General features: G+C 49.9%; 1 protein-coding gene across 1 annotated transcript; it reads left to right on the plus strand.

Moving 5' to 3' along the window:
• The first annotated feature begins 1,499 nt into the window (after window positions 1-1,499).
• Window positions 1,500-59,034, plus strand: LOC147112451 (potassium channel subfamily K member 1-like). Its single transcript, XM_085996726.1, has 3 exons — window positions 1,500-2,039; window positions 51,489-51,884; window positions 55,507-59,034. Exons 1-3 carry the CDS (start codon window positions 1,682-1,684, stop codon window positions 55,767-55,769), a joined length of 1,017 nt encoding a protein of 338 aa, XP_085852852.1. The 5' UTR covers window positions 1,500-1,681; the 3' UTR covers window positions 55,770-59,034.
• Window positions 59,035-72,089: the final 13,055 nt, after the last annotated feature.

Genomic DNA, 72,089 nt, shown 5'->3' on the forward strand with positions numbered 1-72,089 from the left:
GACCGCACCTGGAATACTGCATACAGTTTTGGTGTCCATACTTAAGAAAAGACATACTTGCTCTCGAGCCAGTACAAAGAAGGTTCACTCGGTTAATCCCGGGGATGAGGGGGTGGTCATATGAGGAGAGGTTGAGTAGATTGGGACTCTACTCATTGGAGTTCAGAAGAATGAGAGGCGATCTTATTGAAACATATAAGATTGTGAAGGGGCTTGATCGGGTGGATGCGGTGAGGATGTTCCCAATGAAGGGTGAAACTAGAACTAGGGGGCATAATCTTAAAATAAGGGGCTGCTCTTTCAAAACTGAGATGAGGAGAAACTTCTTCACTCAGAGGGTGGTAGGTTTGTGGAATTTGCTGCCCCAGAAAGCTGTGGAAGCTACATCATTAAATAAATTTAAAACAGAAATAGATAGTTTCCTAGAAGTAAAGGGAATTAAGGGTTACGGGGAGCGGGCAGGAAATTGGACATGAGTCTAGGTTCGGAATGGTCATGGCCCTGTGGGTAGTGGAGTGGGCCCAGGGGCCGTGTAGCCTGGTTCTGCTCCTACTGTGTTCTAATTATGTGTTAGATTTCAGGAGATGGTTTTATTCCTGTTCCTGGCTGGGGTGGAGATCGCCTTTACAGAAGGTAAGTACTGTAGAAAATATATGGACAGAGTGATCTCCTGGAAGAATTTCAATCGCCTAGATGGGTCGGAGAGGAATCTCCCAGATTTTTTTCTCCCAAATTGCCCATTGGGTCTTTATCTGGTTTTTCGCCTCTCCCGGGAGATCACATGGGTTTGGGTGGATGCAGAGTGATAGAAGATTTGAGGTTAGGATCAGATCAGCCATGATCTTATTGAATGGTGGAGCAGGCTCGAGGGGCCGATTGGCCTACTCCTGCTCCTATTTCTTATGTTCTTATGTTGGGACACAGATTTAAGGTTTTGAGCAAGAGATACAGGGGGGATGCGAGGAAAAACTTTTTTACGCAGCGAGTGGTCATGACCTGGAAATCGCTGCCGACAGAAGTGGTGGAAGCGGAGACACTCAATGCAAGACTGGATAGGCACGAGGGAAATAAACTTGCAGGGCTACCGGGATAGAGCGGGGAATGGGACTGGCTGGATTGCTCTACAGAGAGCCGGCACTGACTCGATGGACCGAATGGCCTCCTTCTGTGCCGTTCTGACTATGATTCTAAGTGGTTCAAACTCGTTTAGCATCTGTTCTGAAGCATTGACGGGTGTAAAGACAGCGACAACAGTGGGTTTCTCAACTCACTCCAAGGGCAACTCAGAATTGAAAGCTGGAATGAGATTAAAATTTGGAGGTGGATGAATTCCTACCAACCTGAATCTTTGTATTCCGAAACCTCCCACTGCCTCCGAGGCGTGAGGTTCAAATGAATGGAGCATTGAGAGGAAGGGGTGGAGAGTCGAGTGTGTGTCATGTTTGCACCTTATTGGCTTTCATGCTCATGGTTTCTATTTACCTGAAGACGTCAGAGGCGGCTGCCACATCCCCTGCTCTCTGATGCGGAAGGGAGGTGGAGGAGGACGATCAATTGGTAGGTCTACAGATCAGAGTCACCAGCCTAGAGCAACACTGGTAACTGCAGACCAGCCTAGATCCTGCCTCCCACCAACCCGTTTGTCCCGTTCCTCAGCTGCGTGTAGCGGGCAGGCGGCGAGATGTTACAGTCTCTGGGCACCACCAACTCTTGCCTCCGCTTGCTGCAGAAGAACAGGTCCAGCTGCTACTTCACCTTCTTGGTTCTCGCCTACCTGCTCTACCTGACCTTCGGCGCCCTGGTCTTCTCCTCGGTGGAGCTGCCTTACGAGGACAACCTGCGCCGGGACCTGAGAAAGCTCAAGAGACAGTTCCTGCAGGAGAACCCGTGCTTGGCCCCGGACACCCTGGAGCGCTTCCTTTCCCGGGTGCTGGAGGCCAACAATTACGGAGTTTCGGTGTTGAACAACAGCACCGGCAAGTGGAACTGGGACTTCACCTCGTCACTCTTTTTCGCCGCCACCGTCCTCACCACCACAGGTAAGGGGAGAGAGAGAGAGACTCTCAGCGCAGGGAGGAGGAGGAGAGACTTTCAGCGCAGGGAAGAGGAGGAGGAGGAGGAGGAGGGGGAGAGAGACTCTCAGCGCAGGGAGGAGGAGGAGGAGGGGGAGAGAGACTCTCAGCGCAGGGAGGAGGAGGAGGAGGAGGGGGAGAGAGACTCTCAGCGCAGGGAGGAGGAGGAGGAGGGGGAGAGAGACTCTCAGCGCAGGGAGGAGGAGGAGGAGGAGGAGAGAGACTCAGCGCAGGGAGGAGGAGGAGGAGAGACTTTCAGCGCAGGGAAGAGGAGGAGGAGGAGGAGGAGAGAGACTCTCAGCGCAGGGAGGAGGAGGGGGAGAGAGACTCTCAGCGCAGGGAGGAGGAGGAGGAGGAGGAGGGGGAGAGAGACTCTCAGCGCAGGGAGGAGGAGGAGGAGGGGGAGAGAGACTCTCAGCGCAGGGAGGAGGAGGGGAGACTCTCAGCGCGAGGTGGAGGAGGGAGAGAGACTCTCAGCGCAGGGAGGAGGAGGAGGAGGAGGAGGGGGAGAGAGACTCTCAGCACAGGGGAGGGAGGGAGAGAGACTCTCAGCGCGAGGAGGAGGAGGGGGGAGAGACTCTCAGCGCAGGGAGGAGGAGGAGGGGGGAGAGACTCTCAGCGCAGGGAGGAGGAGGAGGGGGAGAGACTCTCAGCGCAGGGAGGAGGAGGAGGGGGAGAGACTCTCAGCGCAGGGAGGAGGAGGAGGGGGAGAGACTCTCAGCGCAGGGAGGAGGAGGAGGGGGAGAGACTCTCAGCGCAGGGAGGAGGAGGAGGGGGGAGAGACTCTCAGCGCAGGGAGGAGGAGGAGGGGGAGAGACTCTCAGCGCAGGGAGGAGGAGGGGAGAGAGACTCTCAGCGCAGGGAGGAGGAGGAGGAGGAGGGGGAGAGAGACTCTCAGCGCAGGGAGGAGGAGGAGGAGGGGGAGAGAGACTCTCAGCGCAGGGAGGAGGAGGGGAGACTCTCAGCGCGAGGTGGAGGAGGGAGAGAGACTCTCAGCGCAGGGAGGAGGAGGAGGAGGAGGAGGGGGAGAGAGACTCTCAGCACAGGGGAGGGAGGGAGAGAGACTCAGCGCGAGGAGGAGGAGGGGGGGAGAGACTCTCAGCGCAGGGAGGAGGAGGAGGGGGAGAGACTCTCAGCGCAGGGAGGAGGAGGAGGGGGAGAGACTCTCAGCGCAGGGAGGAGGAGGAGGGGGAGAGACTCTCAGCGCAGGGAGGAGGAGGAGGGGGAGAGACTCTCAGCGCAGGGAGGAGGAGGAGGGGGAGAGACTCTCAGCGCAGGGAGGAGGAGGAGGGGGAGAGACTCTCAGCGCAGGGAGGAGGAGGAGGGGGAGAGACTCTCAGCGCAGGGAGGAGGAGGAGGGGGAGAGACTCTCAGCGCAGGAGGAGGAGGAGGGGGAGAGACTCTCAGCGCAGGGAGAAGGAGGAGGGAGAGAGACTCTCAGCGCAGGGGAAGGAGGAGGAGGGAGAGAGACTCTCAGCGCAGGGAGGAGGAGGAGGGAGAGAGACTCTCAGCGCAGGGAGGAGGAGCAGGGGGAGAGACTCTCAGCGCAGGGAGGAGGGGGAGAGACTCTCAGCGCAGGGAGGAGGAGGAGGGGGAGAGACTCTCAGCGCAGGGAGGAGGAGGAGGGGGAGAGGCTCTCAGCGCAGGGGAGGGAGGGAGACTCTCAGCGCAGGGAGGAGGAGGGAGAGAGACTCTCAGCGCAGGGAGGAGGAGGAGGGGGAGAGACTCAGCGCAAGGGAGGGAGAGAGACTCTCAGCGCAGGGAGGAGGAGGAGGAGGAGGGGGAGAGACTCTCAGCGCAGGGGAGGGAGGGAGAGAGACTCTCAGCGCGAGGAGGAGGAGGAGGAGGAGGGGGAGAGACTCTCAGCGCAGGGGAGGGAGGGAGAGAGACTCTCAGCGCAGGGAGGAGGAGGAGAGAGACTCAGCGGAGGGGAGGGAGGGAGGGAGAGTGACTCAGCGCAGGGGAGGGAGGGAGGGAGAGTGACTCAGCGCAGGGGAGGGAGGGAGGGAGAGAGACTCAGCGCAGGGGAGGGAGGGAGGGAGAGAGACTCAGCGCAGGGGAGGGAGGGAGGGAGAGAGACTCAGCGCAGGGGAGGGAGGGAGAGAGACTCAGCGCAGGGGAGGGAGGGAGGGAGAGAGACTCAGCGCAGGGGAGGGAGGGAGACTCAGCGCAGGGGAGGGAGGGAGAGAGACTCTCAGCGCAGGGAGGAGGAGGAGGGAGGGAGACTCAGCGCAGGGGAGGGAGGGAGAGAGACTCTCAGCGCAGGGAGGAGGAGGAGGGAGAGAGACTCTCAGCGCAGGGGAGGGAGGGAGAGAGACTCTCAGCGCAGGGAGGAGGAGGAGGAGGAGGGAGAGAGACTCTCAGCGCAGGGGAGGGAGGGAGAGAGACTCTCAGCGCAGGGAGGAGGAGGAGGGGGAGAGACTCTCAGCGCAGGGGAAGGAGGGAGAGAGACTCTCAGCGCAGGGAGGAGGAGGAGGAGAGAGACTCTCAGCGGAGGGGAGGGAGGGAGACTCTCAGCGCACGGGAGGGAGGGAGAGTGACTCAGCGCAGGGGAGGGAGGGAGGGAGAGAGACTCAGCGCACGGGAGGGAGGGAGAGAGAGTGACTCAGCGCACGGGCGGGAGGGAGAGAGAGTGACTCAGCGCAGGGGAGGGAGGGAGGGAGAGAGACTCTCAGCGCAGGGGAGGGAGGGAGAGAGACTCTCAGCGCAGGGAGGAGGAGGAGGAGAGAGACTCTCAGCGCAGGGGAGGGAGGGAGACTCAGCGCAGGGGAGGGAGGGAGAGAGAGTGACTCAGCGCGAGGGAGGGAGAGTGACTCAGCGCAGGGGAGGGAGGGAGGGAGAGTGACTCAGCGCAGGGGAGGGAGGGAGGGAGAGTGACTCAGCGCAGGGGAGGGAGGGAGGGAGAGAAAGAGACTCTCAGCGCAGGGGAGGGAGGGAGGGAGACTCAGCGGGAGGGAGGGAGACTCTCAGCGCAGGGGAGGGAGGGAGGGAGAGAGACTCTCAGCGCAAGGGAGGGAGGGAGAGAGACTCTCAGCGCAGGGGAGGGAGGGAGGGAGAGAGACTCTCAGCGCAGGGGAGGGAGGTTTAGAGACTCAGCGCAGGGGAGGGAGGGAGAGAGACTCAGCGCAGGGGAGGGAGGGAGGGAGGGAGACCCTCAGTGCAGGATAAGGGAGGGGAGGGAGGGGATAGACTCCTCGCAGTGTCCTGATGCTTTCATACTTAATTCAAATTAAAACAAAATGTATCTAACCCCTAGTCTCCTATTTTTCTGTCTGTTCAAATTAATTCAATAGGATTAGATGCCGGCTATATTTTTTATATATATAGTTTACATATATACACACAAACATATACACAATATGTGTATAAAATGCAGTGCTATATAATGTGTGTGTGTATATATATATATATATATATATATATATATATATACTAATGTGTGTGTGTATAATATGTATGTATATATCAGCCAGTGATTTAATTGAAAGGGTTAATTTTGATGCCCCTTTAGATGTGCTGGGGTATGTGCGAGAGCGGACCCCTATTTCATATCCGGGGTCCATGTCCCACCCCCTCCTGGTCCCTCTCACTGTATCATTTTTTGCTCTGTATATTGGCCCATCTGCCCTTTGTGACCGCACAAGTCATGTTCAAGTGAAACCTGATCCCAGGGTCCCTGCGATGGGGTTCAGTGCTTATTTTTCTGTGTGCGGTGTGATGTTCAGTACAGTTCCTGACTTAGTTTCCAAGATGGACCATTTCTTTTCCTCTCTGCTGAAACTCACTGGAGACGCAAAAAAAATGTGTTAGTTGGCAGCACGTTTTCAATGCCCGCAGTCGGCAAAAGTGACACTTTAACCACCTCCAGCCCTACAACCCTCCCTCTCTCTGTAACCTCCTCCAGCCCTACAACCCTCCCTCTCTCTGTAACCTCCTGCAGCCCTGCAACCCTCCCTCTCTCTCTAAAACCCTCCAGCCCTACAACCCTCCCTCTCTCTGTAACCTCCTGCAGCCCTACAACCCTCCCTGTCTCGATAACTTCCTCCAGCCCTACAACCCTCCCTGTCTCTGTAACCTCCTCCAGTCCTACGACCCTCCCTCTCTCTGTAACCTCCTCCAGCCCTACAACCCTCCCTCTCTCTGTAACTTCCTCCAGCTCCACAACCCTCCCTCTCTCTGTATCCTCCAGCCCTAGAACCCTCCCTATCTTTGTAACCCCCTCCAGCCCTACAACCCTCCCTCTCTGTAACCTCCTGCAACCCAACGATCCTCCCTATCTTTGTAACCTCCTCCAGCTCTACAACCCTCCCTATCTCTAACTTCCTCCAGCCCTACAACCCTCCGAGATCTTTATAACCTCCTCCAGCCCTACAACCCTCCCTCTCTCTGTAATCTCCTCCAGCCCTACAATCCTCCCTCTCTCTTTAACCTCCTCAGGGCAGTGTCCAATGACCTTCCCTCCAACATAAGGTCGGAAATGGGGATGTTTGCTGATGACTGCACAGTGTTCAACGCCATTCACAACTCCTCAGATAATGAAGCAGTCCATACCCGCATACAACAAGACCTGGACGACATTCAGGCTTGGGCTGATAAGTGGAAGGTAACATTCGCGCCACAGAAGTGCCAGGCAATGACTATCTCCAACAAGCGAGAGTCTAACCACCTCTCCTTGACATTCAACGGTATTACCATCGCCGAATCCCCCACCATCAACATCCTGGGGTCACCATTGACCAGAAACTTAACTGGACCAGCCACATAAATACTGTGGCAACAAGAGCAGGTCAGAGGCTAGGTATTCTGTGGCAAGTGTCTCACCTCCTGACTCCCCAAAGCCTTTCCACCATCTACAAGGCATATGTAAAGAGTGTGATGGAATACTCTCCACTTGCCTGGATGAGTGCAGCTCCAACAACACTCAAGGAGCTCGACACCATCAAGGACAAAACAGCCCAATTGATTGGTGCCCCATCCACCACCTTAAATATTCACTCCCTCCACCACCGGCGTACCGTGGCTGCAGTTTGTACCATCTACAGGATGCACTGCAGCAACTTGCCAAGGCTTCTTCGGCAGCACCTCCCAAACCCGCGACCTCTTCCAACTAGAAGGACAAGGTCAGCAGGCGCATGGGAGCACCACCACCTCCAAGTTCCCCTCCAAGTCACACCATCCTGACTTAGAAGTATATCGCCGATCCTTCATCGTCACTGGGTCAAAATCCTGGAACTCCCTCCCTACCAGCACTGTGGGAGTACCTTCACCACACGGACTGCAGTGGTTCAAGAAGGCAGCTCACCACCACCTTCTCGAGGGCAATTAGGGATGGGCAATAAATGCTGTCCTTGCTAGTGACACCCACATCCCATAAATGAATAAAAAATAAAAAGCCCTCAACCCTCCTTATCTCTAACTTCCTCCAGCCCTGCAACCCTCTGAGATCTCTACACTCCCCCAATTCTGACCTCTTGCGTATCCCCCACTTCCTTTGCCCCACCAGCTGCCGATGCCCTAAACTCTGGAATCCCCTCCCTAAACCTCTCTACCTCTCTCTCTCTCTCTTTACATCTTTACCCAGAGAACAGTGAAAATGTGGAACTCGCTACCACAAGGAGTAGTTGATGCATTTAAGGGGAAGCTAGATAAACACATGAGGGAGAAAGGAATATGCTGATACAAAATATTACAAAGTATTTACAGCACAGTATTTATCAGAGATGGTTAGATGAAGTCAATAGAGTGGGAGCGAGCTCGTGTGGTGCATAAACACTGACAGACCTGTTGGGCTAATTGGCCTGCTTCTGTGCTGTAAATTCTATGTAACATGTAATTCTCCTCCTTTTAAGTTGCTCCTTAAAACCTCCCTCTTTGACCAAGTTTTTGGTCACCTGTTCTAATACCTCATGTGGCTCGGTGTCAAATTTTGTCTGATATCGTCCTGTGAAGCGCCTCGGGACGTCTTGCTATGTTAAAGGCGCTGTATAAAACCAAGTTGTTGTTGTTGTGCTCTAGGCCTGGCCTAGCCGATCAATCCAACCCAAGTGACGGGTGGCCTCTCCCGGGGCCTCCGTTTAGCCATCTGCGACACCAACTCCTTGGTTAAACAGAAAGCTGAGATTGGCTAGGGGTTGCCAATCCTGCAGGGTTGCCCTGGAGTCTCCAGGCATTAAAGATGAATCTCCCGGACACACTGCTGGTAGAAAAATCATTGGGGCATTAAAAAATTGTATTTAAAAAAAAATGTTCTTTGTACATTTTTGTTTTCATGTTTTAAAAATATCGGACGTCGGGGCGGAAGGCTGTTTGACTGACAGTTAAGAATCACCCAATGGGGTAATGATGAGTCTATTCGCTTTCTGATTGGCTGTGGGAAGGCGGTGCACAGTGAGGAAGAACATGTTGGATGGTGAGAGTGAGGGGGCGGGGCAGTTGGAGACAGGAGGCCATGTGATGAATCCTCCAGGAATACGTCTGACCAGAGTTGGCAACCCTAAGATCGGGCACTGCCTGCCCCAGAAGCCGACAGGTGTCCTTCCCTCTCAAGACACATGGTTCAGTCGGTTACCAAGCAACGGCAGCGCAGTGGAGTAGCGGACTCGGAGTACGCAGGGAGCAAGTTTCCAGTGGCTCTCCCACCCAAGCTCAGACTGGCTCTCATCCTGGCATGAGTTCAAAGACCCAAGCAGTTGACTAAATCCTCTGTAATTTGATTTGGGAGATTAAAGTTTGCAGGAGTTAAGGGAAGTTGCCTCATGCAGTCATCCCTGCAAAAACCTGATCAGCATAATGACTGGCAGGGATTTGTGTCTGTTCTGGAACATTCTGCGATTCTATACCCATTTGATTCAGGACACCGTATTGATACAGCGGACAATAGATAGAAAACAATTGGAGACGACAAGGAGACAACCACAGCAGAATGATACCGGGGCTTGAAGGGTTAAATCAGAATGATACGGGGACTAAAGGGTTAAATTATGAGAACAGATTGCATAGACTAGGCTTGTATTCTCTAGAATATAGAAAATTAAGGGGTGATCTAATCGAGGTGTTAAAGATGATTGAAGGAGTTGCTCGGGTAGAGAGAGAGAATCTATTTCCTCTGGTGGGGGAGTCCAGAACAAGGGGGCATAACCTTAAAATTAGAGCTGGGCCGTTCAGGGGTGATGTCAGGAAACACTTCTTCACACAAAGGCTAGTGGAAATCTGGAAAACGCTCCCCCAGAAAGCTGTTGTGGCTGGGGGTCAATTGAAACTTTCAAAATTGAGATTGATAGTTTTTTTGTTAGGTAAGGGTATTAAGGGTTACAGAACCAAGGTGAGTAGATGGAGTCAAGATACAGATCAGCACTGATCTCATTGAATGGCGGAACATGCTCATGGGGCTGAATGACCTCCTCCTGTCCCAATGTTCCAATGAATTCACACTGGCAAGAGTACAAAAACCCAAGTGATGACATTGAATGGAATGGCACTGGTAAATTGTGGATCGGCAGAGATTGCCGGTTTAAAAACCCAAGCGATTCACTGATGTCCTTCAGGGAAGTGAGGCTGCCCACTTATCTGGATTTCCTGCAACTCCAGCCCTACACCACATGGTTGACTCTTAATGCCTCTTGGGGAGGCTAGCAAGACAGTGCGGCCCTGACGGGCTCGCCCACATTCCGAGTTCAAATATATTTGATAAAATTGTAGTGTGGGAACGATGAGGCCCCTGGCCTGGCTCTGATTGTTGGCCCACCTCAAGAGAAAGAAAGAAATGCATTTCTATGGTGCCTTTCAGGACATCCCAAAGCACTTTACAGCCAATGAAGTACTTTTTGAAGTGGAGTCCCTGTTGTAATGTAGGAAACGCAGCAGCCAATTTGTGCACAATTTGATCCCACAAACAGCAAAGTGATAATGACCAGATAATCTGATTTTTAGTGATGTTGATTTGAGGGATAAATATTGGCCAGGACACTGGGGAGAACTCCCCTGCACTAATTCAAAATAGTGCCATGGGATCTTTTATATCCACCTGAGCGGACTGATGGGTTAACGTCTCATCCGAAAGGTTTACAGTTTACAAGAGGTGTCACCGAGGAGGCAGAAACCTTCCTGTTACCAGACAAAAGCAAAACTGCCAACATCTCTCCCCTTCCATCACCCTCCCTCCCCTCTTGCTGGAATACATCAGCCCACCAGCCCCTCACCCAAGTGACCCTTCTCCATGTGGGAGCTCAAATAATGAGCGTCGGCAGGCTACTTTTATCCAGTATCTCCTCCCATCTAACCACAGGGATGTAACCTGTAATCACATCAATGAGCTCAGGATATTCCTTCCTGTTATTCTAGAGGACATGGAACAAAGAACACCTTGCATTTATATAGCACCTTTAACGTAGTAAAACATCCCAAGGTACTTCACAGGAGCATTATCACAGAAATTTGGCACTGAGCCACATGAGATATTAGGACAGGTGACCAAAAGCTTGGTCAAAGACAGGTTTTTTAAGAAGGATCTTCAAGGAGGAAAGAGAGGTGGCGAGATTATGGGAAGGAATTCCAGAGCTTAGGGCCCAGGCAGCTGAAGGCACGGCTGCCAATGGTGAAATGATGAAAATTGGGGATGCGCAAAGAGGCCAGAATTGGAGGAACGCTGAGATCTCAGAGGGTTGTGGGGCTGGAGGAGGTTACAGAGATAAGGAGGGGTGAGGCCATGAAGGGATTTGAAAACAAGGATGAGAATTTTAAAATCGAGGCGTTGCCGGACCAGGAGCCAGTGAGCGTCAGCGAGCACAGGGGTGATGGGTGAACGGGACTTGGTGCGAGTCAGGACACGGGCAGCAGAATTTTGAATGACCTCAAGTTTACGGAGGTTGCAAGGTGGGAGACCGGCCAGGAGAGCGTTGGAATAGTCGCGTCCAGAGGTAGCAAATGTCAGAAAGCATGGAATTGTTGATGAACAGGTTTTTTGTTGGAAATGTGACGCAGTAAAGGCAGCCAAATCTGAGGTAGCAAATAAGATGAGTAACCAGTTCATCTGTTTTAGGGTGGGGAAAGGAATTTCGGCCAGGACGCCTCCCTCTTCCTCTTCAAGAAATGTCACCGGGGTGGTTTATGCCCCACCCGAACAGGCAAACTGGACCTTGGTCTGAGGTCTCATCCCAAAAGATGGCACCTCTGCCAGTGCTGCACTCCCTCAGTGCTGACCTGACAGTGCCAGCTTAGGATAAAGCAGAGCCAAACCAGACCATGTAGATTGAGCGATTCAATTACATCGACTGAAAGGAATGGAGATCGATAAAGGAGGCAGGAGGAGAACATTACACTTACAAGGTGTCAACTTGGCTCATCTCTGAGGTAGAAAGTTGAGGGTTTAAACAACCAACATCACTAAAACAGATTATTTGGTCATTATTACAGTGCTGTTTGTGGGACCTTGCTGTGTGCAAATTAGCTGCCGTGTTTCCTACATTACAACAGTGACTGCACTTCAAAAAGTACTTCATTTGCTGTAAAGCGCTTTGGGACGTCCTGAAAGTCGCGATATAAATACAAGTTCCTTCTTTAACTGTGGATTTCAGTACATCATTTAGGCTGACACCTTCAGCCTCGGTGAGTAGCTGGACTTTTTATCAGTACCCTGATAAAATGGGGATGTGTATTCAGTGTTAAGCAAATATGTTCTGCGCTAAATGGGCAAATAGAGACAAGTAGGCAGAGCATTCATTTGGTGGGGCGTGACCGTTTGCTGTATTTGGCGGGGCGTGACCGTATGCTGTATTTGGCGGGGCGTGACCGTATGCTGTATTTGGCGGGGCGTGACCGTATGCTGTATTTGGCGGGGCGTGACCGTTTGCTGTATTTGGCGGGGCGTGACCGTATGCTGTATTTGGCGGGGCGTGACCGTATGCTGTATTTGGCGGGGCGTGACCGTATGCTGTATTTGGCGGGGCGTGACCGTATGCTGTATTTGGCGGGGCGTGACCGTATGCTGTATTTGGCGGGGCGTGACCGTATGCTGTATTTGGCGGGGCGGACCGTATGCTGTATTTGGCGGGGCGTGACCGTATGCTGTATTTGGCGGGGCGGACCGTATGCTGTATTTGGCGGGGCGTGACCGTATGCTGTATTTGGCGGGGCGTGATCGTATGCTGTATTTGGCGGGGCGTGACCGTATGCTGTATTTAGCGGGGCGTGACCGTATGCTGTATTTGGCGGGGCGGACCGTATGCTGTATTTGGCGGGGCGTGACCGTATGCTGTATTTGGCGGGGCGTGACCGTATGCTGTATTTGGCGGGGCGGACCGTATGCTGTATTTGGCGGGGCGTGACTGTATGCTGTAAGTGGGCTTCTCGTCAGAAATTGTGGGTTCAAGCCCCAATCCCGGACTTGCAGCCCTGTCGCCAACTTTGTCAGACTCTCTCAGCCTGACGAAAGCCAATTCCCTGTATAGTCGCAACCCATTGAATTTCTGCCCTGCTCTTTTGCTCACTGCTTGTCTCTAGAACATGTTTGTTTAACATTGGATATATACATTATTAGGTTCTCGAGCAAAGATTACTGATAAAAGTGCCCCAGACTTCCTGGGCCATGAACTGTCTCTGCCCAAGGCACTTCAAAAATAATGACATTGCTTCTTTGGATAGGCACAGGCCAGTTTCCTAGGATCCTACAGACCTGGAGTTGTATTTGACCCTTCGTCAAGGCAGCCTACTTTCCCCTCCCTGTCTTCCATCTCTGCCAATCTGCTGCTGAAACCCTCATCCATGCTTTTTTCATCTCCAAACTTAATACAATGCTCTCTTGGCCGGCCTCCCACCTTCCACCCTCCGTAAACTTCAGCTCATCCAACACTCCGTTGCTCGTGTCCTAACTCGCACCAAGTCCCGTTCACCAATCACCCGTGTGCTTGCTGACCTACATTAGCTGCCGGTCCGGCAATGCCTCGATTTTAAAATTCTCATCCTTGCTTTCAAATCCCTCCATGGCCTCGCCCCTCCCTATCTCTGTAAACTCCTCCAGCCTTACAACCCCCTGAGATATTGGCGCTCCTCTAATTCTGACCTTTTGAGCATCCCCGATTTATAATCACTCCACCACTGGTGGCCATGCCCTAAGCTCTAGAATTCCCTCCCTAAACCTCTCAGCCTCTCTCTCCTCCTTTAAGACACTCCTTAGAACCTACCTCTTTGACCAAGCTTTGGTCACCTGCCCTGATATCTCTTTATGTGACTCGGTGTCGAGTTTTGTTTGATAATACTCCTGTGAAACACCTTGGGACGTTTTACTACGTTAAGGCCGCTATATAAATACAAGTTGTTGTTGTTGTGAGCCTGGTCTTCGCTCAATATTCACTGAATTCCATTTTTAATTTCATTAATAAAACCAATTATTAGTTCCTGATTAAAAATTAATTTTTTAAAATCAGTTAAAGTTCTTCTGACCAAAGTTCCCTCTTATTTTTTGAGTCCATTCAGCGCGAAATTTAACATTGAAAATGCTGGTCCTGGGCTGCGTGAACACAGGCCGGAATTTTTCTCTAAAAAGAAAGGTGGGTTTGGAGCGTGGGGTCAGTTAAATTGTTAAAACTAGGATTCCTGCCTCCAACCCGCCCACTTCCGGTTTTAACAGGCGGGGCGGGGGGGGGGGGCGACCAACCTGCTCCCAGGGGGCGGAATGTCAATTTAAATATTATAATGAGGCTGGAAGCCTCTTTTTGTTTCACCTCTATTTTGAATTTAACTGCATGTGGTCAGGTTTCTCACAATTCGTGAAACTAGCAGTTAAACCAAGGCGGGGACTGCTGCATCCAGGAGGTAAGTGGCTTTATACTTACCTCCTGGATCCAGGAACCCTGCCTAATGCACCCCCGCGATCAGAAACATAGAAACATAGAAGATAGGAGCAGGAGTAGGCCATTCAGCCCCTCGAGCCTGCTCCGCCATTCAATGAGATCATGGCTGATCATCCAAACTCAGTACCCTGTCCCTGCCTTCTCCCCATATCCCTTGATCCCTTTAGCCTTAAGAAATATATCTAACTCCTTCTTGAATATATTTAATGAATTGGCCTCAACTGCCTTCTGTGGTAGAGAATTCCACAGGTTCACCACTCTCTGGGTGAAGAAATTCCTCCTCATCTCAGTCCTAAATGGCTTACCCCTTCTCTTTAGACTGTGACCCCTGGTTCTGGACTCCCCCGCCATCGGGAACATCCTGCATCTAGTCTGTCTAGTCCTGTTAGAATTTTATAAGTTTCAATGAGATCCCCTCTCATTCTTCTAAACTCCAGCGAGTATAAGCCCAATCGACCCAATCTCTCTTCATACGTCATTCCTACCATCCCAGGTATCAGTCTGGTGAATCTACGCTGCACTTCTTCCATGGCAAGAACATCCTTCCTCAGATAAGGTGACCAAAACTGCACACAATACTCAAGGTGTGGTCTCACCAAGGCCCTGTACAACTGCAGCAAGACATCCTTGTTCCTGTACGCGAATCCTCTCGCTACGAAGGCCAACATACCATTTGCCTTCTTAACCGCCTGCTGCACCTGCATGCTTACCTTCAGCGACTGGTGCACAAGGACACCCAAGTCTCGTTGCACTTCCCCTTCTCCCAATCTATTGCCGTTCAGATAATAATCTGCCTTCCTGTTTTTGCCACCAAAGTGGATAACCTCGCATTTATACACATTATACTGCATCTGCCATGCATCTGCCCAATCACCCAACCTGTCCAAATCATACTGTAGTTTCTCGGCATCCTCCTCACAGCACACATGCCCACCTAGTTTTGTGTCGTCTGCAAACTTGGAGATATTACATCTAGTTCCCTTATCTAGATCATTAATATATATCTTATCGAAAGCCTTCTGAAAGTCCAAATAAACCACATCCACTGGTTCTCCCTTATCTATTCTACCAGTTACATCCTCAAAAAATTCCAGTAGATTAATCAAGCACAATTTACCTTTTGTAAATCCATGTTGACTTTGTCCAATCCTGTCACTGTTTTCCAAGTGCTCTGCTATTACATCTTTTATAATAGACTCTAGCATTTTCCCCACTACCGATGTCAGGCTTACCGGTCTATAATTCCCCGTTTTCTCTCTACCACCTTTTTTGAATAGTGGGGTAACATTAGCTACCCTCCAATCCATGGGAACTGTTCCAGAATCTATAGAATTTTGGAAGATGATCAGCAATGCATCTACAATTTCTGGGGCCACTTTCTTAAGTACCCTAGGATGTAGATTATCAGGCCCTGGGGTTTTTATCGGCCTTCAATCTCGTCAATTTCCTTAACACCCTCACGAGGCCCCTGATCCCCGCCATGAGGCCTCTTCCCCCCAATCACCGCACCGATGATGCTGAGGCCAGCCACAATCCTCTGGTGGCTGGCCCCGATCCTCTCTTTCCCCCGACCCCCTGCTGACCCGCCGATTCCCCAACCATGCCCAACCCCCCCCAACTACGATCCACGACCATGCCCATCCCCCCAACCACGACCCCCAACCATGCCCATCCCCCAACCACGATCCACGACCATGCCCATCTCCCCAACCATGATCCACGACCATGCCCATCCCCCCAACTACGATCCCCAAACATGCCCATCCCCCCAACCACGACCCCCCAACCATGCCCATCCCCCCAACCACAATCCACGACCATGCCCATCCCCCAACCACAATCCACGACCATGCCCATCCCCCCAACCACGACCCCCAACCATGCCCATCCCCCCAACCACAATCCACGACCATGCCCATCCCCAACCACAATCCACGACCATGCCCATCCCCCCAACCACGACCCCCAACCATGCCCATCCCCCCAACCACAATCCACGACCATGCCCATCCCCCAACCACAATCCACGACCATGCCCATCCCCCAACCACAATCCACGACCATGCCCATCCCCCAACCATGATCCACGACCATGCCCATCCCCCCAACCACGACCCCCAACCATGCCCATCCCCCCAACCACGACCCCCAACCATGATCCACGACCATGCCCATCCCCCCAACCATGACCCCCAACCATGCCCACCCCCCCAACCACAATCCATGACCATGCCCATCCCCCCAACCACAATCCACGACCATGCCCATCCCCCCACTACGATCCCCAAACATGCCCATCCCCCTAACCACAATCCACGACCATGCCCATCCCCCCAACCACGATCCACGACCATGCCCATCCCCCCAACCACGATCCACGACCATGCCCATCCCCCCCAACCACGATCCACGACCATGCCCATCCCCCCAACCACGACCCCCAACCATGCCCATCCCCCCAACCACGACCATGCCCATCCCCCCATCCACGATCCACGACCATGCCTATCCCCCCCATCCACGATCCACGCCTATCCCCCAACCACAATCCACGACCATGCCCATCCCCCAACCACGATCCACGACCATGCCCATCCCCCAACCACGATCCACGACCATGCCCATCCCCCTAACCACGATCCACGACCATGCCCATCCCCCCAACCACGATCCACGACCATGCCCATCCCCCCAACCACGATCCCCAAACATACCCATCCCCCAACCACAATCCCCAAACATACCCATCCCCCAACCACGATCCACGACCATGCCCATCCCCCCAACCACGATCCACGACCATGCCCATCCACGATCCACGACCATGCCCATCCCCCCAACCACGATCCCCAAACATACCCATCCCCCAACCACAATCCCCAAACATACCCATCCCCCAACCACAATCCACGACCATGCCCATCCCCCCAACCATGATCCACGACCATGCCCATCCCCCCCCCCCATCCACGATCCACAACCATGCCCATCCCCCCAACCACGATCCACGACCATGCTGACTGTGCGATTCCCTCCCCCAGACTGACCCCTCGCATCTGAGGCTTACCCGCCCGCAGCCAGCCAGCCTCTCGATCTGGCTGGCTGCGGGAGGGAATCCAAGGCCTCACATTCAAATCAGGCCCTGCTATTAAATTTGGCTAATTCAAGCCAAAGTTCCTGATCCACTCAGTCCCTCTCCCCATGCCAAGGTGTGCTCTCTCTCTCTCTCTCTGCTTTGACTGCCTCAGGCAAAGTAAACAGATATAGAGCCAATTTAAATAGCAGATTAGAAGCACTGGGCTTCATTTCTAGAGGGATAGAATTAAAAAGCAGAGAAGTTGTGTTAAACTTGTATCGAATCTTGATTCGAGCACACTTGGAGTACTGTGAACATTTCTGGTTTCTATTATAAAAAGGATATAGAGACACTGGAGAAGGTGCAAAAAAGAGTTACTTGAATGATACCTGAACTGAGAAGTTATAACTATCAGGAAAGGATGAACAGGCTGGGGCTCTTTTCTCTAGAAAAGAAAAGGCTGAGCATTGACCTGATAGAGGTGTTCAAGATTATGAAAGGGTTTGATAAGGTAGACGTAGAGAAAATGTTTCCACTTGTGGAGGAGACCAGAACATGGGGCCGTAAATAATAGATAATCACTATTAAATCCAATAAGGAATTCAAGAGAAAGTTCTTTACCCAGTGAGTGGTGAAAATGTGGAACTCGCTAACACAGGGAGTTGTTGAGGCGAATAGTATAGATGGATTTAAGGGGAAACTAGATAAGCACATGAGGGAGAAAGGAATGGAAGGATATGCTGATAGGGTGAGATGAAGAGGGGTGGGAGGAGGCTCGTGTGGAGCATAAATACCAGCACGGAGCAGTTGGGCCAAATGACTTGTACATTCGATGTAAGGTGTAGGTTCCAAGGAAATGCAGAATAAGAGTCAAAGCGAACCGAAAAGCAATAAAAAAGTTGCAAAACAAGATTAAAGAATTTTAGAATCTGGGGGAAAACACCTGCCGACACAGACAGATTCAGGGAAGGAGACACACAAACTGTCTGACAGGGATACACTGAGAGTGGGTGAGTGTCAGAGGAGGTGAAATAGAGGCTAGGGCAGGTTACAGAAAGACTCAGTACACACACACACACAGAGGCAGAGAGAGAGGTAGACAAGGAGACAGACAGAGTCAGAGAGAGATGGGGAGACAGACAGTCAGAGAGAGAGAGAGATGGAGAGACTTAATAAAAGTGAAAAGGGACACACAAGGCGAGAGCCCCTTACACATAATTTAAGTGAAACCTTTATTTCAAATCCTATTCTGTGACCCACATTTTTATTGTTGGTAAACTGGTTTCGGTTCATTCAAATGAGAACCAGTTTGAAACCACAAATACTGGTTAGCAATACTGCTGCTATTAATAGCACTTAGTAATGCAAATAGGGTCATAATTTGGAACACCCGTCACATGACTTTGTGGTTGTTCAACCATTCAGAAAATGTTCCACTTGGTGACGAGAGTCAAGTGGTGTTTGTACCGAGCGTTAAAAGAACATGACTGGTGCTGAAATAACGAAGGATAAGGCTGAAAGGGACCCTGAGCCGACACTCAACCAGGTAGAAATTAGACGAGGGAAGTGACGGAAAGCTTTGGGAACCATAGATCCAAATCACCTACTTTATTCTTTAATTGTTTTTCAGTTCGCTTTACTCCTTTGATTCTCATTCTGCATTTCCTTCGAAACTATTTAAATTGACGCTATATGTATTTACTTTGCCTAGCGGGAGGGAAGGGGAAGAGATGGAGGGGTGGGGCGGGGGAGGAGCCCTGGAATGCGTAGAGAGACTGCATGGCTCGGGAGCTTTGCGCCCATATTCCAGCCCAGCCTCATCGCTGCGCCAGTCCAAACATGTAGGCCGGAGGCCATCCTTGAATTAGGCCTCAGGCTTCACCTACACCTTCGGGTTGCCAATTGCGCCTCCACAGGCAGCTTGCCCTGCGAAAGGAATAAATTTCAGCCCCCCCGACTGTGGCCCTCTGGGTAGGTTCTGGGAGGGAGGGGTTGGATCGCGCAATGCCGGAGGGGGAGCGGTCAGGGGTTGTCAACTCTGGTTGGGCGTATTCCCAGTGGTTTCATCGTGCAACCTACTGCCTCCAACACACTCCCGCCATTGGTTGCCCGACTCGTCCATCCTCATGGCGTACGGCTAATCAGAAAGCGAACAGGCTCTTAAACACCAGATTGGATGATGCTCGACTGTCAGTCAAATGTCCTTTTGTCCCATCTCCAATACTTTTACAACAAATAAATGTTTCATGTCCCGATCACTTTTCTCCTGGGATTTTTGCTTGCAACGGTGTCCTGGAGTGAGCGAGTGGTCAATCTGTGGAACAGGTTCCCTAGGGAGATGCTGGAATTCGATAGTATTGATTCATTCGAATGCGAATTCGGTAGATTTCTTTCATAAAATAACTTTTTGGGATGCAGTATGTGAGTCATTTGAGACATGTGATGTGATCCATGCTTGGGAGGAACAGAGGACTTTGGACCTCTAGTTCCCAAAGCTCTCCGCCACTAGGGTTTTCCTCACCTCACGTCTGGGTCTGTTGTAGACTCATTGACAGAGGTTGATTGCTGTGATTAGTCAACAATCCATCGTTGTATTGAGCGGGTTAGGTTGATGTGCGGGTTAGGTTGATTGGCTATGATAAATTGACCCTTAGTGTTAGGGGGGATTAAATACGTGGGGTTATGGGGATCGGGTGGGATATGTGTCGGTGCAGGCTCGATGGGCCGAAATGGCCTCTATCTGCACTGTGGGGTTTCTGTGATTCTGTGATGGACTAGATGGACCTCGGTCTTTCTTCGTCTAGCAATTCCCATGTAGAATTGCCAGAGCTTGGAAATAAAATGAGATGATGTTGGGATGAGTTTTACTTCATGTAAGAATGACTGACTTATTTTGGATTCTACTACATTACACCACTGTGATGTGAACTGTTGATCTGTTTGTGGGTGAGTTTTAACACTTGGTTTGCTCTGTAACTTCAAAAGTAATTTTACTCTGTTTACATGATTGTTTTTAAGGTCCCTTTGTTACTAAACAAGTAAAGGCTTGCATTTCTACAGCGCCTTCATGACCTCAGGATGTCCCAGAGCACTTTACAGCCAAAGAAGTACTTTTTTGAAGTGTAGACACTGTTGTAATGTAGGAAACAAGATCCCACAAACAACAATGCTATAATGACCAGATAATCTGTTATTTTTTAGTGATCTTTGTTGAGGACACCGGGGAGAACGCCTCGCCTCTTATTTGAAATAGTTCCGTGGGATCATTTACGTCCACCTGAGAGAGCACACGGGGCCTCAGTTTAACGTCTCATCTAAAAGACGGCACCTCTGACAGTGCAGCACTCCCTCAGTGTCAGCCTGGATTATGTGTAAAAGAGTCCATGGCACTATTCAAAGAAGAGCAGGTAAGTTCTCCTCGGTGTCTTGGCCAATATTTAACCCTCAACTGACATCACTAAAACAGATTATCTGGTCATTCGGTCATGCAGTTTGTGGGGCCTTGCTATGCACAAAGTGACAGGTGCCAACATAACAAGAGTGACTGCACTTGGAAAAAATAATGAGTTTGGCAGCGAATGATTCTGGGATCCTCTGGGACAGAATAAAGTGTTCTATAAATGCAAGTTTTCTCTTTCTCTCTCCCTCTCTCATTGTGTTGGAATTAAATCTGGCATCTCATCAATATTGGCCGGGGAATTAGCTCTGTGCAGCTCCCGCTCTGGTACTGTAATGTCACCAGATGAGGGGAGGACTCCTTGTTTATGCAAGTAAATGGGGAGTCTAGCAATCTTCTGTCAAAGGTCCTTTAATGGAACGGGAGCAGCATTGAGGAAACTATCTGGCCGGTGTGTGTCTATCCCTTCTTTCTGTCTGAAAGACTGTGGGAAATCGGGGAGGGGGTGTTGAATGAGTTTAAAAATAATTCTTTGGCTCCGAAGCAGGTTGGGACATCCTAAAGATGGAATAAGGCACGATGGAAATGCAAGTTTTTTCCTTCTACAGTATATCGTTTTACCCTGATGCTTGTTGTCTTGACGACCTCAAATTCAGTCCTATTGCAGTTACTAATTCTCTAAGGCCCCTAGACTGTGACACGATGAATGATTGTGGCAACGCTTGAAGAAGTAGGCCAAGGTGAGAATTAGCCCCTCCTATGGGGCAGAGCTCTGTGGGTTTGGAGCTGAAAATAGCCAAATATTACAGGCCGCTGTTTTGAGCTGCTAAAAATTAGTGACTTGGCCTATTTCAATCTGTGTGTGGCAAATTACTTGCTCAAACTGAGTTGACCTCGGCAAGTTTGTTAGGTGACCTAAAAACATACATTTCTATAGTGCCTGCCACAACCTCCAGATGTCCCAAAGTGCTTTACAGCCAATGAAGTACTTCTTTCGAAGTGTAGTCACTGTTGTAATGCAGGAAACACGGCAGGCAGTTTGCGCACAGTAAGCTCCCACAAACAGCAGTGTGATAAATGACCAGATAATCTGCTTTTTTACTGATGTTGGTTGTGGGATAAGTATTGGCCCCAAGACACCGGGGAGAACTTCCCTGCTCCTCTTCGAAATAGTTGCCGTGGGATCTTTTACGACCACCTGAGAGGGCAGGCAGGGCTCAATTTAACGTCTTATCCGAAAGACAGCACCTCCAACAGTGCAGCACTCCCTCAGTACTGTACCGGAGTGTCAGTCTGGATTATGTGTTCAATTCTCTGGAGTGGGACTTGAACCCATGACCTTCTGACTCCAAGGTAAGAGTGCGATCTTAATGAGGTAGAAAGTGCCCCATGAAACCTGTGGCTATAAGAACTAGTTCTCTATTGGCCTAGTTTAATGTTGCAGATTCTGTGGATCATGAGTATTTAGGGTGCGACAAGCAAATTGTGATCAACAGACTTGACCTAATTCTGCCAAGGTTTAATATTTCTTTTCTTTATTTGCCTGTCAGACTATGTCGGATATTCGTACTCTCTTACCTACAGCCAGCAGCTCATTCCCATCAACGGTTTCTGAGCTGCTGGATGTGTTCTATTTCTGACTACAGGCTCTGCAGTCACATGCTGGGGCAGTGCATGGTGTCGCATTGTGAAAGGACACGAGGGCGTGACCAAACGGCCCACACAGCAAGATCCCAATTTTCATCCAGAGAGGGTAGAGAAAGGGAGGGAGGAGGATGGTGCTGAATAATGGGTCAGCAACCCCCCACTCCACAGTAAAGGAGAGAAATGGGGTAATAGTGGGGAGGGAATGGGTTGTGGTATGAGGGAGTGAGGGAGGGAGAGACTGACTGAAGGAGGAAGAGAGAGAGAAAGGAGAGATGAGGGAGAGACTGATTGCGGGAGTGAGTGAGGGAAGGAGAGGCTGAGTGAGGAAGGGAGAGAGACACTAAGGGAATAAGGGAGAGACTGAGCCTGTCCCCCTTATTTCTTGCCCCCAGCTCCCCTGTGTCCTGTGATTTTTTCAGTGTGTTCTCACACTGAGGAGCGTTCAGTCATGCTGAGCATTCCGAGCTATCAAGCTTTTGAGGAGTGGGTGGGTGAGGGGGAGGGAGAGGGGGTGACAGTCAGAGAGTCATTCACAGGGCACTGTGACCAAAGAAAAATGCAGCATCAGGCCAGAGCCAGACTGGCTGCATTTCAAAAGTGATTTGTAAATGACATTGTAAAGGTCTTTTGTGGGTTTTTTGGCTGCTATGAGGCAGGGTAGGAGGAGACGCTGCTGTACTTTTCACAGACTGAAAGGCACATTCTGATACCGCTGACCAATCAGTTTTCCCTCCCTACACCATTTGCCCTTTTATAACGGACGATTAGAAAGACTTAACTATTCCAACGCTCTCCTGACCAACCTCCCACCTTGCACCCTTCGTAAACTTCAGCTCATCCAAAACTCTGCTGCCCGCATTCTAACTCTCACTGAGTCCTGTTCACCCATCACCAATATTCCCTGTAATTTTTGGGGGGCTGTGTGGCCCCTTGAACTGGCCGCGCGGCTCCTTTAACGGCCTGCGCAGCCCATTCAAGATTCTGCGCATGCGCGGTTTTTCAATTTAAAGGCCGGTGAACCAGTTGCTCGGGACCCTAAAAGTTTGGAACTCTCTTCCGCAAATGACAATTGCTGCTCGATCAATTGTTAATTTTAAATCGGACATTGATAGCTTTTTGCTAACTAAAGGTATTAAGGGATATGAGCCAAAGGCGGGTATACGGAGTTAGGTCCCAGATCAGCCATGATGTAGTTGAATAGCGGAACAGGCTCGAGGGGTTCAAGCCCCATCCTGTTCCTATGAACATTGCACGGCCGCGCAGTTTAAAGAGAACATTGCCCATCACCACTGTGCTCACATTGGCTCCCGATCCAGCAATGCCTCAATTTTAACATTCTCATCCTTGTGTTCAAATCTCTCCATGGCCTCGCCCCTCCCTATCTCTGTAATCTCCTCCAGCCCTGCAACCTTCCGAGATCTCTGTGCTCCTCTAACTCTGGCCTCTTGCACATCCCCGATTTCCGTCATTCACCCATTGGCGGCCGTGCCTTGAGCTGCCAAGGCCCTAAGCTCTGGAATTCCCTCTCTACCTCTCTTCCCTCCTTTAAGACGCTCCTTAAAACCTACCTTTTCGACCAAGCTTTTGGTCACCTGTCCTAATATCTCTTTATCAAATTTTGTTTGATTACGCTCCAGTGAAGCACCTTTGGATGTTTTACTATGTTAAAGGCGCTATATAAATGCAAGGTATTGTTGCCTTCTTGTAAGAACCTCCTTTTTAAAGTTGAAACTCGTTAAAGTTCCTTATCATCACCAGTTGAGTATTACAGATCTCCAGCTACTCTCCTCCACCTTAAGGCAGGGGATCCAACCCTGCTGTTGGGTTGGACCCCTCCTCGTGTCACATGTCAACCGTGGCTCAGTGGGTAGCACCAAGAGTCAGAAGGTCGTGGGTTCAAGTCCCACTCCAGAGACTTGAGCACAAAATCTAGGCTGACACTCCACTGGAGTACTGAGGAAGTGCCGTCTTTCAGTTGAGACGTTAAACCGAGGCCCCGGCTACTCTCTCAGGTGGACGTAAAAGATCCCATGGCATTATTTCGAAGAAGAGCAGGGGAGTTCTTCCCGGTGTCCTGGCCAATATTTATCCCTCAATAAACATCACTAAAACAGATGAGCTGGTCATTTAGCTCGTTACTGTTTGCTGTGCGCAAATTGGCTGCATTACAACAGTGACTACGATTCAAAAGTACTTCATTGGCTGGAAAGCGCTTTCGGACGCCCTGAGGTCGTGAAAGGCGCTATAGAAATGCAAGTCCTTTGCATACACATACACACGCGTGCACACACATACGCATACACACGCACACATACCCATAGAGACATGCGCACACACACATACACATGCACGCATACACACGTGCACACACGTATGTGCACACACACGTACCCAAACAGACACACATACACACGTAACTATACACAGGCACACACGTACGTATATACGCACACGCACCCATACACACGCGCACACGTATGCGCATACACACGCACGTATGCATACACGTATGGATATAAGTGCACACGTGCCCATATGCGCGCACACATGTACGTGCACACGTACGCATACACGCGCGTACACACTCACACCTGCGCGCGCACGTACGCAAACGCGCGCGCATCTGCGCACACACGTACCCATACGCGCGCACACGTACCCACACAGACGCACATGTGCACACGTACGCATACACATGCATGCACACGTACGCATACAAGCGCGCACACGTATGCATACACATGCGCACACACATACACGTGCATGTACGCATACCCATACACGCGCGCACACGTATGTGCACACATGCGTACCCATACACACAGTAGCCATACACACACGCGCGCACACACGAAGCATACATATGCGCGCACATATGCGCACACACATGTACCCATACACACGTACGTGCGCACACACGTATGCACACACGTACCCATAAACACACACATACACGCACGCGGCACACATGTACCCATACACGCGTGCGCACACATATGCACACATGTACCCATGCACACACAGGCGCACACACACGTACCCATACACAAATGTGTGTGCACATGTACCCATACACGTATGCGCTCAAACACACGTGCACACACACATACCCATACACACACATGCACACACCTACGCATACACAGGCGCACACACGTACACATACACAAGCGCACACGTACCCATACATGCACACACACGTAAACATACGCACACAAATATACACATGTATGCATCCACGCGCACAGATGTAAGCATATATACACACACACATGTACCCATACACACATGTGCGCGTGTATGCGTACACATGTATGCGCATACACATGTACCCATACACACGCACGTACGCATACACATGCACACATACTGATACAAGCGCACGTACGCATACACGCACATACACATCTACGCACACACACGTACCCACAGACACACACACGTATGCATACACACGTGCGCACGCGTACGCTTACATGTGCACACACGTGCACATACACGCATCTGCACATACACATGCACACACATGTACCCATACAGACACATGCCCACACACACAGGTGCATACACATGTATGCATACACACGCGCACGCACGTATGTGCACACATACCCATACACACACACATATATATATGTGCACACATGTATGCACACACACCATCCCATACACACACACAAACAGGCACACACACACGTATGCGCACACATGTACCCATTAACACGCGCACACGCACGCACATATGCGCACACACGTACGCATACACGTGGCACACATGCACACGCGTACCAAGACACGCGCGCACACATACCCATACACGTGCACACATGTATGCATATGCAGGCGCACACACGGGCACATGCAGGCACACACACAGGCACATACACAAGTGCACACGCACCCATACATGCACATACATGTAAGCATGCACACATATACCTATACACACACGCGCATACACATGCAAACGCATGTACCCATACACGCACATGTACGCATACACGCGCACACACGTAAGCATACACGCCCGCACATGCACCCATACACACACACGTAAGCATACACATGTACCCATATACACACACACGTACGCATACACACGCGCATGCGCGCGCACATGTAAGCATACACGCGGATGCACACGTGCGCACACACATGCATACCCTTACACACACACACATACACACACACACACACACACACACGTACGCATACACACGTGCGCACACGTATGCACACACACGTACACATACACATGCGCATGCACACACACACCGGTGTGCATAGAAACACCCGCACATACACATACAGGCGCACACATACGCATACACGCGCGTACACCTATACGCACACACACAGGTACCCATACACGCGCAGACACACGTACCCACACACACGCGCGCACACATATGCATAGGCGCACATGCACACGTACGCATACACACGTGTGCACATGTACGCACACACGTACCCATACACACGTGCACACACGTACGTGCACACGTATGCACGCACACCATCCCATTCACAGGCGCACACATGTATGCATACACATGCGCGCACACGTACGCACACATACACGCGCGCACATATGCACACACACTCGTACTCATACACACACACAAACAGGTGCACACGCATGTACGCATACACACGCAAACACATAGGCGAACACACACGTACCCATACACACACATGCACACACACAAGTACACATACACGCGGCACACATATGCGCACACACGTACCCATACACATGTGCGCATACACATGTGCACACACACATACCCATGCACACGCACGTACGCATACGTAGGCGCACACACGTACACATACACAAGTGCACACACGTACCCATACATGCCCACACACGTAAACATACACACATGCACACACACATACCCATGCGCACACGTGCATACACGCACACACACATGTACCCATACACATGCGCGCACACACGTATGCGCACGCACATACACACATCCGCATACACACGTGCACACATGTACCCATACACACACACGCACACGTGCGCGCACACGTACACATACACGCCTGCACACATACATGTACACATACACATGCGCACATACGCATAGTAAAGCGCGCACGAATGTATACAGGCGCACACACATACACACGTACACATACACACACGCACATGCACACACGTATGCGTGCACACATGCACACGTACCCATACACGCACACGTACACACGTGCACAAATGTACCCATACACACACGTACACACACACGTACGCATACGCAGTCGCACACACACATGCAAGCGTGTACACACATACGCATACACGGGCACACATATGCGCACACACACGTATGCACATACACACATTCATACACATGCGCACACATGCATACATGCGTGCACATCACATACACACGCACATGTAGACATACACACGTATGGGCGCACACCTACGTGCACACTCCTATACCTATACACACGTATGTGCGCACACACATGCAGTTGCACACACAGGTACCCATACACACATGCGCACACATGTACGCATACATGCGCGCACATGTATGCATACGCAGTCGCACACACACGCACGCCGCACACACACATGCATACACTTGCCAATACACACGCGCATACACGTATGCGCACACACACGTACCTACACACACATTTGCACGCGCACACACGTATGCATACACACACGCACACACGTATGCATACACATGCACACACGCACGCATACACGCACGCACAAATACACATACACGCGAACACACCCAAACGCGCGCACACGTACCCATACAGACGTGCGCGTACACACGTATGTGCAAACACACATACCCATACACACACATACCCATACACACACGTACCCATACACACACATACCCATACACACACGTACGCATACATGCGTATGCATACGCAGTCGCGCGCACACGTACACACTCATGCGCACTCATGTACACATACACGTGCACACACTTGTGCATACATGTATGCGCGCACACACGTACCCGCACACACACATGCGCAAGCGCGCACGTACACATACACACACATGCGCGCGCACACATGTAAGCATACACAAGCGCACGCGCGCACACCTACACTCGCACATATACCCATATACACAGGTGCACACACACACGTATGCACACACACACATACCCATAACCACACACAGACACACGTGCACACACATACGCATACACACACGTGCACACACGTACCCATACACATGTGCACACACTTATGCATGTACACACATACCCGCACACGCGCGGGCGCACGTGTACACGTCTTCTTGGTGACTTGTGTTTCTGAATACCCCTCTGCCTCACTCCTCATTGCACCAGCAGCTGATGGTGAGGAAGTGATATGTAGCTGATGGTAAATGGCAGTGCTGGGTTAGTGCCAGAAGCGTCCTGCTTTCCCCGAGCTCCATTTCTTCATTAACATCCTGATACACCTGTTGCAGTTGCTAACTGCGTCAGTCATTGCTCTCCAGGTTTTATATTTAGGACTGGATGGTCAGCTCTCTGCTGTCGCTCACCTTCTGATAATTTTCAAGGTTGGCAGATCCTCCACGGGCTTCTAGCCGAGACAATTTGTGGTTATAACAGAGCCTGAGCCCACCCTCTGAAGCAGATGGACCATCCCCAAGATGCAGTCTCTGTCCGTTCGGTGTGTCAGCAAAGTTCAACAGGCAATTTGTGCACAGCAAGATCCCATGCACAGCAAATGAATGAATAACCAGGTTTTAATTCCTTTTGGTGATGTTGGGCGAGGGTGGGAATGTTGGACAAGGATACCAAGAGTGGGAGTTGGTGGGGGGGGACCCACAAACCCCTGGGCCGGCAGTCACGCCAGGATCATGCCCCCGCAAGTGCTACACCCTACTGGCATATGAGGGGTCAGTGGGGGGGGGGGCATCTCATTTGCATGGGGCAAGTGGACACCCACATGATCCTCCCCGCTTCATGCCCTCCCCAGAGACACCATTCTGCACCCCCGCCCCCGACCTTCCCCCGAGGAACAGGTCTTGATCCTTGAAGATGTGCACTTTCTTATAGAATGATTCATTAAACAATTGTACATCTTCAAGGATCAAGGCCTGTTCCTCGGCCTGGACCCCTCATCCCCCACAGCCACCCACACCCCCATCCCCCTCCACCCTTCACCCACCCTTCACCCCCCCTCCCCTCCACCCCCCCTCCCCTCCACCCCACCCGCAGCCCTCCACCACCCACAACCCCCACCCCTCCACCCCGCCTGCCCCCTTGGCCCCGCCCGCCCCCCCGCACTGACCGCTCCGCACGCGACGCCCGCTCCACCCACCCCCTCCGCCCCACCCCCTCCACCCCGCCCACCCCCCACCGCACAGCCGCAACTCTGGCTGGATGTAAACCTGGAGGTCTCCTCACATGACCTCCGCACTCTACCCCCGCCAGTAGTCGGCCAACATGTCCATCCTCGCGATGCCCCAGCCAATCAGAAAGTGAACAGGCTCTTCATTACCCAATTTGCTGTCAGTCAAACAGCCTTTTCTTTACCATCTCCCAACTTTTTTATAACAAAAGTGTTTTAACATAGGAACAGGAGTAGGTCATTCAGCCCCTCAAGCCTGTTCTGCCATTCAGTGAGATCATGGCTGATCTGCGACCTAACTCTATATACCCACCTTTGGCCCATATCCCTTTGGTTAGCAAAAGCTATCGATCTCCGATTTAAAATGAACAATCGATCTAGCATCAATTGCCATTTGTGGAAGAGAGTTCCAAACTTCTACCACCCATTGTGTGTAGAAGTGTTTCCTAATTTCACTCCTGAAAGGTCTGGCTCTAATTTTTAGACTATGCCCCCAAGTCCTAGAATCCCCACTCACCCCTACACTGACTACTCCACTCTGTCTCTCCCACTCACCCCTTTACTGACTGCTCCACTCAGTGTCTCTCCCACTCACCCCTTTACTGACTGCTCCACTCTGTGTCTCTCCCACTTACCCCTTTATTGACTGCTCCACTCAGTGTCTCTCCCACCCACCCCTTTACTGACTGCTCCACTCTGTCTCTCCCACTCGCCCCTTTACTGACTGCTCCACTCTGTCTCTCCCACTCACCCCTTTACTGACTGCTCCACTCAGTGTCTCTCCCACTCACCCCTTTACTGACTGCTCCACTCAGTGTCTCTCCCACTCACCCCTTTACTGACTGCTCCACTCTGTCTCTCCCACTCGCCCCTTTACTGACTGCTCCACTCTGTCTCTCCCACTCACCCCTTTACTGACTGCTCCACTCAGTGTCTCTCCCACTCACCCCTTTACTGACTGCTCCACTCAGTGTCTCTCCCACTCACCCCTTTACTGACTGCTCTACTCAGTGTCTCTCCCACTTACCCCTTTACTGACTGCTCCACTCAGTGTCTCTCCCACTCGCCCCTTTACTGACTGCTCCACTCTGTGTCTCTCCCACCCACCCCTTTACTGACTGCTCCACTCTGTCTCTCCCACTCGCCCCTTTACTGACTGCTCCACTCTGTCTCTCCCACTCACCCCTTTACTGACTGCTCCACTCAGTGTCTCTCCCACTTACCCCTTTACTGACTGCTCCACTCAGTGTCTCTCCCACCCACCCCTTTACTGACTGCTCCACTCTGTCTCTCCCACTCACCCCTTTACTGACTGCTCCACTCAGTGTCTCTCCCACTCGCCCCTTTACTGACTGCTCCACTCTGTCTCTCCCACTCACCCCTTTACTGACTGCTCCACTCAGTGTCTCTCCCACTCACCCCTTTACTGACTGCTCCACTCAGTGTCTCTCCCACTTACCCCTTTACTGACTGCTCCACTCTGTCTCTCCCACTCGCCCCTTTACTGACTGCTCCACTCTGTCTCTCCCACTCACCCCTTTACTGACTGCTCCACTCTGTCTCTCCCACTCACCCCTTTACTGACTGCTCCACTCAGTGTCTCTCCCACTCACCCCTTTACTGACTGCTCCACTCTGTCTCTCCCACCCACCCCTTTACTGACTGCTCCACTCAGTGTCTCTCCCACTTACCCCTTTACTGACTGCTCCACTCTGTCTCTCCCACTCACCCCTTTACTGACTGCTCCACTCAGTGTCTCCCACTTACCTCTTTACTGACTGCTCCACTCAGTGTCTCTCCCACTCGCCCCTTTACTGACTGCTCCACTCTGTCTCTCCCACTCACCCCTTTACTGACTGCTCCACTCTGTCTCTCCCACTCACCCCTTTACTGACTGCTCCACTCTGTCTCTCCCACTCACCCCTTTACTGACTGCTCCACTCAGTGTCTCTCCCACTTACCCCTTTACTGACTGCTCCACTCAGTTCCTCTCCCACTCACCCCTTTACTGACTGCTCCACTCAGTGTCTCTCCCACTCACCCCTTTACTGACTGCTCCACTCAGTGTCTCTCCCACTTACCCCTTTACTGACTGCTCCACTCAGTGCCGCTCCCACTCACCCCTTTACTGACTGCTCCACTCTGTCTCTCCCACTCACCCCTTTACTGACTGCTCCACTCAGTGTCTCTCCCACTCACCCCTTTACTGACTGCTCCACTCTGTCTCTCCCACCCACCCCTTTACTGACTGCTCCACTCAGTGTCTCTCCCACTTACCCCTTTACTGACTGCTCCACTCTGTCTCTCCCACTCACCCCTTCACTGACTGCTCCACTCAGTGTCTCCCACTTACCTCTTTACTGACTGCTCCACTCAGTGTCTCTCCCACTCGCCCCTTTACTGACTGCTCCACTCTGTCTCTCCCACTCGCCCCTTTACTGACTGCTCTACTCAGTGTCTCTCCCACTTACCCCTTTACTGACTGCTCCACTCTGTCTCTCCCACTTACCCCTTTACTGACTGCTCCACTCAGTGTCTCTCCCACCCACCCCTTTACTGACTGCTCCACTCAGTGTCTCTCCCACTTACCCCTTTACTGACTGCTCCACTCTGTCTCTCCCACTTACCCCTTTACTGACTGCTCCACTCAGTGTCTCTCCCACTCACCCCTTTACTGACTGCTCCACTCTGTCTCTCCCACTCACCCCTTTACTGACTGCTCCACTCAGTGTCTCTCCCACTCACCCCTTTACTGACTGCTCCACTCTGTCTCTCCCACTCACCCCTTTACTGACTGCTCCACTCAGTGTCTCTCCCACTCACCCCTTTACTGACTGCTCCACTCAGTTCCTCTCCCACTCACCCCTTTACTGACTGCTCCACTCAGTGTCTCTCCCACTCACCCCTTTACTGACTGCTCCACTCAGTGTCTCTCCCACTTACCCCTTTACTGACTGCTCCACTCAGTGCCGCTCCCACTCACCCCTTTACTGACTGCTCCACTCAGTGTCTCTCCCACTCACCCCTTTACTGACTGCTCCACTCAGTGTCTCTCCCACTTACCCCTTTCCTGACTGCTCCACTCAGTGCCTCTCCCACTTACCCCTTTACTGACTGCTCTACTCAGTGTCTCTCCCACTTACCCCTTTACTGACTGCTCCACTCAGTGTCTCTCCCACTTACCCCTTTACTGACTGCTCCACTCAGTGTCTCTCCCACTCAGCCCTTTACTGACTGCTCCACTCAGTGTCTCTCCCACTTACCCCTTTACTGACTGCTCCACTCTGTCTCTCCCACTTACCCCTTTACTGACTGCTCCACTCAGTGTCTCTCCCACTCACCCCTTTACTGACTGCTCCACTCAGTGCTGCTCCCACTCACCCCTTTACTGACTGCTCCACTCAGTGCTGCTCCCACTCACCCCTTTACTGACTGCTCCACTCAGTGTCTCTTCCACTCACCCCTTTACTGACTGCTCCACTCTGTCTCTCCCACTCGCCCCTTTACTGACTGCTCCACTCAGTGCTGCTCCCACTCACCCCTTTACTGACTGCTCCACTCAGTGCCGCTCCCACTCGCCCCTCTACTGACTGCTCCACTCAGTGCTGCTCCCACTCACCCCTTTACTGACTGCTCCACTCAGTGATGCTCCCACTCAACGCAAGGGAAAAACCTACTTGACCTCGTCCTCACCAATCTACCTGTCGCAGATGCATCTGTCCATGACAGTATTGGTAGCAGTGATCACCACACAGTCCATGTGGAGACGAAGTCCCATCTTCACACTGAGTACACCCTCCATCGTGTTGTGTGGCACTACCACCGTGCTAAATGGGATAGATTCAGAACAGATCCAGCAGCTCAAATCTGGCCATCCATGAGGCGCTGTGGGCCATCAGCAGCAGCAGAATTGTACTCCGCCACAATCTGTAACCTCATGGCCCGGCATATCCCTCACTCTACCATTACCATTAAGCCAGGGGACCAAACCTGGTTCAATGAGATATGTAGAAGAGCACGCCAGGAGCAGCACCAGGTGTGAGGTGCCAACCTGGGGAAGCTGCAACACAGGACTACATGCATGCTAAAAAGCGAAAGCTAAGCGATCCCACAACATTCTGATCAGATTTAAGCTCTGCAGTCCCGACACATCCAGTCATGAATGGTGGTGGACCATTAAACAACTAACGGGAGGAGGAGGTTCCATGAACATCCCCACCCTCAATGATAGTGGAGCCCAGCACTTGAGTGCAAAAGACAAGGTTGAAGTGTTTGCAACCATCTTCAGCCAGAAGTGCTGAGTGGATGACCCATATCGGCCTATTCCTGAGAACCCCACCAGCCTCCTCCTGAGGTCCTCACCATCACAGAAGCCAGTCTTCAACCAATTCGATTCACTCCACGTGATATCAGGAAATGGCTGAGCGCACTGGATACAGCAAAGGCTATGGGCCCCGACAACATCCCAGCTGTCGTACTGAAGACTTGTACTCCAGAACTAGCCACGCTTCTAGCCAAGCTGTCCCAGTACAGCTACAACACTAGCATCTAACCGACAACGTGGAAAACTGCCCAGGCATGTCCTGTCCACAAAAAGCAGGACAAATCCAATCCGGCCAATTACCACCCCATCAGTCTACTCTCAATCATCAGCAAAGTGATGGAAAGTGTCATTGACAGTGCTATCAAGCGGCACTTACTCATCAATAACCTGCTCACTGATGCCCAGTTTGGGTTCCGCCAGGACCACTCGGCTCCTGACCTCATTACAGCCTTTGTCCAAACATGGACAAAGGAGCTGAATTCCAGAGGTGTGGTGAGAATGGTCAAGGCAGCTTTTGACCGAGTGTGGCATCAAAAAGCCCTAGTAAAACTGAAGTCAATGGGAATCACAAGACTCTTCACTGGCTGGAGTCATACCTAGCACAAAGGAAGATGGTTGTGGTGGTTGAAGGTCAATCATCTTAGCTCCAGGACATTGCTGCAGGAGTTCCTCAGGGCAATGTCCTAGGCCCAACCATCTTCAGCTGCTTCATCAATGACCTTCCCTCCATCGTAAGGTCAGAAGTTGGGATGTTTGCTGATGATTGCAGAGTGTTCAGTTCCATTCACAATGCCTCAGATAATTAAGCAGTCCATGACTGCATGCAGCAAGACCTGGACAAGGTTCAGGCTTGGGCTGATAAGTGGCAAATAACATTTACACCACTCAAGTGCCAGGTAATGACAATCTCCAACAAGAGAGAGTCTAACCACCTGCCCTTTGACATTCAATGGCATTAACATCGCCAAATCCCCCACCAACAATATCCTTGGATTCGCCATTGACCAGAAACTTAACTGGACCAGCCACATAAATACTGTGGCCACTAGAGCAGGTCAGAGCTGGACATTCTGCGGTGAGTGACTCACCTCCTGGCACAAGCCAGGAGTGTGATGGAATACTCTCCACTTGCCTGGATGAGTGCAGCTCCAACAACACTCAAGATGCTCGACACCATCCAGGACAAAGCAGCCCGCTTGATTGGCACCCCATCCACCACATTAAACATTCACTCCCTCCACCACCAGCGTACGGTGGCTGCAGTGTGTACCATCTACAAGATGCACTGCAGCAACTCACCAAGGCTGCTTCGGCAGCACCTCCCAAACCCGCAACCTCCACCACCTAGAAGGAGAAGGGCAGCAAATGCATGGGAACACTACCACCTCCAAGTCACACACCATCCTGACTTGGAAATATATCGGCGTTCCTTCATCGTCGCTGGGTGAAAATTCTGGAACCCCCTCCTACGGGAGCACCTTCAGCACACGGACTGCTGTGATTCAAGAAGGCAGCTCACCACCACCTTCGCAAGGGCAATTAGGGATGGGCAATAAATACTGGCCTTGGCAGCAATGCCCACATCCCAGGAACAAATAAAAAAAAATAACTCCCCACCTTGCTGCTGCTGCTCCTGGCTCTGCAGACAATGCTGAGCTCCCTACCCTACCCCATTCCTCAGACTCCCTCCTCCCCCGAGCCCCAATTTCTCTCTCCCCCCCCACCCCCCCCGTTGCAATATTTGGGGTGTCGCCTTTTGGATGAGACGTTAAACCAAGGCCCCGTCTGCCTGTTCAGATGGATGTAAAAGATCCCATGGCTCTGTTTGAAGAGCAGGGAGGGAGGTATCCTACCATTGATACCTTCTGCAGCCCGTGCTACCAGAGCTAACAGTTTGACGCATTTACTGTTTACATTGGGATGGGATGTGGATCTTTACAAAAGCAAGTTCTCTCTGGCACTCTCTTCTCCAAAAAGCTGTTAAGGCTGGGGGTCAATTAAAAATGTCAAAACTGAGATTGATAGATGTTTGTGAGGTAATGGTATTAAGGCATTATGGAACCAAGGCAGGTAAAGGGAGTTAGGATTGAATTGAATGGCGGAACAGGCCCGAGGGGCTGAATGGCCTACATCTGTTCCTGTATAAATGCAAGTTCTCTCGTTACTGCTGTTGGAGAAACTAAAGTTGCAAGAAGGTCGTTCCTGCAGCTCAGCTGTGTGGTGACCATTGAATTCTGCTGTGTGAACATCAGCAAAGCCCAATCATGTTCACCAATTGTTCTCATTGGCTTGCATTGAACAGTGAATCATCATCAAACCTGCATTACAGGATCTTTTAGCATTACAGGCTGACCAACAGAATGTTGCATTTCTCTTTACATCAAGTCGACAGCATAGAAACGGGCCCTTCGGCACAAATGGCTTGCTCCTATTCTCGGCTCTACCTTTGTTAAACCTCATTCTGGCAATGGGAATGAGTTGAACAGAAACTCTTACACTCAACATATTCTGCCTGGCAATGAGGTGAAAAATGTAGTTATTTTTGCCAAGAATTGTTTATGCATTTCACTTGTCTCCCCCCACCCCCACACAAAAAAATCCCTAAAGTTTTATCCAGCAACCACATCACTTTCACTGATGTGTGCCCTTTTCTCCCGAGGCATATCAAAGCATTTTCATCAAACCAGGCACATACTTGATTCTTTCTCATGCATTTTTAAAGCCAAGATCACTATCTGAAAAGCTAGCCATTTTCTGCTTTGCTGTTGAAAGCTTTTGTGTTACACCCAATTGTTCTGGTTCTGCTCGCTCATAATGCCTGGTTCAAGGGTGTCTCAGAGAGGCTGCAGGGCATTCCGGAGGGGGAGGGTGAACAGCCAGTTGTCGTGGTGCATATAGATACCAACGATATAGGTAAAAACCGGGATGAGGTCCTGAAAGCTGAATATAGGGAGTTAGGAGGTAAATTAAAAAATAGGCCCTCAAAGGTAGTAATCTCAGGATTGCTACCAGTGCCACGTGCTAGTCAGAGTAGAAATAGAAGGATATTTCAGATGAATACGTGGCTAGAAGAATGGTGCAAGGGGGAGGGATTCAAATTCCTGGGACATTGGAACTGGTTCTGGGGGAGGTGGGACCAGTAGCAGACAGGAAGCAAAGAGTTGGAATAAACGGCTCTGTTTCTGAGTGGCAGGCAGTGACTAGTGGGGTACCGCAGAGATCGGTCCTAGGACCCCAGCTATTCACAATATATATAAATGATCTAGACGAGGGAACTAGATGTAACCTCTCCAAGTTTGCAAACGACACAAAGCTGGGTGGGCGTGTGTGCTGTGAGGAGGATGCCGAGAAACTCCAGTATGATTTGGACAGGTTGGGTGATTGGGCAGATGCATGGCAGATGCAGTATAATGTGGGTAAATGCGAGGTTATCCACTTTGGTGGCAAAAACAGGAAGGCAGATTATTATCTGAACGGCAATAGATTGGGAGAAGGGGAAGTGCAACAAGACCTGGGTGTCCTTGTGCACCAGTCGCTGAAGATAAGCATGCAGGTGCAGCAGGCGGTTAAGAAGGCAAATGGTATGTTGGCCTTTGTAGCAAGAGGGTTCAAGTATAGGAACAAGGATGTCTTGCTGCAGTTGTACAGGGCCTTGGAGAGACCACATCTTGAGTATTGTGTGCAGTTTTGGTCGCCTTATCTGGGGAAGGATGTTCTTGCCATGGAGGGAGTGCAGCGAAGATTCACCAGACTGATACATGGGATGGTAGGAATGACGTATGAGGAGAGATTGGGTCGATTCGACTTATACTCACTGGAGTTTAGAAGAATGAGAGGGGATCTCATTGAATCTTATAAAATTCAAACAGGGCTAAATAGACTAGATGCTGGAAGGATGTTTCCGATGGCGGGGGAGTTCAGAACCAGGGCTCACAGTCTAAGGATAAGGGGTAAGCCATTTCGGACTGAGATGAGGAGGAATTTCTTCACCCAGAGAGTGGGGAACCTGTGGAATTCTCTACCACAGAAGGCTGTGGAGGCCAATTCATTAAATATATTGAAGAAGGAGTTAAGTATATTTCTTAAGGCTAAAGGGATCAAGGGATATGGGGAGAAGGCAGGGACAGGGTACTGAATTTGGATGATCAGCCATGATCTAATTGAATAGCGGAGCAGGCTCGAGGGGCCGAATGGCCTACTCCTGCTCCTATCTTCTATGTTTCTATGTACAAACTGGACGGTTTGCACCTGGGCTGGACTGGGACCGATGTCCTAGCGGGTGTGCTGTTGGGGAGGGTTTAAATTAAAATGGCAGGGGGTTGGGAACCTGTGCAGGGAGACAGAGGAAAGGGAAGCAAGGATAGAAGCAAAAGACAGGAAGGAGAAAAGCAAAACTGGCAGTCAGAGAAACCAAGGGTGTAAATCAAACACGGCCACAGTAAATAATAATTCTAAAAGGTCTAAGAGTGTTAAAAAAAAGACTGAAGGCTTTTTGTCTTAATGCGAGGAGCATTCATAATAAGATGGATGAATTAGCTGCGCAAATAGATGTAAACGGATATGATATAATTGGGATTACGGAGACATGGCTCCAGGGTGACCAAGGCTGGGAATTCAACATCCAGGAGTATTCAATATTCAGGAAAGAGAGGCAAAAAGGAAAAGGAGGTGGGGTAGCATTGCTGGTAAAAGAGGAGATTAACACAATAGTAAGGAAGGATATTAGCTCTGATGATGTGGAATCTGCAGGTAGAGCTGAGACATACCAAGGGGCAGAAAACATTAGCGGGAGTTGTATACAGACCCTCAAACAGTAATGCTGAGGTTGGGGATGGCATTAAATGGGAAATTAGAGACGCGTGCAATAAGGGCACAGCAGTTATCCTGGGTGACTTTAATCTACATATAGATTGGGCTAACCAAATTAGTAACAATACTGTGGAAGAGGAATTCCTAGAGTGTATATGGGATGGTTTCCTGGACCAATATGTCGAGGAACCAACTAGAGAGCCTACAGGGAGGAGGTCCAGTACCTCGTGAAATGGTGCGCCGACCACAATCTGGCCCTTAACATCAAGAAAACCAAGGAAATCATTGTGGACTTCAGGAAGTCTAAAGGCAGAAGACACACCCCCATCCACATCCAAGGGGCTGTGGTGGAAAGGGTGGGCAGCTTTAAGTTCCTCAGAGTCCACATCACGGAAGACCTCTCCTGGTCCCTCAATACCTCCTCTTTGGTGAAGAAGGCCCAGCAGCGCCTATATTTCCTAAGGCGGCTGAAGGGATGCAACCTGTCACCCCGGATCCTCTCTAAATTTTACCGTTGCACAATAGAGAGCATCCTGACGAACTGTATCCCAGTGTGGTATAGCAGCTGTACCTCCTATGACCGGAAAGCCCTGCAGCGGGTAGTCAAAACTGCCCAACACATTACCGGCACCCGGCTACCGACCATTGAGAACATCTACCAGAAACGTTGTCTATGGAGGTCATTGACCATCATCAAAGACCCTACCCACCCCAGCCACAGTTTGTTCGCCCCCCTGCCATCTGGGAGACGCTACAGATGCATTCGCACCCGCACGACCAGATTTAGGAACAGCTTCTTTCCCAGGGCTGTCATCCTACTGAACTCTGCTAACAAACTCTAAAGCCTGCACATCTGTCAATGCACTTTATTATGTTTATGTTTATGTTACAAGCCAAATGTATGTTAAATGTCTTAATCAAAATGTACACTCTCGGGAGCCGCAAGCTTACATTTCGTTGTACTGCGCTTGTGCACTAACAATGACAATAAAGTTGATTATTATTATTATTATTAGATCAGGCCATCTTAGACTGGGTATTATGTAATGAGAAAGGATTAATTAGCAATCTTGTTGTGCGAGGCCCCTTGGGGCAGAGTGATCATAATATGATAGAATTCTTCATTAAGATGGAGAATGAAGTAGTTGACTTCGAGACTAGGGTCCTGAATTTAAATAAAGGAAACTACGATCGTCTGAGGCGCGAGTTGGCTAGGATGGATTGGGGAATGTTACTTAAAGGGTTGACGGTGGATAGGCAATGGCAAACATTTAAAGATCGCATGGATGAACTACAGAATTTGTTCATCCCAGTTTGGCATAAAAATAAAACAAGAAAGGTGACTCAACCATGGCTAACAAGGGAAATTAGGGATAGCATAAGATCTAAGGAGAGGGCATATAAATTGGCCAGAAAAAGCAGCAAACCTGAGGATGGGAGCAGTTTAGGATTCAGCAATGGAGGACAAAGGGATTAATTAAGAGGGGGAAAATAGAGTATGAGAGTAAGCTTGCAGGGAGCTTAAAAACTGACTGTAAAAGCTTCTATAGATATGTGAAGAGAAAAAGATTGGTGAAGTCAAGCGTAGGTCCCTTGCAGTCAGAGTCAGGGGAATTTATAATGGGGAACAAAGAAATGGCAGAACAATTAAATTCATACATTGGTTCTGTCTTCACAAAGGAGGACACAAATAGCCTCCCAGAGATGTCAGGGAACATAGGGTCTAATGAGAGGGAGGAACTGAATGAAATCAGTATTTGTAGGGAATGGTGTTAGGGAAATTGACGGGATTGAAGGCCGATAAATCCCCAGGGCCTGATAAACTACATCCTAGGGTACATAAGGAAGTGGCCCTAGAAATAATAGATGCATTGCTGGTCATCTTCCAAAATTCTATAGACTCTGGAATAGTTCCCATGCGTTGGAGGATAGCTAATATAACCCCACTATTTAAAAAAGCTGATAGAGAGAAAATGGGGATTTACAGGCCGGTAAGCCTAACATCGGTAGTGGGGAAAATGCTAGAGTCCATTATAAAAGATGTAATAGCAGAGCACTTGGAAAACAGTGACAAGATCGGACAAAGTCAACATGGATTTACAAAAGGTAAATCATGCCTGATTAATCTACTGGAATTTTTTGAGGATGTAACTGGTAAAATTGCTAAGGGGTAACTGGTAAAATTGCTAAGGGAGAACCAGTGGATGTGGTGTATCTGGACTTTCAGAAGGCTTTCGATAAGGTCACGCATAAGAGATTAGCATGCAAAGTTAAAGCATATGCGATTGCGGGTAAGGTACTGACTTGGATAAAGAACTGATGGGGAAAAAAGGAAGCAAAGAGTTGGAATAAACGGGTCTTTTTCCGAGTGGCAGGCAGTGACTTGTGGGGAACCGCAGGGATCGGTCTAGGACCCCAGTTATTCACAATATATATTAATGATCTGGACGAGGGAACTAGATCTAATATCTCCAAGTTTGCAGATGACACAAAGCTGGGTGGGTGTGTGTGCTGTGAGGAGGATGCAGAGAAACTCCAGTATGATTTGGACAGGTGGGGTGATTGGGCAGATGCATGGCAAATGCAGTATAATGTGGCTAAATGCGAGGTTATCCACTTTGGTGGCAAAAACAGGAAGGCAGATTATTATCTGAACGGCAATAGATTGGGAAAAGGGGAAGTGCAACGAGACCTGTGTGTCCTTGTGCACCAGTCACTGAAGGTAAGCATGCAGGTGCAGCAGGCAGTTAAGAAAGCAAATGGTATGTTGGCCTTCATAGCGAGAGGATTCGAGTACAGGAGCAAGAATGTCTTGTTGCAGTTGTACAGGGCCTTGGTGAGACCACACCTTGAGTATTGTGTGCAGTTTTGGTCACCTTATCTGAGGAAGGATGTTCTTGCCATGGAGGGAGTACAGCGAAGATTCACCAGACTGATACCTGGGATGGCAGGAATGACGTATGAAGAGAGATTGGGTCGATTAGGCTTATATTCGCTGGAGTTTAGAAGAATGAGAGGGGATCTCATTGAAACTTATAAAATTCTAACAGGACTAGACAGACTAGATGCAGGAAGGCTGTTCCCGATGGCGGGGGCATCCGGAACCAGGGCTCACAGTCTAACGATAAGGGGTAAGCCATTTAGGACTGAGATGAGGAGGAATTTCTTCACCCAGAGAGTGGTGAACCTGTGGAATTCTCTACCACAGAAGGCAGTTGAGGCCAATTCATTAAATATATTCAAGAAGGAGTTAGATACATTTCTTAAGGCTAAAGGGATCAAAGGATATGGGGAGAAAGCAGGGACAGGGTACTGAATTTGGATGATCAGCCATGATCTCATTAAGTGGCGGAGCGGGCTCGAGGGGCCGAATGGCCTACTCCTGCTCCTATCTTCTATGTTTCTATGTTTTTAATCATCAACCGGCGCTCTTGAATTGATGCACAAGAACTTGCACTTCATTAAGAAAGAGTTTGCATTTATATTGTTCCTTTCTTGACCTCAGGATGACTCGGTGCGCTTCAAAACCAATGAATTACTTTTGAAGTGTAGTCCATCCCACGGGTTAGGGCACTGGTAAATTTTGAAGCTGAAATTATCACTGTTTAAGCAGCTGAAAATTGTGACTTGGCCCATTTCAATCTGTTTGTGGCAAACAAGCTGCTGGACCTACCAGGTTTGTTAGTTGAACAAGCCAAGGAGACCTAATAAAGAGAGAGAGAGTTGCTATAGCGCCTTTCACAACCTCAGGACGTCCTAAAATGCTTTACGACCAATGAAGTACTTTTGAAGTGTAGTCACTGCTGTAATGTTAGGAAACGTGGCAGCTAATCTGCGCACAGCAAGCTCCCACAAACCGTAATGTGATAATGACTAGATTATCTGTTTTTGTTATGTTGATTGAGGGATAAATATTGGCCAGGACACTGGGGAGAACTTCCCAGCTCTTGATCGAAATAGTGCCATGGGATCGTTTACGTCCACATGAGTGGGCTGACGGGGCCTCATCGGCTCCTTTGACAACACCGAACTCCCTCGGGCCTATACTGGAGCATCGGCCTAGATTTGGCACTCGAGCCCTGGAGTTTAATATTAGTCATTTAGTTTAGTAGCTTCAGTTCCATCTTCACATTGTGACTAGTTGTTCTGAAGCTGATTTGCTAATCTAATTGAACAAAAGCAAGAGACCAATAACAACCTGTATTTATATAGCGCCTTTAACGTAGTAAAACGTCCCAAGGTGCTTCACAGGGGGGTTATATAGAAACATAGAAGATAGGAGCAGGAGTAGGCCATTTGGCCCCTCGAGCCTGTTCCGCCATTTAATGAGATCATGGCTGATCATCCAAATTCAGTACCCTGTGTGGTAAACCACTGTTTGTATTCCACTGTGTACATGCCTGGACATGCCTCGGCTGACTCTTCCCACAAGTCCTAGTATAAAGGTGACTGCTCCCCAGCCCTTTGTATTTCTGGACCGGTCGACCACTCGAAGCAGACCTTCATTCTTTTGTTAATAAAAGCCTTTAGTTACTCTCTTAACTCTCAGTCTTTTATGAGTGATTGATAGCGCATCAATTTTATTAACAAAATTTTTATAATGGAGAAGATCCTCACACCAGCATGCCTGGACTTAGATCATCGGGAGGCGGACTCATCCACCAACACGCTTAAGTGTTTAGAAAAATTCCTGACCGCCTCCGCAGCAATCAAATCGGACGAGGACAAACTGGATGTCCTGACCTCCAAAGTGAACCACCGAGTGTACTCAGTCATCCAAGACGCAACCTCGTACGCGGACGCTATCAAGCTCCTCAAGGACCAGTACACGCGCCCAGTGAACGAAGTGTACGCCAGGCACCTTCTGGGGAGTCGTAAACAACAACCTGGGGAATCGACCGTGGAATACCTTCAGGCACTGTCTGTGCTTGGCCGGGCCTGTGGTTGTAAGCATGTAAAGGCCGCCGTGTACACAGAGGAACTTATCCGGGACGCTTTTGTAGCGGGCCACAGATCCAATTACACCCGACAGCGACTGTTGGAGCAGAGTGACCTCGACCTCAACAAGGCCTCTGAACTCGCACTATCACTGGATGCAGCCTACTGGGGCATGGATGCCTACTCCTCTGCACCGTGGACGCCGCGGGGAATGACAGCCTGGGACATGGTAGGACCACCTCATAGCGCCGTGCCACCCCAGCCACACCCCAGCAACGGCCCAACTACCGCAGCAGTGTCCCAAGGCCAGACAGCAGTGCCCCAAGGCCAGAAATGCTACTTCTGTGGCCAGGCAAAACGCCCCAGAGTGCGCAGCCCGGCGAAAAATGCGATCTGCTCGGGCTGCGGGAAGAAGGGACACTACGCTAGCGTCTGCAGGGCCAAAGCCACCCTGAACCCCAGCAGCACCGCGTGTGGGCCATGCGGGCCGCCATCTTGGGCCTCCCCAGCCATGTGCGAACCACCGGTACAGCAGCCATTTTGGACGCCTCCAGCCACATGGGGATCATGGACGCCGCCATCTTGGACGATAGCCGGAACGCAGCAGGCCCCCAACACCGCCTCATCTGATACCCGCAGCGACACACCGACCCCTACGCTGGCATCCGTTACACTGGACCAAGCGAGACCGCACCAGCTGGCCAGTTCCACAATGGACATTAAGGTAAATGGTCACGATACAATCTGCCTTTTTGACTCTGGGAGCACGGAGAGCTTCATCCACCCCGACACGGTGCGGCGTTGCTCTCTCCCAGTCCTGCCTGCGCACCAGCGGATTTCTATGGCCTCCGAGTCCCAGTCGGCGGACATCGGCGGCTACTGCGTGGTGACACTCGTAGTAGACGGGACTGTGTACGATCATTTTAAACTTCTGGTCCTGCCCGACCTCTGCGCTGCCGTCCTGCTGGGGTTAGATTTTCAGTGCCACCTTAAAAGTGTTACGATGGCGTACGGTGGACCCCTACCCCCACTCACAGTCCACAGCCAGCAGCTTCCAAATTGCCCGCCGCGCACCAGGTGCAACCTCTCCACACTCAGAGTCACCCCCCCCCACTGTTTGCTAACCTCACCCTCGGCTGTAAGCCCATCGCCACAAAGAGCAGGCGATACAGTGCCGGGGACAGGGTTTTCATTAAAACCGAAGTGGAGCAGCTCCTGAAGGAAGGGATTATTGAGGGCAGCACCAGCCCCTGGCGAGCCCAGGTTGTGGTCGTTAAGACCGGCGAGAAGCAGCGCCTGGTCATCGACTACAGCCAGACAATAAATCGCTACACCCTGCTGGACGCCTACCCACTCCCCCGCATAGCTGATATGGTCAACCAGATCGCGCAGTACCGCGTCTTCTCGACCATTGACCTGAAATCAGCGTACCACCAGCTCCCTATCCGCCCTGAGGACCGCCAGTATACTGCCTTTGAGGCAAACGGCCGCCTCTATCACTTCCTTAGGGTTCCCTTTGGCGTCACCAACGGGGTCTCCGTCTTCCAAAGGGAGATGGACCGGATGGTAGATCAAAATGCGTTGCAGGCCACTTTCCCATATCTGGACAATGTGACCATCTGCGGCCGTGACTTGCAGGACCATGACGCAAACCTCGAAAAATTCCTCCGCACCGCCCAACTCCTGAACCTGACATATAACAAGGAGAAGTGCATATTCCGCACAAACCGCCTCGCCATCCTTGGCTGTGTTGTGGAACACGGAGTCATCGGCCCCGACCCCGACCGGATGCGTCCCCTTATGGAACTCCCACTGCCCCACTGCCTCAAGGCCCTGAAGAGGTGCCTAGGGTTTTTCTCCTATTACGCCCAGTGGGTCCCCTACTATGCGGACAAGGCCCGTCCGCTGATCAAGTCCACCTCTTTTCCCTTGACGGCAGAGGCCCGCTTAGCCTTCCACCGTATCAAGGAGGACATTGCCAAAGCCACCATGCACGCAGTGGACGAATCCATCCCCTTCCAGGTGGAAAGCGACGCGTCCGACTTTGCCCTGGCCGCTACCCTCAATCAGGCGGGGAGACCCGTGGCCTTCTTTTCACGAACCCTCCAAGGCCCGGAGACCAGACACTGCGCTGTTGAGAAGGAGGCCCAGGCGATTGTGGAGGCTGTGCGTCATTGGAGGCACTACCTGGCCGGAAAACGATTTACCCTGCTCACTGACCAGCGTTCAGTTGCTTTCATGTTTAACAACAAGCAGAGGGGCAAAATCAAACATGACAAGATCTTGAGGTGGAGAATCGAACTTTCCACCTACAATTACGAGATCTTGTACCGGCCCGGGAAGCTCAATGAACCCCCGGATGCGCTATCGCGTGGCACCTGCGCCAGTGCGCAGATCGATAGACTGCGGGCCCTCCACAATGACCTCTGCCACCCGGGGGTCACCAGGTTCTTCCACTTCATCAAGGCCCGCAACCTGCCTTACTCTATTGAGGAGGTCAGGACCATGACCAGGAACTGCCAAGTCTGCGCTGAGTGCAAACCGCACTTTTATAGACCAGACAGGGCCCATCTGATAAAAGCCACTCGCCCCTTCGAGCGCCTGAGCGTTGATTTTAAAGGGCCTCTCCCCTCCTCCGACCGCAATGTGTACTTCCTCAATATTATTGATGAGTACTCCCGTTTCCCGTTCGCCATCCCCTGCCCGGACATGACCAGTGCCACGGTCATTAAATGTCTGAACGACCTCTTCACCCTGTTCGGTTTCCCCAGCTATATCCATAGCGACCGGGGCTCATCGTTTATGAGCGACGAACTCCGTCAGTACCTGCTAACTAGGGGTATTGCCACAAGCAGGACCACCAGTTACAACCCCCGGGGGAACGGACAGGTGGAAAGAGAAAATGCGACAGTTTGGAAGGCCGCCCTGCTAGCCTTAAAGTCTAGGGGCCTTCCAACCTCCCGCTGGCAGGATGTGCTCCCCGATGCGCTCCACTCTATTCGGTCACTGCTCTGCACTGCCACTAACGCCACCCCTCATGAGAAAATGTTTGTCTTCCCAAGGAAGTCCACATCGGGGACATCGCTACTGCCATGGCTGACGTCCCCAGGGCCGGTCCTACTGAGAAGACATGTGAGGACCCATAAAACGGACCCCCTGGTCGAGAGGGTCGACCTCCTCCACGCCAACCCCCAGTATGCTTACAGCGGCAGACAAGACCTCCGGAGAGACTCCAATACACTAACTTTTAATACACTTCACCCCGCCGGACTCAATTTTAAACAAGGGGTGAATGTGGTAAACCACTGTTTGTATTCCACTGTGTACATGCCTGGACATGCCTCGGCTGACTCCTCCCACAAGTCCTAGTATAAAGGTGACTGCTCCCCAGCCCTTTGTATTTCTGGACCGGTCGACCACTCGAGGCAGACCTTCATTCTTTTGTTAATAAAAGCCTTTAGTTACTCTCTTAACTCTCAGTCTTTTATGAGTAATTGATAGCGCATCACCCTGTCCCTGCTTTCTCCCCATATCCCTTGATCCCTTTAGCCTTAAGAAATATATCTAACTCCTTCTTGAATATATTTAATAAGTTGGCCTCAACTGCCTTCTGTGGTAGAGACTTCCACAGGTTCACCACTCTCTGGGTGAAGAAATTCCTCCTCATCTCAGTCCTAAATGGCTTACCCCTTATCCTTAGACTGTGACCCCTGGTTCTGGACTCCCCTGCCATCGGGAACATCCTTCCTGCATCTAGTCTGTCTAGTCCTGTTAGAATTTTATAAGTTTCAATGAGATCCCCTCTCATTCTTCAAACTCTAGCAAATATAAGCCTAATCAACCCAATCTCTCTTTATACGTCATTCCTGCCATCTCATTATCAGACTAAATTTGACGTTGAGCCTCATGAGGAGATATTAGGGCCGATGACCAAAAGCTTGGTCAAAGGATAAGTTTTAAGGAGTGTTTTAAAGGAGGTGAGAGAGGTGAAGAGGTTTAGGGAGGGAATTCCAGAGCTTAGGGCCTCGACAGCTGAAGGCTCGGCCACCAATGGTGGAGCGATTAAAATTGGAGATGCTCAAGAGGCCAGAATCTGAGGAACACAGATATCTCGGAGGGTTGTAGGGCTGGAGGAAATTACAGAGATAGGGAGAGTGCGAGGCCATGAAGGGATTTGAAAACACGGATGAGAATTTTAAGATTGAGACGTTGCCGGACCGTGGCAAGTACAATTAGCAGCAGGACTAATTTTTGAAGTACATTGTTGAATAAAACATCATTCAAGCAACAAGTGATATTCATCTGCATTGTGGTACACTCATTCGGAATGACATTGTTGGCTCAGGATTCTGGTTGTTCTAAATTTAAGCACATTGATTAAACCAGATAAGTTGGATTTTTTTTCCCATTCTTTGATCGAGGTTTCTATTCCTGGCCTGTACATTGGCAAAGATGGTATCAAATAGTCACTGTTCCAAAAAGTGAGGTCAGCATGTTTGGCTGTAGAGGTGAAGTCACCTTCTAATTATAAACAGAGCTGAGACACTGTGGATTGGCTTTATGTTGGAGTGAGATTGTTTCCTTGATGTTGTCATGCCGTTATAATCTACTCTACCAATTATCCACCTCCGTTCCAATTTGGTGTTAGCTCCGATCGGCTCAGTGGATAGCAATCTTGCGTCTGAGTCAGAAAGTCGTTGGTTCAAGACCCACACCAGAGACTTGAGCATATAATCCAGGCTGACACTCCCAGTACAGTACTGAGGGAGTGCTGCACTGTCGAAGGTGCTGTCTTTCAGATGAGATATTAAGCTGAAGCCCTGTCTGCCCCCTCAGATGGACATAAAAGATCCCATAGCTCAAGTTCGAAGAAGAGGAGGGGAATTCTCCCCGGTACCATAGGCAATATTTATCCCTCAACCAACGTCACTAAAACAGATTATCTGGTCATTATCATATTGCTGTTTGTGGGATCATGGTGTGTGCAAATTGGCTGCCGCGTTTCCTACATTACAATAGTGACTATACTTCAAAAATACTTCAATGGCTGTAAAGTGCTTTGGGACATCCTGAGATTGTGAAAGGCGCTATAGAAATGCAAGTCTTTTGTTTATCGGGATTGACTATCGCTAACCTTGGGTTCCGACGGGTAGATCTGGAATCTTGGGCGGTCGACCAGCGGAGAGCATGGATCACGGCAAAGAGGCCGCCGCCAGTTTGAGGCCCCTGTGGGGGGGCCTCGTTCGAATCTAACTGCCGATCAGCTGACGCCAAACGGGCCTCCTGAGGCACCTTGCCGGTTTTGGGGGTGACGGGAATGGCGGTGTTCTGGGATGCCAGCAGTAGCTGCAGGTTGGTCCTGGGAGTAGGGGTGGGGGACGAGCAGCCCTGATTATTTCTCTGGGGGCTGAAGGATGACTGCTGCTCCTCTTGGCCCCACGATAAATAATTTACCTTTTCCAGTGGTGTGGATCCTCCTGGGCTTGGTCGCCAGTGAAGCTGGTCGGTGAGTGCATGGTGCTCCGGCCAGTTCTGACCTAAAATGGCAATCAGGGGGTCCTATGAAAATAGGATGAAGCATATCAACATTTGAGGGGGTCGGTTTTGAACTGGCCACAATAGGGGTTTGGGGGGGTGGAGGGGTAGTGGCCTAAAGGTGGGATCAGTAGCTGACCGCCCCGGTAACCCTACATCATTTGCATATTCAAAGAAACGCCCCCCCCCCCCCCCAAAACAGGATATGGCTTTGGCCGCCCCGACAGTAGACCCCAGTAATGGGGTAGCGATCATCAGGGTTACCAGGCCGATCAACCCCACCTTGACGCCACGATCCTCCCCTCCCCAACCCCGTAAACGCCGGTTGCGGCCAGCTCAAAATCGGCCCCTTCAAGTGTTGACACACTGCATCTTACTTCCCTAGGCTCTCGCTCCGAATATTTCCCCGGTGTAAATGGCTCTGCCCGGATAATAGTTGTTGCCTTTTATCCTGAGTTATCGCCAGCCTGTGATTGCAACGTTAGTCACCACAGAGAGGGTGGCTGCCGACTACCCCCACCCAACAGGAATCCAACCTCCTTTCCTACAACACAACACCCGATAGTACAGTGAACAGCAATTAAATTGGCCCTAAGGGTGAGGGGAAGTGAACATAGGGCCGTTATTTATTTACTACATTTGAAGAAAAATAGAATAACCTCAAGGAATGATGAGGTTTCAAAATTCATTTAGGTTTATCTTATAATTCATTCTCGGGATGTGGGCGGCGCTGGCAAGGCCAGCATTTATTGCCCATCCCTAATTGCCCTTGAGAAGGTGGTGGTGAGCTGCCTTCTTGAACTGCTGCAGTCCGTGTAGTGAAGGTACTCCCACAGTGCTGTTAGAGAGGGAGTTCCAGGATTTTGATCTAGTGACAATGAAGGAACGGCAATATATTTCTACGTCAGGATGGTGTGTGACTTGGAGGTGGTGGTGTTCCCATGCGCCTGCTGCCCTTGTCCTTCTAGGTGATGGAGGTCGCGGGTTTGGGTGGTGCTGTCGAAGAAGCCTTGGCAAGTTGCTACACTGCATCTTGTAGATGGAACACACTGCAGCCACGGTGTGCTGGTGGTAGAGGGAGTAAATGTTTATGGTGGTGGATGGGGTGCCAATCAAGCGAGCTGCTTTGTCCTGGATGGTATTGAGCTTCTTGAGTGTTGTTGGAGCTGCACTTATCCAGGCAAGTGGAGAATATTCCATCACACTCCTTACTTGTACCTTGTAGATGGTGGAAAGTCTATGGGGAGTCAGGAGGCGAATCACTCGCCACAGAATAACCAGCCTCTGACTTGCTCTAGTGACCACGGCATTTACTTAGCTGGTCCGGTTGAGTTTCTGATCATCGATCAGCTCTGACGCTCGGCAGTGGTGTGGAGTTCATGAGGAATAAGCACTGTGAAATCCAACCAGATTTTTAGTAGGCTAATTGATTGCATGTCTTATTTCAAATAAGTACATTGACTTGGCATAAGCCTGCCAGTAAGCATACTTGGTGGAATACACCAGCTTAGAAAGACTTGTATTTATATAGCGCCTTCCATGACCTCAGGATGTCCCAAAACGCTTTACAGCCAATGAAGTACTTTTGGAGTGTAGTCACTGTTGTAATATAGGAAACGTGGCAACCAATTTGCACACAGCAAATCCCACAAACAGCAATGTGATAATGACCAGATAATCTGTTTTTGTGATGTTGGTTGAGGGATAAATATTGGCCAGGACACTGGGGATAACTCCCCTGCTCTTCTTCGAAATAGTGTCGTGGGATCTTTTACATCTACCTGAGGGGGCAGACAGGGCCTCGGTTTAACGTCTCACCTGAAAGACGGCACCGCCGACAGTGCAGCACTCCCTCAGTACTGCACTGGAAGTAGCACTTCACTTGCGTCTCTGCCCAAAACAAATTGCCAATCCCCCCACCCATCCCAAATCCAGGGCGGCCATCCCTTGCTGTGTACAAATTCACTGCCACATTGTCATAAAAATGACTACACTTCAAAAGTAAATCATGGCCCGCTTTGCAATTTCCTGAGGTTGTGGAAACAATGCAATTCCTTTCTTTTCTTTCAGTAGCTGGAAGTCGTTTGCACTTGTGTTGTCTGCACTCGTGCATGGTTTCCCTCGTGTCGTTCGCACGTCAATTCTCCATCGCCCTTGTTGTTGCTTCCTCTGCAATCCTCCACAATTAGCCCTGAATTACTGTCCCCTCCTGAAGCACTTGCCACTGAAACGTTGCCTGGGTTTTGAAGGCAGCAGGTAAGTGCAAGGGAAGATACTGGGCTTTCGGAATCCCGATGGGCACGTGGGGGGAGATTGCACAGTCCCAGTCAATGCGTATCCATCAATTAAAACAAGCGGAAGATACACAATTCCCTTAATGTGCAGCCCCTGGCGTTCCCTAAGGACCATTCCTGTAGCCCTATTTTGTCACGTGGACATCTGGTCTTTGGCCTGGAGTTACAAAACTGTTTTTCTGTTGCAGGTTACGGTCACACGGTCCCTCTCTCTGATGGTGGGAAGGCCTTCTGCATAATGTACTCTGTCGTTGGGATTCCCTTCACGCTGCTCTTCCTCACCTCCATCGTACAGCGCATCATGGTGCACGTGACCAGGCGCCCGGTCCAATACATCCACACTCGCTGGGGCTACCCTAAGCAAAGCGTCGCCATTGTCCATGCCTTCTTGTTGGGACTGGTTATCATCTCGTGTTTCTTCTTCATCCCGGCGGCTATTTTCTCCAACCTGGAGAATGACTGGAACTTTCTGGAATCCATATACTTTTGCTTCATCTCCCTCAGCACCATCGGACTGGGAGATTACGTTCCTGGGGAGGTTCAGCACCAGCAATTTCGAGACCTGTACAAATTTGGAATAACTGGTCAGTAACGGCAGTAGTTGTTGGATATAATAATGTCTAGTGGGGATGGTCGTTCTTTGCTCGGTGATAGCACTCTCCCCTCTGAATCAGAAGGTTGTGGGTTCAAATCCCCACTCCAGAGACTTGAGCGCAAAAATCTAGGCTGACGCTCCAGTGCAGTACTGAGGGAGTGCTGCACTGTCGGAGTTGACATCTTTCAGATGAGATGTTAAACCGAGGCCCTGTCTGCCCTCTTAGGTGGATGTAAAAGATCTATTCAAAGAGGGTAGATAGTAAATAGAGGTAGAATGATACAGCATGGAGGCCATTCGACCCATTGTGCCTGTGCCGGCTCTTTGAAAGAACTATCCAATTAGTCCCACACCCCTGCTCTTTCCCAATTTCCCTGCCAATTTCTCCCCTTCAAGTTTTTATCCAATTCCTTTTTGAAAGTTTTTGAACCTGCTTCCACCACCCTTTTAGGCAGTGCATTCCAGATCAAAGCAACTCGCTGAGTAACTTTTATTTTGACCCTCCTGCCACTTTGTACAAACCACCTCACTCGAGAACCAGGAGAGCGAGAGAGAGAAATAGGCCCAATTTGAACTTCAACTAGCAGATGATCACTCAAATTAGGATGCATCGCACTCCATAGAAATACATAGGAGCAGGAGGAGGCCATTCAGCCTCTCGAGCCTGTTCCGCCATTCAATGAGATGATGACTGATCTGTATCCTAACTCCATCTACCCGCCTTGGTACCCAACAAAAATCTATCAATTTCCGTGTTGAAATTTTCAATTGACCACCCCCCCCCCCCCCCAAGCCTCAACAGCTCTTTGGGGAGAGTTTTCCATATTTCCACTACCCTTTGTGTGAAGAAGTGCTTCCTGACGACACCCCTGAATGGCCCAGCTCTAATTTTAAGGTTATGCTCCTTGTTCTGGACTCCCCCCTCTCCGCGCGCCCCCCCCCCACCGAGGAAATACTTTCTCTCCATCTACCCTAGCCCTAGCAACTCATTTAATCCTCTTAAACGCCTGAATTAGATCACCCCCTTAATCTTCTATACTCGAGGGAATACAAGCCTAGTTTATGCAACCTGTCCTTGTAATTTAACCCTTTTAGCCCCGGTATCATTCTGGTGAATCTGCGCTGCTCCCCCTCCAAGGCCAATATATCCTTCCTGAGGTCCGGTGCCCAGAACTGAACACAGTACTCCAGACGGTGTCTAACCAGAGCTCCGTACAGCTGTAACATAACTTCCACCTCTTTGTATCGCCCTCTCGAGATAAAGACCAACATTCCATTAGCCTTTTTAATTATTTTTTATATCTGTCCACTAGCTTTTGGTGATTTCTGTACTTTGACCCCTAAATCTCTCTGCTCCTCCACATTCCCGGCCTCTCACCATTTAGAAAATACTCTGATTTATCTTTCTTAGGTCCAAAGTGGATCATTGCGCATTTCCCCACATTGAACTCCATCCGCCACAATTTTGCCCACTCACTTAATCTATCAATGTCCCTTTGCAACTTTCTGCTCACACTATTTACTGTGCCACCTAACTTAGTATTATCTGCAAAATTGGATATATACGGCTCCCTATTCCTTCATTTAAGCCATTGATGGATACATTGAAAAGCTGAAGTCCCACTACAGATCCCTGGGGGGCACCACTAGTCACATCCTATCATTATCCCTACTCTCCTACCTCCTAACCAATTGCCTCTCCAAGCCAATAGTTTGCCTCCAATTCCATGTGCGCTCATTTTTGTCTCTTATCAGGAACCTTGTCGAATGCCTTCTAGAAGTCCACATAAATAACATCCTCAGCAATTCCCTTAACGACCACTTTAGTTATCTCCTCAAATAATTTAAACAAGTTTATTAGACATGATTTACCCTTTACAAATCCATGCTGGCTCGTTCTAATCAGCTCACATTTGTTCAAATGCTCACTCTGTTCCACAATAACCAATGGGGGAGCAGTCCTCCTAAATCAGAGTTTATGGTTACCTGCATTAGAACTTTGAATGATGTAAATGCTGTGGTAATTTTTTTTAAATATTTGTTCTTGGGATGTGGGCATCATAGGCAAGGCCAATTTATTGATGCCGTGAAAAGGTGGTGATGGGCCTTCTTGTGGTGATGGTGGCAGGGGAGAGGGTTCTATTGAAATAATCTTGGCGACTTGATGCAGTGCATCCTGTAGCTCAGACACACTGAAACCACAGTCAATGATAGAGGGGGTGGATGATATCAGAACTGAGAGGTTATACGTATCAGGAAAGGCTGAACAGGCTGGGGCTCTTTTCTCTAGAAAAGAGAAGACTGAGGGGTGACCTGATAGAGGTCTTTAAAATAGTGAAGGGGTTTGATAGGGTAGATGTAGAGAAGATGTTTCCACTTCAAAACTAGGGGCCATAAATACAAGATAGTCACTAATAAATCCAGTAGGGAATTTAGGAGAAACTGCGTTACCCAGAGAGTGGTGAGAATGTGGAACTTGCTACCACAGGGAGTGGTTGAAGCAAATAACATAGATGCATTTAAGGGGAAGCTGGATAAACACATGAGGTAGAAAGGAATAGAAGAATATGGTGATAGGGTGAGATGAAGAGGGGTGGGAGGAGGCTTGTGTGGAGCACAAACACCGGCATAGACCAGTTAGGCCGAATGGCCTGTTTCTGCACTGTACATTCCATGTAATGATGCGGAGTCCAGTGGGTGCTGATCAAGTAGACTGCTCTATCCTGGATGGTGACAAGCTTCTTGAGGCTGCACCCACCCAGGCAAGTGGAGAGCATTCCATCACACTCATGCCTTGAGCCGTGTTGGTGGCAGAGAGGCTCTGAGGGGTCAAGAGGTGAGCCAATCATCACAGAGTATCAGTCTCTGACCTCATATATCAGGTCAAGAAGCTTCAAATGAAATATATGTTTGTCAAGCATTTTAGGAAAAAGTACTCTCAAATCAATGATTGCATGCTAGTCATATTTAATTACTGCAACTGTACAGGGTCTTGGTGTGACCACACCTGGAGTACTTTGTACAGTTTGGGTCTCCTTACCTAAGGAAGGATATAATTGGCTTCGAGGGAGTGCAACGTAGGTTTACTGGACTGATTCCAGGGATGAGCGGGCTGTCCTATGAGGAGAAACTGAGGAGACTGGGCCTATATTCCCTAGAAATTAGAAGAATGAGAGATGATGTAATTGAAACATATAAAATTCTTAAGGGGCTTGACAGAGTAGTTCCAGGGAGGATGTTTCCCCTGACTGGAGAGTTTAGAACTAGGGGTCATAGTCTCAGAATAAGGGGTTGGCCATTTATGACTGAGATGAGGAGAGATTTCTTCACTCCGAGTTGTGAATCTTTGGCATTCTCTACCCCAGAGAGCTGTCGGTTCTCAGTCATTGAGTATACTCAAGGCAGAGATAGATAGATTTTTGGACTCTAAGGGAATCAAGAGATATGGGGATTGGGCGGGAAAGTGGAGTTGAGGTAGAAGATCAGCCATGATCTTATTAAATTGCCAAATAGCCTACTCCTGCTCCTAATTCTTGTTATGTTAAACCATCTATATCTAATTGTATCTAAAAATAAATAACATGTGCCTCTCTCTCTGTCTCTCTCTCTAGTCTACCTCCTGATTGGTCTCACTGCTGTGCTTCTTGTCCTGGAAACCTTCTGTGAGCTTCATAAACTCAAAGAATTTAAAAGGATCTTCTACTTGAAGAAAGACAAGCCGGAGGATGAGGTGAACATTCTGGACCAGGACCAGCTCTCATTTCCCTCGGTCATGGACTCTGTGCCGGTCACCAGAGAGCAACAGAAGGTCAACGAGCCATTTGTGAAAGGCCCAGTTGCCTACCAGTTTACAGAGGGCACCGTCAACCGATGACTTGGTCTCAAGACGTACCCCATTCCAAGACATGATTGGCCAATCCTTGCATCATGTCATGGAGCAAATGTGCATGTAATTAGCATAGGTTTTAAGGCAATTTACTGGACTTAAATTTTTTTTTTAAAAAAACCATATGAAGCAATGCAAATTAGAATATCTTGGAATATGAAGTGTGTGAATAGCAGGGGAAAGTGTATTTTCAGGTAATCATGGACTAGAAAGTGTATTTTTCAGACATGTAATGAGATCATCACTGGGAATTTCCGCCGGGATATTCTGGAGGGAGATTGGTGTGCCCCCACTCCCCCTCAGAGAAATGGCTAAAAACAGCCATTTACACCATTTTCTCCCAGGGCTTCTACTGTAGTTAAAGTGGGGGATGGGGTTAACCCCACAGGAAATTCTCCCCAAATTAAAGGGAAGCACTTTTTACCGATTTGGGAAGATAGTTTTAATTAAAATATTCATTGACTTTTTTGAGGGTTAAAAATGTCCAGCTCCTTCTCCAGTGGAATCCAACTCCAGGTCTTGCTGCCTTCAGACTGCTTCAGTTGGCAATGTTCAAAGACCAACCTTTGCGATTGGAGCTGCACGTTTGGAGTTACCTAGGATTGATTCTATGGGGCCTGCACCTCCATCAGAACATTCAGCCCCTCTGGCCTGTTCCATCATTCAATGAGATCATGGCTGATCTGTACCTCAACTCCATCTACCTGCCTTGGTTCCATATCCCTTGACTAACAAAAATCTATCTATCTCAGTCTTGAAAGCTTCAATTGACCCCCAGCATCCACAGCTTTTTGAGGGAGAGTGTGCCATATTTCAACTACCCTTTGTGTGAAGAAGTGCTTCCTGACGTCACCCCTGAACGTTCTAGATTTAATTTTAAGGTTATGCCCCTTGTTCAGCCATGATCTCATTGAATGGCGGAGCAGGCTCGAGGGGCCGAATGGCCTACTCCTGCTCCTATCTTCTATGTTTCTGGATTCTCCACCAGAGGAAATAGTTTCTCTCTCTCTACCCTATCAACTCCTTTAATCATCTTAAACACCTCAATTAGTTCACCCCTCAATCTTCTATACTCGAGGGAATATAAGCCTAGTCTATGCAACCTGGTCTCATAATTTAACCCTTTTAGCCCGGTATCATTCTGGTGAATCTGCGCTGCAATTTATCCTTTCTGAGGTGCGGGGCCCAGAACTGAACACAGTACTCCAGATGGGGTCTGACCAAGGCCCTGTACAGCTGAAGCATCACTTCTACCCCTTTGTATTCCAGCCCTCTTGAGCTAAAGGCCAACATTTCATTAGCCTTTTTGATTGCTTTTTGTACCTCCTGGGCCACTGAAGGAAGCCAGCCCTGGACACACACAGACCGTTCTCCATCAGTCGTGTCACTGGTACAAATGGGAGCATGGAGCTTTGGCTGTGGTGGGGATTAACCTTTGAATGAGAAGTTGTTTGGCTTTTTAATTTATAAAAACATAGTCAAAGAATATTTTTACAGGGGAGGTGATGTGAGAGTACTAGGAACTAAACTAAAGTACTCTGCTGGACACTTCAATACGGCTTTCAAAATAGATTAATTTTAGTGTTTTTGGTGTAAAGGAATAGTGTTTATGTTTGTGTCTTTTTACGTTAAAGCAAGTTGGAATAACATTCTCTGTAGCTTGGTAACAACTTTCTCCAAATGGAAGTATTTCTACCTCATGTGAATAAGTGAAAAACAAAACACACACAAAAAATTGGGTCAAGTATTTCTGTTCAATATTGTTAAAGCAGCTCTTCATATTGGAGTCAGTGAGGTCCATTTTGAGTGCTGTCGCCTGGGGATAAGGGCCTCAAAATGGGGGTCGGTAGCCTTAGTGGCTCGTTAACACCGGCGATGCGACCGGCACCATTTTGAAAGGGGCCTACTTTCAGGTGTCCAAAGTGCCTGATTAATATGGTAATCGGGGTGCTATGATGTAAATAGGACCCCGATTGCCATTTTAGGCCAGAACTGGTGGGAAATTGCACCGTGCACACTCCAACCAGCTCCACGGGCGATGGAAGAGAAGAGATGAGACAAGGATAAGTGTTAAATTATTTCTGTGAGGCCCAGAAGGAACAGGAATAATCTGGGCTGCCAATGCCCCGTGAATCCACCCAGCCCCCTCCATGATTGCAACCCCACTCCCTACACTTAACTTAGTGGCGACCGGGGCAGGCCCGATATCGGTAGACCATAATCTGGAAAGCTGTATCGTGGCACCTCTTTGGTGTCCTGTAGCTCGCCGGCCTCATCTCAATGAGGCCGGGTGGGGACCTTGCTTTCACGGCCATCTCTTGGCTACAGGTACAGATGATCATGGGAGGCGTGTGCCCCCGTTTGGTCTCCAAGAAGCTCAAAGTAGGCCGCAAAGGTTTATTCACAGTCAGATTCTAAAACATGGGCCTCCGCTCAACCGATGCCAACTCGCATGTAATCTCGCTGGCTTAGCCAAATCCAACCATTGGGGGCAGGGGCAAGATCTGGCTTTGCCCGGCAGCTGGTATAACCAGGCCACTGGTGCAGATACTGACCCAAGTGTGAAAGGTCAACTGCCAGGAGGCCGGACAGTTTCAGTGCTATCTGAAGGCAAGACATGGGTAGATGTAAATGTGGCAGTGTCACGGGTTTTACAGCAATGATCTTTTTATCAGGGCCGTTTCCGCAGTGTTACCTCAACCGAAAATAGGCTCGACAGCCATATAACAATTGCTTTTAAAACTTCCCCACTTTAAAAACATCCCACTCCTCTGAGAATTCTATTGTCCGTTTTATTTGTAAGAAAATTAATTTTGTCTGTATTTTGTTTCGTATATGAGAATTTCCTAGGGGGTTGCCACTCCCCATGGGAGTGAAGGCTTTCGAGTGCAGGCAGATTCGAGTCAGCTCGCCGCACTTACTGAATGAAGGGAATCCCTCTCTGAGTGGGGATGCAAACACAAGGAAATAAAAAAGGTTTGAGACAAGGAAATAAAAAAGGTTTGAGGCAGAGAGACACAGACAGTTAGTCAGGTCTCTAAACAGAGGACAAGCTCTCTGAAGGAGAATGTAGGAAAGGGTAGTTAAGAGTTATTTTGTTGACGTCAAGCAAGCTGACCTACTGATATGGGGAAGCACAGCACATTCGTTAATTTTATAATATTATGCAAGGACAAGTTATACTGATTGAGTCCCATCATCAGTGTTGCTCTGTATGCTCACTTGTTGTGAAATAAAGCAGCTTAATGATTCAGATCTGGTCTTGTCTTATCAGTCTCCTTCAAAAATTTGGAGAGGATCTTAGGGACATGTTCAAAGGCACAAATATCAGGATTACATCACAAGGGGTATGATTGACATACCCCTGGGTTATGCTATCATGTAAGCAGTGTGGGGCCTCACTAGATGAGCGTGTGGGTCCCAGAATGGGCCCTATAGTGTTATAACCCTATCCCCACTCCCAGAATGGGCCCTATAGTGTTATCGCTCTATCCCCACTCCCAGAATGGGCCCTATAGTGTTATAACCCTATCCCCACTCCCAGAATGGACCCTATAGTGTTATAGCCTGATCCCCACTCCCAGAATGGGTCCTATAGTGTTATAGCCCTATCCCCACTCCCAGAATGGGTCCTATAGTGTTATAGCCCTATCCCCACTCCTAGAATGGGCCCTATAGTGTTACAGCCTGATCCACACTCCTAGAATGGGCCCTATAGTGTTATAGCCCGATCCACACTCCCAGAATGGGCCCTATAGTGTTATAACCCTATCCCCACTCCCAGAATGGGTCCTATAGTGTTATAGCCCGATCCACACTCCCAGAATGGGTCCTATAGTGTTATAGCCCGATCCCCACTCCCAGAATGGGTCCTAATAGTGTTATCGCTCTATCCCCACTCCCAGAATGGGCCCTATAGGGTTACAGCCCTATCCCCACTCCCAGAATGGGTCCTATAGGGTTATAACCCTATCCCCACTCCCAGAATGCGCCCTATAGTGTTATATTCCTATGCCCATTTCCAGTGTGGGGCCTATAGTGTTATAGTCCTATCCCCATTTCCAGGGTCGGATTTTACGGCCGGAGTCAGCTTTGTGTCAGGTTAGTTGTTTGGCGGGTTCCGGACCCACTCCCAGTTCCAGCCGCTCTGCGCTAACGATTTTGAGTAGATTGGGCTTATTAAGCCCGCTGTGAGCGTTACCTGGCCCCATCAGTGGGTGCGTGTCTGCTGATCGCCTATGATGACTCATTTGAAGCAGTTGCATTTAAGGGGGCCATGTCCCCTTTGGCTTTCACTTCCACTTTGATGCACCAGAGTGCTGGTGGTTGCCGACATGACAGCACATGGAACAAAGGCTGCTCCCCATTTTGATGACTCCCTCCTTGTTCTTGTGGAGGGAGTAAGAGGACGCAAGGAGGTACTGTTCCCTTCTGATGGAAGGAGGAAGCCTCCTCAGCACACCAAGGCAGCCTGGCTGCAAATAGCTGAGGAGGTGAGTGCAAGGTCTATCTGTACACGCACCTGGGTGCTGTGTAGAAAGAGAACATAAGAAATAGGAGCAGGAGTAGGCCATTTGGCCCTTCGAGCCTGCTCCACCATTCAATGAGATCATGACTGATCTTCTGCCTCAGCTCCATTCACCGGCCCGATCACCATGTCCCGTGATGCCCTTACTAGTCAGAAATCTATCGACTTCTGTTTTGAATATACCCAATAACTCCACAGCCCTCTGTGGTAGAGAATTCCAAAGATTCACCACCCTCTGTGTGAAGAAATTTCTTCTCATCTCAGTCCTGAATGGCCTACCCTTTATCCTGAGGCCTGTGGCCCCTGGTTCGAGACTCCCCAGCCAAGGGAAACATTTTCCCAGCATCCACCCTATCAAGCCCTGTAATAATTTGTATGCTTCAATGAGATCCCCTCTCATTCTTCTGAATTCAAGAGAATACAGGCCTAGTTTACTCAATCTCTTCTTATACGACAGTCCTGCCATCCCAGGAATCAATCTCGCGAGCCTTCGTTGCACTCCCTCTATGGCAAGTATACCCTTCCTTAGGTAAGGAGACCAAAATTGTACAAATACTCCAGGTGTGGTCTCACCAAGGCCCTATATAATTGGAGTAAGACTTCTTCACTCCTGTACACAAATCCTCTTGCAATGAAGGCCAGCATGCCATTTGCCTTCCTAATGGCTTGCTGCACCTGCACATTCACTTTCAGTGACTCATATACAAGAACACCCAGGTCCCTTTGAGCATCTGCATTCCCCAATCTTTCACCATTTAGGAATACTCTGCCTTTCTGATTTTTCTACCAGAGTGGATAACTTCACATTTATCCACATTATATTCCATTTGCCATGTTCTCACCCACTCACTGAGCCTGTCGCGATCCCCTTGAAGCCTCTTCACATCCTCTTCACAACTGACACTGCCACCTAGCTTTGTATCATCAGCAAATTTGGAAATGTTACATGTAGTCCCCTCATCCAAATCATTGATATAGATTGTGAATAGCTGGGGCCCAAGCACCGATCCTTGCGGTACCCCAGTAGTCACAGCCTGCCATCCTGAAAAAGACCCGTTTATCCCTACTCTTTGTTTTCTGTCTGTTAACCAATTCTCAGTCCATGCTAGTATATTACCCCCAATTCCATGTGCCCTAATTTTGTTCACCAACCTCTTGTGTGGGACCTTATCGAAGGCCTTCTGAAAATCCAAATACACCACATCTACCGGTTCCCCTTTGTCTACTCCACTAGTTACATCCTCAAAGAACTCCAATAGTTTTGTTAAACAGGACTTCCCTTTCATAAATCCATGTTGACTCTGCAGAATCAGTTTCTAAGTGCCCAGTTATTGCCTCCTTTATAATAGATTCCAGCATTTTCCCAACTACTGATGTGAGGCTAACAGGTCTGTAGTTCCCCGTTTTCTCTTTCCCTCCTTTCTTAATTAGCGGGGTTACATTTGCTATCCTCCAATCTGCAGGAACCGTTCCAGAATCAATAGAATTTGGGAAGATGACAACCAATGCGTCCGCTATCCCAATGGCCACCTCTTTCAAAACCCTAGGATGTAGGTCATCCGGTCCTTGGGATTTGTTGACTTTTAGTCCCATTAATTTTGCTAGTACTGGTTTTTTTACTAATAATTTCTTTAAGTTCCTAATTCTCGCCACACCCTTGGTTTTCTCGTATTTCTGAGAGGTTTTTTGTGTCTTCCTCCGTGAAGACAGAAACAAAGTATTTATTTAATTTCTCGGCCATTTCCTCATTCCCCATTATAAATTCTCCCATCTCTGAATGTAAAGGACCTACATTTACTTTCACCAGTCTTTTCCTTTTCACATACCTATAGAAGCTTTTACAATCTGTTTTTATATTTTTTGCTAGTTTGTGCTCATATTCCATTTTCCCTTTCTTTATCAATTTCTTGGTCCCCCTTTGCTGTTTTCTAAAAAGATCCCAATCCTCAGGCTGACTGCTTTTTCTGGCAACTTTATAAGCTTCCTCCTTTGACTTAATACTAGATTTAATTTCTTTTGTTAGCCATGGTTGGATCACTTTTCCTTTTGGGTTTTTATGCCCTATGTTTGCTGCAAATTATACATTATTTTCTTGAGGTTCAATGATCTCCTGCGTTCAGCAAAAGTGAGTATAATAGCACACTTTCCTTCATTCTGCTGTAACAACAGAAAATGCTGGAAAAACTCAGCAGGCCAGGCAACATCCGTGGAGAGAAATTAGAGTCAACATTTCGGGTCAAAACCCTTAATCTATTTCATTCCCTGTGCCTCTTTAGCCTTGATAAAGAGGCCAGGCTGGGAGAGAACAAAAGAGAAGAGACATTAAGAGGTATTCAAAACGAGACGAGATGGTGATAGGACTAGTGGAAACAAAAGACAGCTCTAGATTAGGTGTGAAATGCGCTGGCAGAATGGGAGACAGCTGCCATGTGGGAGAGAGAAAAAAAAGGATGGGGAGGTGGGGGAAACCAAAACAAAGATGTGGATAAAAAAAATAAGTGGAAATGTAATAGGGGCCGGGGTTATGATCTGAAATTGTTGAACTCGATATTGAGTCCGGAAGGCTGTAAAGTGCCTAATCGGCAGATGAGGTGCTGTTCCTCGAGTTTACGTTGAGCTTCTATGGAACAATGCAAGAGGCCAAGGACGGTGAGGTCCGAGTGGGAATGGAGCGGTGAATTGAAATGACAGGCGACTGGAAGCTCGGGGTCACCCTTACGGACTGAATGGAGGTGTTCCGCTGTGCCTGTTTTCACATCCCCATTACTCTGCATTGCCAGCCCTACTCCTGCACATCCTAACTCACTCCAACATCCCTTGCACCGTCACCCATCCCGCTCTCCCTATGTACAGAATCACATCCACATCTTACAATGCACCCCTCACACTCACTCTCAGTGTTAAGCAATGACAACAACTAACAACTCACTCCATCACAGTCTCCCTCTAAACATCTATCCTATCCATTCTTTACACTCATTCCATCACTCTCACTAAAACTGCACTTCTGTCCCTCATTGCAGAAAAAGAGATCCCGCAATAAGAGGGAGAGGGAGAGAACGGGAGGAGGGCCACCACCCATGGTGCAGCTCACCCACGCTGAGGAGGCAGCTCTGGATATTGTTGGAGGTGCTGAGGATCTTGAAGTGGGGGATGGAGAGACGGGCTCAGTCGAACAATCTGATGACACAATTATTTTCCAACCATCTGATTTGGCATTCATGAGTGACTGTTATGGGATCTGATGTAGCTAGAAATTGAGTGCTAATTGTGTGCACAATGGGATGTATCTGCAACCTACATATCACATGTCTAAATCATGTCTTTACTCTCCCACAGGACCATCAAGAGCCCCCCTCCCTACTGTCCAGGAGGAAGAGCAGGAGGACTCCTCAGAGGAACCTCCAGCCTCTGAGGGAGCAGCGTCAGCAGAAATGAGCGCACCCTGCACCAGCGCAGAGACACACACCTCGGTGAGTAGTGTTGTCACCTGGTGTCTCACAACTCACAAGTGAGCAAGAGAAGATGGTGGAGACATGGACAGCAGTGGAGAGTCCTCGGTTGGGGGCCGTAGGAGTCTCCTAGCTTTGCTGAGCTGCATGCAGACACTGAGCCTCGGGGGCCATCCAGAAAGAGAGCGGTGCTGAAGCTTCAGGAACAAGTGCAGGAGGCTCTGACTGAGTTAGCAACTACAGTGACTGTGAGTCTGCAGAGAATGGAGGAGTCCTTCTCAAATATGAGCAGAGCCATGGTGCAGGCAATGGCAAATGTAGGTCCTGCCATGGAAAGGATGGCAACCTCCATGGAGGACATAAATCACCAGACTCAGTAGAACATGGTAACGCTTCTAAATAGATGGTCAGTGACGTAAGAAAACTACTAGGCACTTGTTCTAAGTATTAAACAAGGCTTTAATCAACTGTTTTTCAACATGGAGATCTAGTTATGTCCTTCACTAGTTCCTGTTAAAGAATGTCCTGAGCAAGCTGGGCCCATGCCCGAGTATTTATACTCTCCCTGGACAGCGCCACCAGCAGGCCGCCCAGTATCATTTCATAAGTCATTTCCACATGAATGACAAGATTCATGCCATTCTTCCTGCCTGAAAGATTGGAAGTCCGGCAGCTTCCTTCTACCGAATTAATCGGACTAAGAATAGACGCAATCATTTGGCTCTCCGTTGGAGGCCAGAAGGCACGTAACCTTGGACTGTGTTTTGGTCCCTGGGTCGCTTGGTTCGCACTGGCGGGCTGGCAGAGTCCGCGTCGCCTTGATCGACCTGAGGGGGACTGGGGAGATCGTGGCTCCGGGTGCGCTCCCCCACAGGCGCAGAGCTGGCTTCACCCTGTTCAGTAGTCAGTGACTGACCGGCGTCCTGGCTTCGGGTGGCCATCCCGTGGGGAGCGCTCTGTTCCCCGGGTTGATCCGACGGAATAGCTGGCAGATCCCTTGACGTCCTGGGTAGGGCGTCATCCTCAGAGGAGCGCAGGGTATCGGCGTCATTAATACGGATCCCACTATCAATTGGGTCTGTGGGACCGGTTGGCCAGGGAGCCAGATCCCGAAGTGACACTGTGGATTCCCAGCTATCAGGGTATCACACGTGCGCGTGCATGGGATTGACATCCATCAGTTCCACTTCATCGACAAAGGGATCACTCTTAGAGGATTGGATGAATCTTCAGAGCAGCACGGGGCCAGGAGCTGCCAACCGTGATGGTAGGGACGTCCCATGAGTGGAGCGACGCTGGAACCTGAAGAATCACTCGTGAGGAGTAGCGTTGGTGGATGTAGAAAGAAAAGACCTGATGGAATGCAATGCATCAAAGAGCATAGTTTCCCACTGCTGGTCTGATAGGTTGTGTGACCTCAGTGCAAGATGAACAGCATTCCAAACGATGGTGTTGTATCTCTCAACCTGCCGTTTCCAATAGGATGATACGGTGTCATTTTACTTATGGCGATTCCCCGTTGGGAAAGATAATTTTTGAGTTCGCTTGACATGAAGGAGGGACCCCAATCAGAGTGGATGAAATTGGCCGTACCGCAAAGGGAAAAGACCTGATCGAGGCATTTGATCACTGTGGAAGTAAGCATATTGGGACAGAGGAAAGCAAAGGGAAAGTGTGAATATTCGTCCACCATAGTAAGCAAGTAGGTGTTTCGCGTTGATGAAGGCAATGGCCCTTTAAAGTCAATGCTGCATCACTGCATAGGCTGTGTAGTGTGTATGAGCCAGCCATCCGATGGACGGAAGAATTGCGGTTTTAAATCTACGCAAATTCTACAAGTGGAGCACGTTCTTTTCACGTCTTCCGTAGAAAATGGGAGATTTTTAGATCGCACAAAGTGCAACATAAGGGTAACGCCAGGATGGCATAAGTCTGTATGAAGATCCGTAAGAGTCGAAGTTGACATGGAAGAGTATAATGCACGCGTGAGGGTATCTGGGGCCACATTCTCTTTGACGGGTCGATAATGTATGGTGTAACCAAAGGTGGCCAATTCCATCCTCCAGAGCTGTATTTTGTTATTCTTGACCTTAGTGCATTCCTGGTTATCCAGCATAAAGGCCACAGAGCGCTGATCAGTTATGAGCGTGAAATGGCGACGAGCGAGAAAATGACTCCATTTACGTACTGCTTCGATGATAGCCGTGGCCTCCTTCTCGACAGGAGGATAATGGAGCTCGCTACCTTGCAAAGTTCTGGACAGAAATGCAATGGGTCGACCGCCTTGATTCAAGATAACCAAGATCGCCACCTCCGATGCATCACACTCGACCACGAAAGGGAGATTTTCATCGATGGAATGAAGCGTGGCTTTTTCCAGTTGCTGCTTGAGGAGGTCGAAAGTTGAAATAGCCATCGCCTCCAACGGAAATGACTTCATCTGAAGCAGGGGCTGGATCTTGTCGGAAAAGTGGGGTATCCACTTCGCATAATAGGCAAACATGCTGAGGGCCCGACGAAGAGAGCCGAGGTTCGTAGGAGGAGGGAGCTCCTGAAGCGGATGAAGTCGCTCCGGATCCGGTTTGATGACACCATTGCCCACCCAGTAGCCAAGGATGTTGACTGATGGTACTGATTTCACAGGTTTGGACTCATTTAAGGTTAAGTTGCGACGACGGAGAACGTCAAGAAATTTCTGGAGTTTGGCATCATGCTCCTTCTGGTCATGACCAGCAATGGTGATATTATCCAGATATGGATAAGTGTCCATTAAGTTCTCCTGTTTAACTAGGCTGTCCATTGCCCGTTGAAAGATGGCCACCCCATTGGTGACCCCAAATGGAAGGCAACAAAACTGGTAAAGTCGACCATTGGCTTCAAAGGCCGTATACTTTTTGTCAGCGTCCTTTAACGGTACTTGATGATATGCGCTCTTTAAGTCAAATGTTGAAAATACCCTGTAGTTGGCAAGGTTATTGACCATGTCATCGATGCGTGGTAGTGGGTAGGCATCCAGGTTGGCATACTGGTTAATTGTTTGCGAGTAATCGATGCAAAGACGTTTCTTGTCTTGCTTCAGAGGATTTTTAACAACGATGGCTTGAGCCCACCAGGAAGATGAACATAGCTCAATGATACCATCAGCTAGAAGGCGAGAGATTTCTGCCTCAATAAAGGATAGATCATCTTGGCTGAAACGTCGTGATTTAGTGACGATGGGCTTACATTGGGGGGAAAGATTGGCAAACAAGGAGGGCTCGTCAAGCGAAGCCTCCGAAAGCGCACAAAACAGTACTTTGGAAATAGTAAGCTCCGGCTTTGACCCTCCAAACTCGAAAGTGAGCCTTTTGTGTGTAACCCCTTCACGGTTCTCTAGACATATGTGAGATGTGGTCTCTGTTGTAGACAGTATTCTATAGTCCAGTAAGGAGATCACTACTACAATGGCTTAATTCTAATTATCTTACTTTATAGTTTTAACGTCAGACAGTATAAGAAGATTACGGGTCAATGACCTAAATTAGACATTTGCATACATTAGAATGACTCTAGACATAATAAACATACATTCTCCATTTATATGGATTCAAAGGAGAATCTGTCCCTGTGTCCAAATTCGAGTGCACTCTTTCGTTGGCGCGCTTAAGTTGGAGCTCATGGTATGTATAATGTCTGCAAGACTTACGACTCCGAACACCTTCGTTGAATTCTCTTCACGATCACTGAATCCCACTTTGAGTTCTGGATGCAGAGCTACTAATACGAAGGGCGGCGGCCAAGTTTGAAAACCCGGGACGGGATGCGGCAGCCATTTGCCTCCTGAGCCCTCTTTTCAGAGCTCCTGCCCTCTTTTCTTCCAGTCGCTCCCGTTTCCCGCTCGAAAAACCCGACTCCACCCCTTCCTCCTGGGGTTTCTGCCTGGAGACTGCGCAGCCTCACTGTCTGCAACAGTTGATACTGGTGCAGAATTATGGAAAGTCTGCTCTTAGTCACATTGTGTCCTTAAAAGTTCTTGCCGTACCTTCACATGGGCAACTTTAACCCAGGGATTTATAACAATGATAATACAGTGTCTAAGTTAAAGATTGATAACCATACTTAGCGTACATAACATTTCCAGTGGGTATTACACTCCCCCCCCCCCCTACCAAATATAGGCATGTCCCCATGATTAATGAACTTTACACATAAGTGGTTGCATGCTTCCCAACCATGTATAAAGGGAGGTAACATATCGAACCGTAGGGGCTATCATTACACTTGGCACTCCTAGTGTACTGTATGTCAATCTTTCAGGAACCTTCTTAACTCGCTGTGAGCTCCTTATTTCGGATACCCGGTCTTCAGTTCCTTCAACTACATTGGAGGCGTTGGTTCCTTTGTTATCATGCCTTTCAGTCTCTTTTATCTCCTTCTCGGAAGCATCTGGTTCTTCCCAGACCATGTCCAAGTCTGAGCTAAGTGGTTCAGACAATTCATCCAGATTCTGTCTTATGCGTCTTTCTGGGAGGTCGTACCATAGATCCCATTCTTCATCTTCCGACTCATCAGGTTCCTCATGATCCACACACTGTGTCATGGATTTTCTGTCTTCTGGAACAAAGTTTTCCTGGTTTCTCGTTTTTTTCCTCCTTCTTCTCTGCAGGGTTCTCCTACTAGGTGTTGGCTCATTATCCGCTGGCGGATCCAGACGCACTTGCTGTCCCAATGGCAGGATATGATTCCGGTGCAGTATTTTTATGGGTCCATTCCCACCTGCAGGTTTTAGCCGAAACACAGGTAGTTGTGACATTTGACTTTCAACAATGTAAGGTGTAGAAGCCCAGCGGTCTGCTAACTTATGCTTCCCTTGTAGTCCTAGGTTCCGTATGAGAACTCGGTCACCAGGCATGAGTTGGGAAAAACGGATCTTCTGGTCATACCTCTGCTTATTTCCTTTATTCTGTTTGGCAGAAACAGACTCAGCAAGTTCATAAGCAGCTTGCAATTCCTTTCTCATGTCAGATACATACTTGAGGTAAGTTCTCTGTGATGTGCCATCACTGGATACTCCGAAACACAAATCCACCGGCATCCTTGCTTCACATCCAAACATGAGGTAGTACGGTGAAAAACCAGTAGCGTCATTTCGGGTACAATTATAAGAATGAACAAGATGTCCAATGTGCCGACTCCACTTGTTCCTTCGCTTTGAATCCAGCGTTCCAAGCATGTCTAACAAAGTACGGTTAAACCGCTCAGGTTGAGGATCTCCCTGAGGATGGTATGGAGTTGTTCTTGACTTCTCAATCCCGAGCATGGACAACAACTCATGTATAAGTCTACTTTCAAAGTCTCTACCTTGATCACTGTGTATTCGCTTTGGCAGTCCATAGTGGATGAAGTATTTCTCCCACAACACTTTGGCAATGGTGGATGCTTTCTGATCCTTTGTGGGAAAAGCTTGGGCATAGCGAGTATAATGATCTGTAATGACCAAGACATTTGCGGTATTGCTGGAATCGGGTTCGATGGACAGAAAATCCATACAGACAATGTCTAGAGGTCCATCACTTTGCATGTGAAACAGAGGAGCAACTCTTTTAGGTAAAGTCTTTCTCTGGACACAACGTGCACAGGACTTGCAGAACTCCTCAACCGCAGACTTCATACGTGGCCAATAGAATCTGTCCTTGACCAACCCATAGGTCTTATCTACTCCCAGATGACCTGCGTCATCATGCAAAGACTTCATCACTATTTCCCTGTACTTTTCAGGCAGGACCAACTGTGAATGACATGGTTTAGTGGGTGGGTGAGTGATTCTACACAACACTCCCTCTTTAATTTCCAAGTGGTCCCATTCTCTTAGGAGCAGACAACAGTCAGGATGTTTTGATTTGTTGATCTGTGTTGTTGAGATACCGCGGCAAACGTGGGAGTCGAGACAGAGCTATTGAAAACACAGCTTCTTTATTCTGACCACATGGCAAACAGGAACTAGAAAAGCCCGCGCATCCACTTAAATACTTCCCAGACAGGAAGTGCTCCCGGCAGCCTGTCCCTGCGGGAAACAAGTTGCTGGAGGAAAGGGCCCCCGGCTGGGGGCTTCTGCTTAGACTGTCTGTGCTGCCGTGAGCGGATTATGTCCAGTGGTGGCGTGTCGCCACAGAGCTCCCCCCAGAATCCGCTTAGGAGGAGTGGACGAGTCGTGATGGTGGTCTAATGGTTCTGCCGCAGCGGCTCTGAGTGGTCGCCGGTCTGGTTGGTTGGGTCGGGCGGTTCGCCGCCGGCTGTGCTGGCTTGCCGGGGGGACGGCCTCTGGCCGGAGGCTGGGCCACGGGGACCTGTTCCCCTGGTTCTGTGTGTGCTGGTTTGAGCCGGTCGATGGAGACTGTCTCGACCCTGTCGCCGAGTCGCAGCTTGAATACCTTGTCCCCGGTTTGTAGTACCTCGTACGGACCGTCGTACAGGGGTCGCAGGGGCCCGTGGTGCGCGTCGTGTCGCACGAAGACGAAGCGCGCCTGCTGTAAATTTGGCGGGACGTGAGGTGCGAGTTCGCCGTGTCGGTTGACCGGAAGTGGGGCGAACTGCTGAGCGGAAGAGAAAGAGTCGAGCCGCTGCTGTTCGGCCGACCAAGGCTTGGTAGGCTCCGGAAGGAATTCGCCTGGGACGCGCAGCGGTTGTCCATAGACTAACTCCGCTGCCGAGGACTGGAGGTCTTCCTTGACCGCGGTGCGTAGGCCAAGTAGCACCCACGGTAGGCGGTCAGTCCAGGTACTGTCCTGCAGGCCGGCGCGGAGTGAGGCCTTGAGTGACCTGTGGAAGCGTTCACAAAGTCCGTTGGCCTGCGGGTGGTACGCAGTGGAGCGTCACCCCGAGGTTGCGTGCTGTGGCCGTCCAGAGTTCGGAGGTGAACTGGGCACCTCTGTCGGAGGTTATGTCGGCCGGTACGCCGAACCTCGCAACCCAGGTGTTAACGAACGCCCTGGCGATGTCGGCTGTGGTGGTGGAGGTCAGCGGCACTGCCTCAGGCCAGCGTGTGTAGCGGTCGACCATCGTGAGGAGATAAGTTTGGCCTTGCGATGGCGGCAGGGGACCGACGATGTCGACGTGTACGTGGTCGAAGCGGCGGCTGGGTACCTCGAAGTCTCCCAGGGGTGCTTTGGTGTGCAGCTGTACCTTAGCCCGTTGGCAGGCGAGGCAGGAGGTGGCCCAAGTCCGAACATCTCTGCTAAGGTCGCGCCAGACGAAGCGCTTGGAGAGGAGTTTGACGGATGCACGGGAACCCGGGTGAGAGAGCCCGTGGAGCGCGTCGAAGACGCGGCGGCGCCAGGTCTCAGGGATGACCGGCCTGGGTTGGCCAAGTGAGACGTCGCACGTGACTGCCGTGGCTTCGGGCCCGTGCACGACCTTGGCTAGGCGTAGCCCTGGCAGGCTGGTAGCCGCCGAGAGGAGGTCTGGGTCCGTGAGCTGGGCCGCTGCTAGTTGTGCATAGTCGACCGCGAGGTGATTCGCACAGACGGCGGGACGGGAAAGGCAGTCGGCGACCACGTTGTCTCTACCGGAGACGTGCTGAATGTCCGTAGTAAACTCGGAGACGGCCGCGAGCTGGCGTTGCTGCCTAGCGGACCAGGGTTCGGTGTGCTTGGCCATCGCGTATGTGAGTGGCTTGTGGTCCACATACGCAGTGAAGGGGCGGCCTTCCAGGAGGAACCTGAAATGGCGGACCGACAGGTGGAGTGCGAGAAGCTCGCGGTCGAAAGTGGAGTATTTGACCTCCGGGGGGCGCAGTTGGCGGCTGTAGAAGGCAAGTGGCTGCCACGCGCCATTGACCCACTGCTCGAACACGGCCCCGACCGCGTGGTCGGAGGCGTCGGTGGTGAGCGCGACCCGGGCATCGGCCCTCGGGTGCGCGAGCAGAGTGGCGTCGGCGAGCGCGTTTTTGGTGGCGTCGAAGGCGGCTGCCGTGTCAGTGGTCCAGGCTACGTCCATCTTGCCGGATTTCCCTCGGAGGGAGTCGTATAGGGGCTTCATAAGGGCTGCGGCTCTGGGGATGAACCTGTTGTAGAAGTTCACCATCCCGAGGAACTCCTGGAGGCCCTTGATGGTTGTGGGGCGGGGGAATTGCTGGACGGCCTGCACCTTGTTGGGCAGGGGGACGGCCCCGGCAGGGGTGATGTGGTGACCGAGAAAATCGATCTCGGTTAGGCCGGTAGCAGGTAATTACAGACCTGTAAGCCTTACATCAGTTGTGGGCAAAATGCTGGAGTCCATCATTAAGGATGAAATAGCGGAGCACTTAGCAAATGGGGACAGGATAGGACCGAGTCAACATGGATTTACAAA

The sequence above is a fragment of the Somniosus microcephalus genome, chromosome 9 (assembly GCF_052327205.1).
Source record: "Somniosus microcephalus isolate GS21.2 chromosome 9, FLI_Smic_1.0, whole genome shotgun sequence".
Lineage (NCBI taxonomy): Eukaryota > Metazoa > Chordata > Chondrichthyes > Squaliformes > Somniosidae > Somniosus > Somniosus microcephalus.

Coding starts and splice junctions, on each gene's coding strand:
- LOC147112451 (XM_085996726.1), top strand. CDS start 1,682: ATGTTACAGTCTCTGGGCACCACCAACTCTTGCCTCCGCTTGCTGCAG. Junction 2,040..51,488: donor CACCGTCCTCACCACCACAG/GTAAGGGGAGAG, acceptor TTTCTGTTGCAG/GTTACGGTCACACGGTCCCT. Junction 51,885..55,506: donor GTACAAATTTGGAATAACTG/GTCAGTAACGGC, acceptor CTCTCTCTCTAG/TCTACCTCCTGATTGGTCTC.